The following is a 72,089-nucleotide window of genomic DNA, read 5'->3' as shown; positions in this document are numbered from 1 at the left end:
TTAGATGAACTGTGATAGATAAATAAGCCGTATAGATGATATTAGCGAAATTATTCATGAACTATTTTACCCGGTCTCCAGACAAACTCTCGTCCACCGCCGACACCACCCATACCACTACATGAATGACATATATTTTCATTTTAGAGTATATATCAGGTTTCTGTGTTATTTATACTGTTTATTATGTCATATTAGATGAAGTAAGATAGATAAATAAGCCGTAGAGTTGATATTAGCAAAATTATTGAAGTACAGAATTCTACTGGAATGGATTAATTGCATTTTAATCAATTTAAATGGAGGAAATTGACTCTGCAAACAAGCAAATCCAGTTGCGAGAAAGGTCATGGAACAGATTAAACTCACAAGTAGAGGTTCCACTGTATTAGCATTATGTTATTAAATGCTAACAATGTACCAGACAGTACTTAAAAGCCATAAAGATGTGATATGTGCCTTCTGCACAATAGTACTGTACACGAGAGAAGTGTAGGAACTTGTATCCTATATTATATTCAATAGATTACCTTAATTTACTTTGATATTATATGCCTAGACAACTTTATTGATATTAATAAACTTATTAAATTTTAATTTCTTTAGTTAGTAGCCTACCAGTTGTAATCCTGAAGCACTATTGAATCTTACTAAATTCTAATGGATAATTGGACCAGGATACTGACTACTTGTTACAAAAACCCAGTAACAGGCTGGATGCTAGAAGGGCAGTCCTTTCTAGTATTCACTGGAGATCTCTATGCTTATTAGATATCGTGTTTTTTGTAACACGAGCCAAACCAAGCTTACATGCTGTCTCAGCCATTGACATACCTTGTTCACTAAGTTTAATCATTTCTAACTTGGCACTTAAAGTAAGAGGCTTACGACTCTTCTTTTTATCACAACTAAGCTTAGATGCCTTCATCAAAGAGAGCCAATTAGTTAACAAAGAGTAAACAAGAGAGAACGAGATACACGGAGCTCACACAGTGTAAAAACACAAACTGAACGGGTGGTGAACGATCACTTGGTCAGGCGAAATAGATCTTATTAATACGAGTCCAGTTCTAGTTCATTCATGTGCATTTGTAAGAGTTTGTGAAACTTTTACCTTATAATATTTTTTTATTATAATAATTAAATCACAAAACAAATACTCTTACATTGTGCACAAGTTGTACAAGTTAGTACTGAATAATAAACAGCAACACTCCTATTCTAATACAACACACCATTTTCAGAGTGAATGATGATATTATTATTATTATGATAATCATAATAAAAAAGTGCTAATCCCAAAAGGGTCGTGAATAGCTATAGGGTGAAGGCATACAAAAGGAATATTTTTCTACAGCTATTGCCTAGTAACAGGTGATGGACTAGAGAAAACGTAATTCTTCCGACACTCCTACAAACTGTTTGGTAAACATCTCATATTTATATAAATTTTTATATTGTGGGTGCATGAATCATGTTTGTGTGTTACATAATGTGTTTCTTACATAATTTTGAAAAAATATCATAGATGGATTAAGGGAAATGTCTATATTAACGTAATATGCGACATTTAATGTGCCCAAGAGATTATTATTATTATTATTATTATTATTATTATTATGGCAACAAGAGCAGAGAGACTCTTAGTGATTTTAATGTGTACCTGCATGCCAGAACAGTGTGTAAGTATGTTTAGGTACAGGTGTACATAAGTTTAATTATCAAGTACAGTACATATAAAATAGAGTGGACCCCCGGTATTCGATGGCATCGGCATTCGATAAATCCGGTATTCGATGCATTTTAACGCAAAAATTTTGCCTCGGTATCCGATTGAAAACCCGGTATTCGATACGATTCGTACGAGACATGTCCACGTGTGGCCTGAACTGCCCCTTGTGTGCGCGCATCTAAGGATACATTCGGTACATTCCATATTATCCATATTGTCACTGTTTTTGGAGCTTGTTTCTGCAAAAAAAGTCACCATGGGCCCCAAGAAAGCTTCTAGTGCCAACCCTGTGGTAAAAAGGGTGAGAATTAGTATGGAAATTAAGAAAGATTTTGAAGGGTTTGGGGCTAACCCTGAGAAGCCTATGCCAGTTGTGGACTCCATTGTGCCTACTTCAAAAATTAAGAAAATGTGTGCACAGTGGGTTGAAGTGCAAACCTTTATGGATGAAAATCACCCTAACACAGCTATTGCAAGCCGTGCTGGTGACTATTACAATGACAATGTTGTGGCCCATTTTAGACAAATCATAAAGGAACGGGAGGTACAGAGCTCTATGGACAGATTTGTTGTGCGACAGAGGTCCAGTGACTCTCAAGCTGGTCCTAGTGGCATTAAAAGAAGAAGGGAAGTAACCCCGGAAAAGGACTTGCTACCTCAAGTCTTAATGGAAGGGGATTCCCCTTCTAAACACTAACACCATCCACACTCTCCCCTCCTCCCATCCCATCAATCATCGCCAGATCTTCAATAAAGGTAAGTGTCATGTAACTGTGCATGTCTTCTTCAGTTTGTGTGTATTAAAATTAATATTTCATGTGGTAAAAAAAAATTTTTTTCATACTTTAGGGTGTCTTGCACGGATTAATTTGATTTCCATTATTTCTTATGGGGAAAATTGATTCGCTTCTCGATATTTTCGGTATTCGATGAGCTCTCAGGAACGGATTAATATCGAATACCGGGGTTCCAATGTATACAATAACCTTAAAACACTTGAAATTTTTGAAAGTTTCCAGAAATAATAAGATGTGCTCAGGGAGAATGTAAACAAACTGGGTGAACCGCTGTGACCGTATTAGAAAGACAGGTGGGGGGGAGCCGTATAGCAAGTTTTGGTCATAATTTGAAATGTCCGTATTAGCAGAAAGCCGTAAAGCGAAATGCCCTAAAGCAGGGCCCTACTGTTTATAGTACACTCATTAATTACCCTAAAACATTTGTAGTCTTAATGTAGGGTGAGAGGTGAGTTTTATTTGTATGAAGTCAGGTTGGGAAGTATGGGTAGTCTGAAAGGGCAGCCCTCCCCACCCTACCCACACAAAATGTAAATAATCCAGACGAACGCATGTGGTTTTCTTCATTACATTGTGTACAAGTTGTCTCCACGTTCATACAGTAGAATAAATAAAGATAAATGCTCCCATTCTAATGTAACACCATTTTTAGAAGAAATGACACCCTGAGTGAAGGCATATGAAAGGAATAATTTTCTAGTTACCTCCAGTAATATTATAGTGTACACATTTTCTCTGATGTTGGACTACAAATTGCCTGGCTACCACAAGACCTACAAGTTGCCTGACTGCCACATGTCCTGCAAGTTGCCTGGCTACCACAAGTCCTACAAGTTGCCTGACTGCCACATGTCCTGCAAGTTGCCTGGCTACCACAAGTCCTACAAGTTACCTGGCTACCACAAGTCCTACAAGTTGCCTGGCTCCCACAAGTCCTACAAGTTGCCTGGCTCCCACAAGTCCTACAAGTTGCTTGGCTACCACAAGTCCTACAAGTTGCCTGGCTACCACAAGTCCTACAAGTTGCCTGGCTCCCACAAGTCCTACAAGTTGCCTGGCTCCCACAAGTCCTACAAGTTGCTTGGCTCCCACAAGTCCTACAAGTTGCTTGGCTACCACAAGTCCTACAAGTTGCCTGGCTCCCACAAGTCCTACAAGTTGCCTGGCTACCACAAGTCCTACAAGTTGCCTGGCTACCACAAGTCCTACAAGTTGCTTGGCTCCCACAAGTCCTACAAGTTGCCTGGCTGCCACAAGTCCTACAAGTTGCCTGGCTCCCACAAGTCCTACAAGTTGCCTGGTTACCACAAGTCCTACAAATTGCCTGGCTACCACAAGTCCTACAAGTTGCCTGGCTACCACAAGTCCTACAAGTTGCCTGGCTCCCACAAGTCCTACAAGTTGCCTGGCTCCCACAAGTCCTACAAGTTGCTTGGCTCCCACAAGTCCTACAAGTTGCCTGGCTACCACAAGTCCTACAAGTTGCCTGGCTGCCACAAGTCCTACAAGTTGCCTGGCTCCCACAAGTCCTACAAGTTGCCTGGCTACCACAAGTCCTACAAGTTGCTTGGCTCCCACAAGTCCTACAAGTTGCCTGGCTGCCACAAGTCCAACAAGTTGCCTGGTTACCACAAGTCCTACAAGTTGCCTGGCTACCACAAGTCCTACAAGTTGTCTGGCTACCACAAATCCTACAAGATGCCTGGCTCCCACAAGTCCTACAAGTTGCCTGGCTACCACAAGTCCTACAAGTTGCTTGGCTCCCACAAGTCCTACAAGTTGCCTGGCTACCACAAGTCCTACAAGTTACTTGGTTACCACAAGTCCTACAAGTTGACTGGCTACCACAAGTCCTACAAGTTGCCTGGCTGCCACAAGTCCTACAAGTTGCCTGGCTCCCACAAGTCCTACAAGTTGCCTGGCTACCACAAGTCCTACAAGTTGCTTGGCTCCCACAAGTCCTACAAGTTGCCTGGCTGCCACAAGTCCTGCAAGTTGCCTGGTTACCACAAATCCTACAAGTTGCCTGGCTATCACAAGTCCTACAAGTTGCCTGGCTACCACAAGTCCTACAAGTTACTTGGTTACCACAAGTCCTACAAGTTGACTGGCTACCACAAGTCCTATAAGTTGCCTGGCTACCACAAGTCCTACAAGTTGCCTGGCTACCACAAGTCCTACAAGTTGCCTGGCTACCACAAGTCCTACAAGTTACCTGGCTCCCACAAGTCCTACAAGTTGCCTGGCTCCCACAAGTCCTACAAGTTGCCTGGCTACCACAAGTCCTACAAGTTACTTGGTTACCACAAGTCCTACAAGTTGACTGGCTACCACAAGTCCTACAAGTTGCCTGGCTACCACATGTTATATCTGTTAATTTATTCTACTGTGGGGTGTGGTGTATTTAGATGGATTAAGCAAAATGTCTATATTAACGTTTTATACGATATTTAATGCTCCTCAGAGTGATTATTATTGTGTTGTTATTATCATTTTTAATATGTCATCTTCAAGACTAATAAGACACTCTTAGTGACTTTAATGACTACCTGCATGCCAGCACAGTGTGTAAGTTTACTTAGGTACAGGTACACATATGTATAATTACCAATTATAATAATAATGTAGGTATGTAGTCCGCCTGGGGTACATGCCTACACGTATATGTGCCTACACGTACATGTACCTACACGATATTTAATGTGGCCCAGAGCCATATTATTACCATCGACATACCATGTTCACTGAGTTTAATCGTTTCAAACAACTACCTTTAGATGCCATCATTAACAAAGGGAGAAGTAATGAATAATTCAAGCTGAGAATTGTAAACAAAAGCGTTGTGTATTAAGGGGAATGACGTAATGTTTTCCCTCCGCCCGGCTACCACACATCCATAATATATAAACATAAAATGTTTATATGCTATGTAACATGTTTCTTATATAATTTTGAAGAAAATATAATAGATGGGTTAATGAAAACGTCTATACAGTGGACAGCCGCTTTACGATCAGCTCCCAATGCGACCAATTATGTAAGTGTATTTATGTAAGTGTGTTTGTGCGTGTATGTTTGGGGGTCTGAAATGGACTAATGTAATTCACAACATTCCTTATGGGAACAAATTCGTTCAATACTGGCACCTGAACATACTTCTGGAATGAAATAATATCGTAAACCGGGGATCCACTGAATTAACTTAAAAAGACATTTAATGTACCCAAGAGTGATTATTACTAGTATTATGTAATGTTTTCCCTCCACCCGGTAACCACACCTCATAGCATATAAACAGCATGTTTATATGCTATGTAGTGTGTTTCTTATATAATTTTGAAGAAAATATCATAGATATTGACATAAAATTAGACATTTAATGTGCCCAAGAGTGATTATTATTACATAACAGAGAGATGTACTCATGGAGAATGTAAACAAACTGGGTGGCCCGTGCCATATTTGAAAGGCCACTAGCCATATAGAAAGTTTTGGTCATAATTTGAGATTACCGTATTAGCGGAACGCCATAAGGCGAAATGCTGAAGAGCGGGGCCCTACTGTACAGACTCAAATGTCATAACTATACTGACTCAGAAATTGTGCAGACGGTTGTAAATTCACAGCAGTAAGCCTGTTGAGGAGAAAGCTGTGATGAAAATGAGGAATATGTAGCAGTCTCTCAATTGATAGGTTAATTAAGTGTATTCTATCCTAACCACTCTGTAATCTGGCAAACTCGCTAATCTAGCACACTGCAGGTCCCAGTGATGATGGGTTAGTGATGGCCGACCTGTACCTTATACTGTATTCACTACAATATACATCACTCAATTACCTTATCTTCATTACACTTCACATCACTCAACTACCTTCACTTCACTACACATCACTCATCTACCTTTAAAAGGTATGATAAAGGTCTTGGAGGAGGGAGAGGGACTCTAGTTGGAATTTGCAAAGAGGTAGGCCAGGAGCTATGACTCAACCTTTGCAACCACAAACAGGTGAGTGCACACAAATCTATTTGAGAAACCAAAATAATTGAAACATTCTATTTAATGCTCATTTAATTAACTGATTAATTTTGTCATGTTTCTGGAGGCCTATGTGAGAAGGAACAATAATCAGTTCCTAGTTTTAATTCACCTCTGTATTATAGTACCTTCAAGCTTGTTTACCAAAGTATTTCTTCTCCTATGCCAAATCAAAATCGAGAACAACGCCCAGTATTGGGCCCCTACTTAAACAAGATGGGTCCTACACAGATGACAGCAAGGAAATGAGTGAGCTACTCAAGTCCCAATATGACTCAGTTTTTAGCAAGCCGCTAACCAGACTGAGAGTCGAAGATCAAAATGAATTTTTTATGAGAGAGCCACAAAATTTGATTAACACAAGCCTATCCGATGTTATCCTGACGCCAAATGACTTCGAACAGGCGATAAATGACATGCCCATGCACTCTGCCCCAGGGCCAGACTCATGGAACTCTGTGTTCATCAAGAACTGCAAGAAGCCCCTATCACGAGCCTTTTCCATCCTATGGAGAGGGAGCATGGACACGGGGGTCGTCCCTCAGTTACTAAAAACAACAGACATAGCCCCACTCCACAAAGGGGGCAGTAAAGCAACAGCAAAGAACTACAGACCAATAGCACTAACATCCCATATCATAAAAATCTTTGAAAGGGTCCTAAGAAGCAAGATCACCACCCATCTACAAACCCATCAGTTACACAACCCAGGGCAACATGGGTTTAGAACAGGTCGCTCCTGTCTGTCTCAGCTACTGGATCACTACGACAAGGTCCTAAATGCACTAGAAGACAAAAAGAATGCAGATGTAATATATACAGACTTTGCAAAAGCCTTCGACAAGTGTGACCATGGCGTAATAGCGCACAAAATGCGCACTAAAGGAATAACAGGAAAAGTCGGTCGATGGATCTATAATTTCCTCACTAACAGAACACAGAGAGTAGTCGTCAACAGAGTAAAGTCCGAGGCAGCTACGGTGAAAAGCTCTGTTCCACAAGGCACAGTACTAGCTCCCATCTTGTTCCTCATCCTCATATCCGACATAGACAAGGATGTCAGCCACAGCACCGTGTCTTCCTTTGCAGATGACACCCGAATCTGCATGACAGTGTCTTCCATTGCAGACACTGCAAGGCTCCAGGCGGACATCAACCAAATCTTTCAGTGGGCTGCAGAAAACAATATGAAGTTCAACGATGAGAAATTTCAATTACTCAGATATGGTAAACATGAGGAAATTAAATCTTCATCAGAGTACAAAACAAATTCTGGCCACGAAATAGAGCGAAACACCAACGTCAAAGACCTGGGAGTGATTATGTCGGAGGATCTCACCTTCAAGGACCATAACATTGTATCAATCGCATCTGCTAGAAAAATGACAGGATGGATAATGAGAACTTTCAAAACTAGGGAGGCCAAGCCCATGATGACACTCTTCAGGTCACTTGTTCTATCTAGGCTGGAATATTGCTGCACTCTAACAGCACCTTTCAAGGCAGGTGAAATTGCCGACCTAGAAAATGTACAGAGAACTTTCACGGCGCGCATAACGGAGATAAAACACCTCAATTACTGGGAGCGCTTGAGGTTTCTAAACCTGTATTCCCTGGAACGCAGGAGGGAGAGATACATGATTATATACACCTGGAAAATCCTAGAGGGACTAGTACCGAACTTGCACACGAAAATCACTCACTACGAAAGCAAAAGACTTGGCAGACGATGCACCATCCCCCCAATGAAAAGCAGGGGTGTCACTAGCACGTTAAGAGACCATACAATAAGTGTCAGGGGCCCGAGACTGTTCAACTGCCTCCCAGCACACATAAGGGGGATTACCAACAGACCCCTGGCAGTCTTCAAGCTGGCACTGGACAAGCACCTAAAGTCAGTTCCTGATCAGCCGGGCTGTGGCTCGTACGTTGGTTTGCGTGCAGCCAGCAGCAACAGCCTGGTTGATCAGGCGCTGATCCACCAGGAGGCCTGGTCACAGACCGGGCCGCGGGGGCGTTGACCCCCGAAACTCTCTCCAGGTAAACTCCAGGTACCATAACAGAACTTCCAGTCATTCCATGTTTTGATGTGAAATCCTCAACCTTAAATCAAAATTACATTTCCACACTATAATAAAAACCTCTGCTTCAGAATGTTAATAACATATTCATAATGACATTACACCCTTTCCTTATCTTCCTCTGAAAGGCTATTAATATATTCATAGCCACACTATATCTTTCCTAATCTTAACTTCCTCTCGGATGTTATTAATATATTCATAACCAAACTACACCTTCCGTCATCTTATTAACTTCCTTTTAAATTGCAGTGGAATCTCTACTTACAAGTTTAATCCATTCCATGACCTTGCTTGCATCTGGATTTGTTCATTTGCTGAGTCATTTTCCTCATTTAAATTAACTGAAATGGAATTAATGAGTTCCAGTAGAATTCCAGGCACGACAAAAGACTTCAATATTTTCCTAATACGTATCAACTCTATGGCTTATTTATCTATCACAATTCATCTAAGATGACATATTAAATAATATTAATAACATAGAAACATGATATATACACTAGAGTGAATAAAATACATATCATTACACATGTGGCTAGTGGTTCAATTCAATTCAATTCAATTCAAACTATATTCTCTATAAGTATTACAATGCTGAGTTTACAGAATTTGGTTATTGTGTGGTTTACATGTAGTAAAATAAAAATTACAGAGTGTACCACTAGAACGCCTAGCATGGCTAGGCATTTCGGGCAGACTAATATTAAATCTTAGGTTTAAAATGTTACAGAATTATGAGATAAGTTGGAATTATGGCTAAGTGACTAAATACTAGTTGTGAGTTTAGCAATGTGAATGCTTTTGTTTTGGCACTATACATAGTTTCAGTATTGGAGTATCACAGGCCAACTTTTGACTAGTTAAGATTCATTATTTTGAGATTGAGATTGATATTTCTGTTTATGGTCAAATGGGTGAGTGAGTGTAAGTGTGAACCACCAGGTGGTATTCGTATTATTAGTTGACAGGGTGCATCAGGGAGATAAGGTGTTTTCTGATGGTAGTTTTGAAGGTGATGAATGTGTCTGCAGTTTTCGAATTTTCAGGTAGGGTGTTCCAGATTTTAGGGCCTCTGACATACATTGAATTTTTGTAAAGGTTTAGTCGGACACGGGGAATGTCATAGAGATGTTTGTGTCTGGTGTTGTGCCTGTGGGTTCTGTCACAACTATCAAGAAAGCATTTTAGGTCAAGGTTAATATTGGAATTTAAGGTCCTGTAGATGTAGATTGCACAGTAGTAAGTGTGGATGTACTGAACAGGGAGTAAGTTTAGATCTATGAAGAGTGGGGGGGTGTGTTGCCAGGGATGGGATTTAGTGGTGGTGAAAATGGCCGTTGTTGTTTTTGTGGTTTATAGGGTCACCACATGTAGAGAACCTAGGATAACCCAAGAAAGTCAGTGACTTATAATTGCTACACTTAATTGCTACACTCCTAATGCTACACTTAATTGCTACACTCCTTATGCTACACCTAATTGCTACACTCTTAATGCTACAATTTGTCACTGACTCCTGCTTTAGCATTGTACATATAGTAAAAGTTGTATGCTGGAACTGCCTGGCCAAGTCCTTAACTCTCCTCATAGTTTGTTTACCTATGATTTCCTGCTTTAATTCCATGGAAATCATCCTCTTCTTCTCAGCACTGTCACCCCGAGTGGGGTGGACTGAGCATTGTTTTGATACTGCCATCTCGTGTAGGTGTTTGGAAACTCACTGATAGTGTAGGGTACAACAAGGTTGCTACCAGGGTACAACAAGGTTGCTTTTTAGGTACAAGGTGTACCACTGCTGCTTCATGTTGTCTGCTACTGTTGCTTCACGATGTTTACCACTGTTATTTCATGATGTCTGCAATTGCTACTTCATGTTGTCTGCCACTTCTGCTTCATGTTTTCTGCCACTGCTGCTTCATGTTGCCTGCCACTGCTGCTTCATGATGTCTGCCACTGCTGCCTCATGATGTCTGCCACTGCTGCTTCATGGTATCTGCCAATGCTGCTTCATGATATCCGCCACTGCTGCTTCATGTTGTCTGCCACTGCTACTTCTTGTCTGCCACTGTTACCTCATGATGTCTGCTCCCACTTTTGCTAGCATGTTGAAGAGCTTTCCAATATGTGAAGGTTGAGGGGAAGTGCCAATCGGACAGGTATTGGACAATGACATCATTTTTTACTCTTGAACACTGCCAAAGAATCGAACATTTTTGCTACTTTGAGCTAAATTTAAAGGTACTTTTCAATGTGAAACCAATCAAAATCATATCTATTTCTGTAGTATATCTTCCATTCTATCAAACGAGACCAAAAAACTGAGAATACTACCATAAAAACTATGTGAAAATATACTGCTAAAGGGAGGCTAATGGCTGAGAAGTGAACTCCATTATTTATGGTCTAATTTCTTTCATTTTTGGTGTATGTTAAGAAGCATCTTTCCATCATACATTACCCAAGTTTCAATAAGATAGTCCAACAAAATAACTGAGACTCAATTCCCTTGATCAAGAGCAAGAGCCCCACACCTGCGCCAAGAAACCTCCCATGAGGCCTGCTCGCATCTGGAAATTTTGCTCGTGTCCGGAAGTAAAAAATTGGCCGAGCAACTACTCGTATTCCGGAAAAACACGCACGTGGATGCACTCGTAACTTATCATAAATTGCCACTATACTTTCCCTTTTCTTTTAAATGCACAAAGAGTATTAATTATTCACTTCCTTACAAAATAAAATGACACAAAAAAATAGCCTTATTATTGTGGGTTTCTGGTATTTTAGTATTCACATAGACATCCAGTTTGCTGCTCAGGTACCAGAGTGAGGAATTCAGCCATTAATTTTTTTCTGGATTTCTCTGATATTTTTTAATTCTTCTTCACACATCTGTAGTAGGACCAATTTTCGAGGTGATCTTCGCCAAATTTTGGGAAGACATAGCATTTGCTCCTTTAAGGCCAAAATTTGGTCTTTGAGTGACTGACACTTAGTCAGGTTCTCCAGAAAGTTTGGTTTGCCGTCCATTATGTAACAATAAAGACAATTAGATTACTGGAGAGATTGATAAGTTAAGTAAATTCAGTTATAACTTCTTAACATATACTACTGAAAATACTCTTGAAGAGGGATGAAATAGTATATTTGTCTAGAATATAGTGACGTTGGAACTGTTTAGAGAGATGTATACCTGGATATACCTGGATGAGGTTTCAGGGGTCAATGAACACATGGTTTGGTCCATGACCAGGCCTCATGGTGGATCAGGACCTGATCATCCACGCTGTCACTGCTACCAACATGTAAACCGACATTTGAGCCACAGTGAATGTGGTCATAGTTTGTTTAGAGTGTAGAGGTGACAGTAGTAATAATTTTGTCTAGTGTGAAGTGGCGATCGTTAAAGCTACTGTTTAGTGGTCATAGTTTTATATAATGTTGAGTGGTCATTAGTTTTATATATTATGTAATGGTGATAGTTTTGTAAAGTTATGATAGTTTTCTCTAGTGTGATGTGATAGTTGTGATAAATGAGAAATGGTGATAGTTATGTCTAGTGTACAGTATTGATAGTGTTATCTAGTGTGTAGTGGTAATAATTTTTTTTTATGTGATATGGTGATAGTTCGTTTAGTGTCAGGTTATGATAGTTTTGTCTAGTCTTGAGTTATGATAGTTTTGTCGAGTGTACAGGTTTAACAGTTTTGTTAATTTGTAGTTTTGTTTAGTGTCTTGGAGCATTAGTATTAATTAGTATGTAGAGGTAACAGTTTTATCGAATGTGTAGTGGTAACAGTGTTGCCTAGTGTGTAGATGTGATAGTTATAGAAAAATATGTGGAGGTGATAGTTGTATATAGTGTGTAATGGTAATAATTATATAAAGAGTGTAGTGGTGATAGTCACAGAGAGTGTGTAGTGGTTGATATTTTATATAATGTGTAGTGGTGATAGTTTTATATAGTGAGTGGTGGAGATAACTTTATATAGATTGTAGTAGTAATAGTTTTATATAGTGAGTAGCAGTGATAATCTTCAATATTTTCATAATACGTATCAACTCTACGGCTTATTTATCTATCACAATTCATCTAATATGACATATTAAATAATATTAATAACATAGAAACATGATATATACACTAGAGTGAATAAAATACATATCATTACACATGTGGCTAGTGGTGGTGAAAATGTCCGTTGTTGTTTTTGTGGTTTATAGGGTCACCACATGTAGAGAACCTAGGATAACCCAAGAAAGTCAGTGACTTATAATTGCTACACTTAATTGCTAAACCCGTAATGCTACACTTAAGAGGTACATCTGTAGCTCTGTTACCAAACTGAATGAAGTAGGTTTTGTCAATGTTTAGTGTAAGTTTGTTAGTCCTCATCCAGGTAGATATTTTCTGTAATTCGGTGTTTACAGTATTGGCTAACGTGACTGGGCTCGGGTGAGAGAAGACGTATGTAGTGTCATCTGCAAAAAGTGTGGGTTTGAGTAATTGCGAAGCATTTGGTAGGTCATTTATGTATAGGAGAAAGAGAAGAGGGCCAAGGACATTTCCCTGTGGGACACCAACTGTAATTGGTTGTGCGGAAGAGCTTGCCCCATTTGCGTACACATATTGGCTTCTGTTGCTGAGGTAAGACTTGAGGAAGTTGAAGGAGTGCCCTCTAATACCATAGTGTGACAATTTTACGTGGAGCAAGTCATGGTCAACTGTATCAAAAGCTTTACGTAAGTCAATGAAGATCCGCAGTGGGACTTCTTTTTTCTCTATTGCATTGTATATATGTTCTAGCATGTGTATAATAGCATCATTAGTATTTTTATTAGGCCTGAATCCAAATTGGCAGGGGTTGAGAATGTTTTGGGAGATGAGGTAGGAGTAGATTCGTTTATGAATTAATTTTTCGAAGATTTTTGAGAAAGGGTGTAAATTGGATATTGGCCTATAGTTATTCAACTCTGTTTGGTCTCCTCCTTTATGGATCGGGGTGACCCTTGCTATTTTGAGAACTGTAGGGAAGGTGGAGGATTCAATGGATTTGTTAAAGAGTGTTGCAATGATTGGTGATAGTACTTGTGACGCTTTTTTGTATATAAAGGGTGGTAAGGTATTTAAATCTCCTGCCTTGTTTTTCAGTGCGTTGATAATAAGGGAGACTTCAGTAGGGTTAGTCGGAGCTAGGAACAGTGTGTTCAGGTAGTTGCCAGTGAGGTAGTCATTTGGTGGGGTATCTGAGCTTGGGATTTTATTGGCAAGGTTTTGACCTATAGTGGAGAAGAAATCATTGAGTCTGTTTGCTGTTTCTGTTGGTGGGAGTTGGGGTTCATCTGATTTTGCTAATTTTATTTCGCTATGTCGTGATATCTTTTTTGTTCCCAGAATTTCTGATAGGGTCTTCCAGGTCTTTTTTATATCACCTTGTAAGTTGGATAATCTGTTCTCATAATACAATTTTTTTGCCCTTCTTATCAGGCTGGTTAGGATTGACGAGTAACGTTTTGTTTGGTCTCTGGTTATGTGACCCATTCTGTACTGTTTTTCATATCGGTGTTTTGTATTTATGGATTTGAGAATGCTGGGTGTTAGCCAGGGACTGTTCAGTCTCTTAGCTGTCATCTGTATAGATTTTTTAGGGCAGTGCTTGTTATAAAGGTATTGGGTCTTTTTTAGAAAATTATTAAAACATTCGTCAATATCTGTATAGATTTCTAGCTCAGTGTGCCAGTCAATGTTTGTTACTGCTGTTGTGAAGTTATTAATGGCTGCCTCATTGTGAAATCTGAAGGTGACTTTAGTAGTGTCTTGGGGTATTTTACCAAGAGTTGTTATGAGGAAAGTAGGGTAGTGGTCTGTGGTATTATCTGTAATTATGCCTGATTTTAAAGGGGATGTGGTGTTGGTCCAGATGTGGTCAAGTAGGGAAACACTAGTCTCTGTAACTCTTGTAGGTTTTGTTACTGTTGGTAGCAACATGCAGTTACTCATTATGTTTGTGAATTCAGTAATGTGTGGATCCTGGTCTTGCAGGAGATTTATACTGAAGTCACCTGAGAGTAGTAAGTGATCTTTGTTCATGCGTGCATCAATTATCATACTTCCTAGGTTTTGACTAAATTGGCTAATGTTTGATTGTGGAACTCTGTAGATGTTTATCACTGTGAGAGGTTTTTGTAGGTATTTGGATTTGAATTTAGCTATTATATATTCCCCATGTTCATCCCTTGTGCAAGTATTAGTGATACATTCTAGTTGGTCTGAGTAGTATATAGCAGTGCCACCCCCTTGTTGGTCTGGCCTTCAGTTGTGTATGGCTGTGTAACCAGGAATGGCATAGACATCTGTAGTATCAGGCTTTAGCCAGGTTTCAGTTAGTGTAATGATGGACATATTGGCATGCAAGGAATTTAGTAATGCTAGGAGGTCATCATAATGCTTGCTTAAAGATCTGATATTGTAGTTAAAGATAGTTATGTTGTTGTTGGCTCTGAGAAGTGCCTTTGATTGTTCTGCTGTGTAGTAATTACAGTAACTGTTTGAATCATTTAAGTCATTAAATAAGAGGTTGGTATCAGGATCAATGCTTGTAATCATAAGATTTGTAGTGAATCTATAGTTAGAATTACGTAAAAAATAAAGTAAATATTCTAAAGCTAAAAAAAAAAATAGCACCTGAATTATTTAACAAATGTAAAAATAATGAGCTAAGGTAGTTTTTTAAAGCTAAAATAAAGGAGACAATATAAGAGGAACTAAAATAATTTGTGGTGAACAAATAAAGTGATGATCAAATAATGGAGCTTGGGAATATGATAGTAGGTAGTACTTTAACCCTTTCAGGGTCCGTCCCGTAGATCTACGGCTTTACGTTCAGGGTCCAAACCGTAGATCTACACCATGAGCTCAGCTCACTCTGATAAACTGTGAGTGGTACATTTGGGCCTAGATATGAGAGAATACATCTATGTGGTATGTGTGCACCACATAAAACAGATCCTGCAGCACACTGTGTATAATGAGAGAAAAAATATGAAATCATGATTTTTCGATTAAAACAGCAACTTTGCAGTGTTTTTTCGTATGTTTTTTATAGTTGTATTTGCGATTTCTTGGTCTCATTTGATAGAATGGAAGACATATTACAGAAATAGAGATGATTTTGATTGGTTTTAGCACTGGAAATGGCTTGAAACTGAGCTCAAAGTAGCGGAAATGTTAAATTTTTGCCGATATTCAAGAGTAAACAAACGACCTCACACGTCTAATACACGTCAGCTGGTGGGTCTAATATACATTCACAAATATGGTGATGATATTTATACAATTATTACAGTATTGCATAACAGTAAATCTTCTATTTTTTGGTGTGAATAAAAATTCATTATGTGAATAAAAAATCAAAATGGAATTTATTTGTAAAGCCTCAAAACATAACTAATGAACAGAGGAAATGTTAGTTTAGTGCCAGGAATGCCTACATTGTTCATTCTGGACCCTATTTTGAAATTGGAATATTTTGAACTTTGTGTTAAATTGGCCAAATTAACAATTTCTGATCACTTTATTTTGTAGTTGAAACAGTTGACTTGGCGATTTCTTGTGCTCAATCGATAGAATAGAAGTAATACTAGTGAAATAGCTAAGAATTTGGTTGATTGGAATAATGTAATTGGCCTAAAATGGGAGTCAAAGTCGGCAAAATCGCCGATTCGTAAATATCACTGACACATCAAAATTCGCGAGAGCATAATTTCGTCAATTTTCCACCAAATTTCGTACTTTTTGTTTTATTACCTTCACAAAAAGATTCTCTACGATTTCATAAGAAAAAATAACAATTTTTCTTTTTTTAAATTCTTGGACACTGGTGCGTGACTCCAGATTTGGGCCTTGGACCCTGAAAGGGTTAAAGGTAATTCTTTAAAGTTAGAATTATAATATAAAATTATAATATAAAAGGGACTAATATAAGTTGTGGTGAACAATAAAGTGGTAATCAAATAAATGAGCTATGGAGTATAATGGCAAAATAGTGAACTTATTAACTTTAGCACCTGAGACTAGCACCTTGATTATTTTAACAATTGTGAATATATGAGCTAAGGTAGTTATATAAAGCTAAAATAAAGGAAAAAAAATATATATAAGGGACTATAATTAAGTAATGGTAAACAAGTTAAATGGACAGATAGTCACTATGAAATAATATTGGTTTAGGAGTAAGATCTGATTTGTAATATTAAATAAGTTGAGCAGTTTATTGCACAATAAAAAGTAAAAAAAAAATGAGGTAGTTGGTACGAGCTAGCAAAAGATAGTTTTGGTACTTGCAAAAAAGTAATTGGAATATACACTAATTGCACACACAATAAAAAGTGACTAAAAAAAACAAGTAGTGGTAAACAAAATTAAATGGACAGGTAAGAACAATGAATAATATTAATTTGGAGTAAGATTTGACTTGTAACATAAAATTATGAGCAATTAATAGCAGTAAGAAAGAAGTATAGAGTATTGGAGGTAGTTGGCATTAGCTAGTGATGAAAAATAATAAAAATAATAATGTACAATATAATAGTAACGTACACTATATGCACCACACGTATATATGTATTAAGGGCACTTATCTAATCTGTTACAGAAATGTCAGCTTTTCTAAGGAAGGTAGAGAAATCGTGTTCATTTGAGATGGTATATTGTTGTCCTGTTGATGTTTTCCTTACTAGTATTTTCCCATCTCGCGTGAAACACTGATGTATTTTGTTTTCCTGTTTAAGTTTTCTCAGCCTGAACAGAAGGTTTTGACGTTTTTTTGTTAGACACTCATTTATGTACACTCCATTTTTCATTGTAATTGCTGATTTAATTAGGTCCTTTCTTTTATCGTATGAATGAAGTCTGATCATTATACTGTGTTTACTTCCTGGTTTTCCTAACAAACGTGTTTCTTTGATTTCATTGTTTTGCACGATGACTTGTACATGGTCCTGTATTATCCTGACAGCAGTTTCTTTGCACTGAGCTTGTGTTATGTCACTTGGAATGTGTGGACTGTTTATTATAACTGCATCAGACAACTTATCTTGTTCAGTTTTGTCGTCTTGGAAATCAAGGTATTCATTTAGTCGAGTGTGCATGTTCTGATTCCAGTCCTTGATTGCTTCTTCAACCTTCATATTTATTGTAGTTATTTGCTCAGTGTGACTGGCTATAGCTGCTTTCAGAGTATTTTCTGTGTCAACACTTCCCGATGTAATCTTCTCTTCAAGGTTTTGGATCTTGTTCTCGAGGTTGGTTATCTTGGATTCTCGTCGCTCGAGTGTTGCTTTGATATCTTTGATTTCGTTTTCTAGAGCAATGATGTAGTCCTTGATATTGTCAGGAATAATCATACCTGAGTAATCATGGGTGAATCCTTTGAAGGGAAGGGAGTTGGAAGGGGAGTCAGCCATGTTTGTTGTTGTTGTTGTTGTTGTTCCCTGGGTGGCGGCGGTGAGGGGGGTTGATGATACACTGGTGTCCTGCTGGGTAGACAAGTTGAGTTCTAGGGTCCTTGCTGTTATTCTTTTATTACTGATGTTGTTTCTTCTGCGATATCCTTTCATAGTATCACTGAAGTAGATACTGTGTAGCAATGGAGAAGGCTTGTTTTCTCGGAGCTTGGGTTAAGTGGTTGTCTGGCAGCGGAGGCAGTGTTTGGGTTAGCAGGGCTGTCTTCCTTAGATCTTTTATTTTTGTCAAGATTTGGGTTACATTCTTAGTATTCTTGGGTCATTTTGTGGTCTACGTGGGTTCATGTAGTTGAACTTTCACTTAGGCCATCACAAGTTTTGATGAGTGATGTTTTTTGAGGAAGAAGAGCTGGTAGGATGCTGCTGCTGCCGCTGCCGCTGCCGCTTCCCTTCCCTTAACAGAATAGGTCTGTGTAGTAAGTGTGCACTATATGAAAATAATCCTGCTGCACGCAGTGCATAATGACAAAAAACTGCTACAGTACACTCATTACTTACCTTACAATATGTGTAGTCTTAACCCTTTCAGGGTCTTTGCTGTAGATCTACGGCTATACGTTAAGTGTCCAAACCGTAGATCTATGCCAAAAATTTAGCAGTGTCAAATTTAGTGCAAGAAGGCTGGTAGGCTGCAGAAAACAATATGAAGTTCAATGATGAGAAATTTCAATTACTCAGATATGGTAAACACGAGGGAATTAAATCTTCATCAGAGTACAAAACAAATTCTGGCCACAAAATAGAGCGAAACACCAACTTTAAATGTAAAGTAGGGATGAAAGGGAATCTTATCTAGAGAAGACTCTAGATAAGATTCCCTTTCATCCCTACTTTACATTTAAAGATATTGTAGGATTTCTAGTTATATTTATAATCCTAGTCCTCCTAACTCTTTTAAATCCATACCTCCTTGGGGATCCTGATAATTTTATTCCAGCTAACCCTCTGGTTACTCCAGTACATATTCAACCTGAATGATATTTTCTATTTGCATACGCTATTCTTCGATCTATTCCAAACAAATTAGGTGGAGTTATCGCTTTAGTTTTATCAGTAGCAATTCTTTGACTCCTTCCCTTCACCTCCCTATCAAAATTTCAAGGTCTAACTTTTTACCCTTTTAACCAACCTCTATTTTGAACTCTTGTCTCCACAATCATTTTATTGACATGAATTGGAGCTCGACCTGTAGAAGATCCTTATATTTTTACAGGACAAATTCTTACTATTATTTATTTTTCTTATTATATCATTAACCCTTTAATCACCCTTTTAACAGATTTACTCCTAGAATGGTTATTTAGTTTATTTAAAACAAATGTTTTGAAAACATTTAAAGGAAGTTTTTTTCCAATACCCACCAATTTATAAATTTAGTTTATACTAAAATTAATTTTATTCCTATGAAAAAAAATAAAAAATTCAGAGATATAGGAAGAAATCTTTTTCAAGCTATATACATTAATTTATCATATCGCAATCATGGTAAAGTTCCCCTTACCCAAATAAATGCAAACCTAACCATTACCAATTTTATATAAAATCTTAATCTTAGAACTCTACCCCCTAAAAATAATAATGTAGACACTCCACTCATAAACAAAATTCTGACATACTCAGCTATAAAAATTAACACAAAACCTCCTCTTCTATATTCAGTATTAAATCCAGAAACTAATTCAGATTCTCCCTCTGCAAAATCAAAAGGAGTACGATTTATCTCTGCCAAACAAGAACCTAATCAAACCATAGACAATGGGAATGTCAATCAAATAAATCACATTCTTTCATGATAATATCTTAATTCCATAAACCTAAATCTTCTAACTAAAAAAACATAAGATAATAAAATTAAAGCCAATCTTACCTCATATGAAATAGTTTGTGCTACAGCACGAAGACTTCCCAACAAAGAATATTTACAATTTGAAGCTCATCCAGCTCTTATCAAAGGATAGACCCCTAATCTTAAACAACACAAAAAAAATAATACACCTATATCAAAATTTAGTAATCCTAAATCATATGGAATAATCCTTCACAAAATTAAAGCAACAAATAAACCAAATACCGGAGATAAATAATAAGGTAAAAAATTAGATATTACTGGCGAATTCTGCTCTTTTATAAACAATTTCACAGCATCCGAAAAAGGTTGAAGTAATCCTAAAATACCTAACTTATTTGGACCTTTATGAATTTGAATGTAGCCTAAAATTTTACGCTCCAAAAGAGTCACAAATGTCACCCCAACTAATACACAAACCATCAACATTAAATATCTCACAATTGTAACAATCACAGCATTATCCCCCAATGCTTTTACTTATAGAATATTTTCTATATAATTAAATTCTAAATCTAACGCATATTTTCTGCCAAAGTAAATTTAATTCTAGGTACACCTTCCAGTACACCTACTATGTTACGCCTTATTCCACCTTAAATGGAAGCGACGGGCAACATGTACATATTTTAGTTCTCATATCACACTAACTTACTAAATTGTGTATTACAATTAAATCCTCCTTCACAGAAACTATTCAATCACTGATACGTAATAAATAAATTTTATTGTAACCCATTTCTTCTCACCCATAAACTGCACCTTGATCTAATATACTTTAACTTCTTAAATTTCAATAACTACATCAATAAGGGTTATCTAATAATGACGGTATACAAACTGTTAAACAAGAGTAAGTAAGATTCTTCGTGTTGTATCATTTACAGAACAGGTTCCTCTAACAAGACTAAAATACCGCCAAATCCTTTGAATTTAAAGACCATATCTACTAATATTCAGGTTTTATTTTTTACCTTTTAAGTATAGCAGGGTATCTAATCCTGGTTTATATCTTAATTTCCAGGCCTCTTCCCCTTTATAATTCACTTCCATTTATCCTCAATAAACCAATTTCACCTTTTATTGTTATAAATCCCAATTTAACCCTTAAATATAAGAATAACCTAAACTAAAATACTTTTACTAAGCTTTTAAGTCTAACTGCGATTGCTGGCACAAAATTTCATCAAGCTTTTTATAATTTACTAAATCAAATCCTAATCCAATATTTAATCTTCCGTACTGCGAATAACAAAACTACTGTTGTGTCATAAATTATCTTTATTTTTTCATTCCCTACTCACTAAGATATGCATGTACACTAACTATAAAATAAAAGTTCAAGCAAGAATCAAACTTTAACCTTCTTCGACCTACTTGAGCAAGCAGTTATCCCCCAATTCTACATTTAATCTTCTAAGAATACTACTTAAATTAAATATTAATTTACAGCTAGCCCACTATAATTCTAACTCCTACAATAAGTATAGTGCCTGATGAAAAGGACAGTTTTGATAGAACTGCTCATGTAGTTTTGCTACCTATATTATGAAAACTTATTTTCCTTAAGCTTTAGTAATCTCTACATCTTCAAATTTGCAATTTGACGTCTTTTTTCCACTATAAAGCCTAACGCAACGATGGTTTTTTTCAACAAATCATAAAGATATTGGCACCTTGTACTTTGTGTTTGGAGCTTGATCTGGTATAGTAGGTACCTCACTAAGATTGATTATTCGAGCCGAACTTGGTCAACCAGGAAGATTAATTGGGGATAATCAAATTTATAATGTAATTGTAACAGCCCATGCCTTCGTAATAATTTTCTTCATAGTTATACCGATTATGATTGGAGGTTTTGGGAACTGATTAGTTCCACTTTTACTTGGAGCACCTGATATAGCCTTCCCTCGAATAAATAATATAAGATTTTGACTTCTACCATTTTCCCTTACTCTCCTTCTTACAAGAGGAATAGTAGAAAGGGGTGTTGGAACTGGATGAACAGTTTACCCTCCTCTAGCAGCATCAATCGCTCATGCGGGAGCATCAGTTGATCTCGGAATCTTCTCCCTACATCTAGCCGGAGTCTCCTCAATTTTAGGAGCCGTAAACTTTATAACTACAGCAATCAATATATGAACAAGGGGAATAACCATAGATCGAATACCTTTATTTGTATGGTCCATTTTCATTACCGCGGTACTTCTTCTTCTGTCCCTTCCCGTTCTAGCAGGAGCAATTACCATACTTCTTACAGACCGAAATTTAAACACTACTTTCTTCGATCCAGCTGGTGGGGGTGACCTTATTCTTTACCAGCACTTATTCTGATTTTTCGGACACCCCGGAGTCTATATTTTAATTCTCTCAGCTTTCGGTATAGTCTCACACATTGTTACACAAGAGTCAGGCAAAAAAGAAGCATTTGGAACACTAGGAATAATTTATGCCATAACAGCAATTGGGATTCATGGGTTCCATGTGTGAGCCCACCACATGTTCACCGTAGGTATAGACGTTGATACCCGAGCATATTTCACGTCAGCAACCATAATTATTGCCATTCCTACGGGAATTAAAATCTTCAGATGATTAAGAACTCTACAAGGTTCCCAATTCTCATACACTCCTTCCCTTCTATGAACCCTAGGATTTATCTTCTTATTTACAGTAGGTGGTTTAACAGGAGTTATTTTAGCAAACTCCTCAATCGACATTATTCTTCATGACACATAGTATGTTGTAGCCCATTTCCACTACGTCCTATCTATAGGGGCCGTATTTGGAATTTTTGGAGGTATTGTTCATTGATTTCCCCTGTTTACTGGATTTTCTCTGAATCCTTCGTGATTAAAACCTCATTTCTTTACTATATTTTTAGGAGTTAACTTAACCTTTTTTCCCCAACACTTCCTAGGATTAAATGGTATACCACGACGATATTCGGACTATCCCGATGCTTACGCATCATGAAATATTGTTTCATCAATCGGGTCACTTATCTCGCTAGTAGCCGTCTTCTGATTCATAATTATTGTTTGAGAAGCTTTTATATCAAAACGTAATATTACTTCGCCAGCCTTCCTACCTTCATCAATTGAATGACAGCATCCCCACCCTCCTGCTGATCATAGATACGCAGAAATTCCTCTAATTTCTAATTATCTAAAATGACAGATAGATGTATAGGATTTAAGCTCCTACCAGGAAGGAATACCTTCTTTTAGAAATGCCAACATGAGGATGTTTAGGGCTTCAAGACAGCGTCTCCCCACTTATGGAACAATTAACATACTTCCACGATCATGCGATATTTATTCTTATTCTCATTACTACACTAGTAGGTTATATTTTAATTAATTCAGCACTAAACTCATTTATTAACCGATTTTTACTCGAAAACCAAGAAATTGATATTATCTGAACTATTTTACCTGCTATCATCTTAATTTTCATTGCTATACCTTCATTGCGGCTACTCTATTTATTGGATGAAACTAACAACTCAAGAATCACAATTAAAACCATCGGACATCAATGATATTGATCCTATGTAGTAGGTTGGTAGACAGCAACCACCCAGGGAAGTACTACCGTCCTGCCAGATGACTGTGAAACAAAAACCTGTAACTGTTTTGCATGATGGTAGGATTACTGGTTTTCTTTTTCTGTCTCATAAACACGCTAGATAACAGGGATATCTTGCTACTCCTACTTACACTTTGGTCACACTTCACAGACACGCACATGCATATATATATATACATACATCTAGGTTTTTCTCCTTTTTCTAAATAGCTCTTGTTCTTTTTTATTTCTTCTATTGTCCATGGGGAAGTGGAAAAGAATCTTTCCTCCGTAAGCCATGCGTGTCGTATGAGGCGACTAAAATGCCGGGAGCAATGGGCTAGTAACCCCTTCTCCTGTATACATTTACTAAAAAAGAGAAGAAGAAAAACTTTATAAAACTGGGGTGCTTAAATGTGCGTGGATGTAGTGCGGATGACAAGAAACAGATGATTGCTGATGTTATGAATGAAAAGAAGTTGGATGTCCTGGCCCTAAGCGAAACAAAGCTGAAGGGGGTAGGAGAGTTTCAGTGGGGGGAAATAAATGGGATTAAATCTGGAGTATCTGAGAGAGTTAGAGCAAAGGAAGGGGTAGCAGTAATGTTAAATGATCAGTTATGGAAGGAGAAAAGAGAATATGAATGTGTAAATTCAAGAATTATGTGGATTAAAGTAAAGGTTGGATGCGAGAAGTGGGTCATAATAAGCGTGTATGCACCAGGAGAAGAGAGGAATGCAGAGGAGAGAGAGAGATTTTGGGAGATGTTAAGTGAATGTATAGGAGCCTTTGAACCAAGTGAGAGAGTAATTGTGGTAGGGGACCTGAATGCTAAAGTAGGAGAAACTTTTAGAGAGGGTGTGGTAGGTAAGTTTGGGGTGCCAGGTGTAAATGATAATGGGAGCCCATTGATTGAACTTTGTATAGAAAGGGGTTTAGTTATAGGTAATACATATTTTAAGAAAAAGAGGATAAATAAGTATACAAGATATGATGTAGGGCGAAATGATAGTAGTTTGTTGGATTATGTATTGGTAGATAAAAGACTGTTGAGTAGACTTCAGGATGTACATGTTTATAGAGGGGCCACAGATATATCAGATCACTTTCTAGTTGTAGCTACACTGAGAGTAAAAGGTAGATGGGATACAAGGAGAATAGAAGCATCAGGAAAGAGAGAAGTGAAGGTTTATAAACTAAAAGAGGAGGCAGTTAGGGTAAGATATAAACAGCTATTGGAGGATAGATGGGCTAATGAGAGCATAGGCAATGGGGTCGAAGAGGTATGGGGTAGGTTTAAAAATGTAGTGTTAGAGTGTTCAGCAGAAGTTTGTGGTTACAGGAAAGTGGGTGCAGGAGGGAAGAGGAGCGATTGGTGGAATGATGATGTAAAGAGAGTAGTAAGGGAGAAAAAGTTAGCATATGAGAAGTTTTTACAAAGTAGAAGTGATGCAAGGAGGGAAGAGTATATGGAGAAAAAGAGAGAGGTTAAGAGAGTGGTGAAGCAATGTAAAAAGAAAGCAAATGAGAGAGTGGGTGAGATGTTATCAACAAATTTTGTTGAAAATAAGAAAAAGTTTTGGAGTGAGATTAACAAGTTAAGAAAGCCTAGAGAACAAATGGATTTGTCAGTTAAAAATAGGAGAGGAGAGTTATTAAATGGAGAGTTAGAGGTATTGGGAAGATGGAGGGAATATTTTGAGGAATTGTTAAATGTTGATGAAGATAGGGAAGCTGTGATTTCGTGTATAGGGCAAGGAGGAATAACATCTTGTAGGAGTGAGGAAGAGCCAGTTGTGAGTGTGGGGGAAGTTCGTGAGGCAGTAGGTAAAATGAAAGGGGGTAAGGCAGCCGGGATTGATGGGATAAAGATAGAAATGTTAAAAGCAGGTGGGGATATAGTTTTGGAGTGGTTGGTGCAATTATTTAATAAATGTATGGAAGAGGGTAAGGTACCTAGGGATTGGCAGAGAGCATGCATAGTTCCTTTGTATAAAGGCAAAGGGGATAAAAGAGAGTGCAAAAATTATAGGGGGATAAGTCTGTTGAGTGTACCTGGTAAAGTGTATGGTAGAGTTATAATTGAAAGAATTAAGAGTAAGACGGAGAATAGGATAGCAGATGAACAAGGAGGCTTTAGGAAAGGTAGGGGGTGTGTGGACCAGGTGTTTACAGTGAAACATATAAGTGAACAGTATTTAGATAAGGCTAAAGAGGTCTTTGTGGCATTTATGGATTTGGAAAAGGCGTATGACAGGGTGGATAGGGGGGCAATGTGACAGATGTTGCAAGTGTATGGTGTAGGAGGTAGGTTACTGAAAGCAGTGAAGAGTTTTTACGAGGATAGTGAGGCTCAAGTTAGAGTATGTAGGAAAGAGGGAAATTTTTTCCCAGTAAAAGTAGGCCTTAGACAAGGATGTGTGATGTCACCGTGGTTGTTTAATATATTTATAGATGGGGTTGTAAGAGAAGTAAATGCGAGGGTCTTGGCAAGAGGCGTGAGGTTAAAAGATAAAGAATCACACACAAAGTGGGAGTTGTCACAGCTGCTCTTTGCTGATGACACTGTGCTCTTGGGAGATTCTGAAGAGAAGTTGCAGAGATTGGTGGATGAATTTGGTAGGGTGTGCAAAAGAAGAAAATTAAAGGTGAATACAGGAAAGAGTAAGGTTATGAGGATAACAAAAAGATTAGGTGATGAAAGATTGAATATCAGATTGGAGGGAGAGAGTATGGAGGAGGTGAACGTATTCAGATATTTGGGAGTGGACGTGTCAGCGGATGGGTCTATGAAAGATGAGGTGAATCATAGAATTGATGAGGGAAAAAGAGTGAGTGGTGCACTTAGGAGTCTGTGGAGACAAAGAACTTTGTCCTTGGAGGCAAAGAGGGGAATGTATGAGAGTATAGTTTTACCAACGCTCTTATATGGGTGTGAAGCGTGGGTGATGAATGTTGCAGCGAGGAGAAGGCTGGAGGCAGTGGAGATGTCATGTCTGAGGGCAATGTGTGGTGTGAATATAATGCAGAGAATTCGTAGTTTGGAAGTTAGGAGGAGGTGCGGGATTACCAAAACTGTTGTCCAGAGGGCTGAGGAAGGGTTGTTGAGGTGGTTCGGACATGTAGAGAGAATGGAGCGAAACAGAATGACTTCAAGAGTGTATCAGTCTGTAGTGGAAGGAAGGCGGGGTAGGGGTCGGCCTAGGAAAGGTTGGAGGGAGGGGGTAAAGGAGGTTTTGTGTGCGAGGGGCTTGGACTTCCAGCAGGCATGCATGAGCGTGTTTGATAGGAGTGAATGGAGACAAATGGTTTTTAATACTTGACGTGCTGTTGGAGTGTGAGCAAAGTAACATTTATGAAGGGATTCAGGGAAACCGGCAGGCCGGACTTGAGTCCTGGAGATGGGAAGTACAGTGCCTGCACTCTGAAGGAGGGGTGTTAATGTTGCAGTTTAAAAACTGTAGTGTAAAGCACCCTTCTGGCAAGACAGTGATGGAGTGAATGATGGTGAAAGTTTTTCTTTTTCGGGCCACCCTGCCTTGGTGGGAATCGGCCAGTGTGATAATAAAAATAATAATAAGAATACTCAGACTTTCTAAATATCGAATTTGATTCCTACATAACACCTTATGATATCAACTCAAATTTACGACTCATAGATGTTGATAACCGAGTGCCAATTCCTTTTAATACTCAAATTCGTCTTATTATTTCAGCAGCAGACGTAATCCATTCCTGAACTATTCCTTCTTTAGGAGTAAAAGCCGATGCCATCCCAGGACGACTCAATCAAATTAGATTTCTAGTAAACCGACCAGGTTTATTCTACGGTCAATGTTCAGAAATTTGTGGGGCTAACCACAGATTCATACCAATTTTAATTGAAAGAAACTCGGTAGACTCTTTCTTGAATTGAATTTCTAGAAATTCATAATTAAATCTGCTCTTCTCTCCAGATAACTTATAAAAGTTTAGGTCTTTTAAACCTAAAAAAGTAGTTCTCCTACTTCTAGAGACAAAAATTAGTTAAAAAATAACATTAGTTTGTCAGATTAAAGTTATCATATTTATGATATTTTTGAATGCCTCAAATAGGGCCCTTACTATGATTTAATCTTTTTTTGATATTCATCCTAGGATATATTTTATTTTCTATCATCAACTTCTTCTCCAAACTCCCGATTAAAACAGAAACCTTCATTCACATACCAACACTTCTAGAAAAACCCTGAAAATGATAACAAGATTATTCTCCATTTTTGAACCATCCTCAAGCATTCTCTCACTGAATCTAAACTGAATATCAACATTCTTAGGATTTCTATTCGTTCCAATTCTTTTTTGAGCTTCACCATCTCGGTGACTTCATTTATGATTCAAAATTTATCCACTCTTCATAATGAATTTAAGACAATTTTAGGACCCTCTAATCCGGGCTTATCATTCTTATTTGTTTCGCTATTTAGTTTCATTCTTTTTAATAACTCTTTAGGTCTCCTTCCTTATGTCTTTACCAGATCTAGACATTTAGTAATAACCCTAACCTTAGCTCTACCTTTATGGTTATCTTTTATTTTGTTTGGATGATTAAACCACACTCAGCATATATTTGCCCACTTAGTACCCCAAGGGACCCCAAATGTGCTTATACCTTTTATAGTTCTCATTGAAACAATTAGAAACATTGGCAATCCGACTCGCAGTAAATATAATTGCAGGCCATCTCCTTCTGACTTTACTCGGAAGAATAGGACCTTCTTTATCATCCAAATTATTAATCTTTCTCATTCTAGTTCAAATTCTTCTTCTTATATTGGAGTCTGCTGTTGCAATCATTCAATCTTATGTATTTGCAGTTCTCAGAACGCTTTATGCCAGTGAAGTAAATTAATGTTATCACACAGACACCATGCCTTTCACTTAGTTGACATAAGACCCTGACCCTTAACAGGATCAATCAGAGCCATACTTTTAACATCAGGTCTTATTAAATGATTTCATCAATTTAATCCAGATCTTCTCTTTTTTAGGTTTATTCCTATTATTTTAACTATAATTCAATGATGACGAGATGTAACTCGAGAAGGAACATATCAAGGACTTCACACTCAAATTGTTATAAAAGGACTACGGTGAGGAATAATTTTATTTATTGTCTCCGAAGTATTATTTTTTTTCTCTTTTTTTTGGGGTTTCTTTCATAGAAGACTCGCACCTACAATTGAAATTGGAATGTTTTGACCGCCAGAAGGCATCCAACCTTTTAACCCTTTTCAAGTCCCTCTTCTCAATACGACTATTTTGCTTTCATCAGGAGCGACAGTAACCTGAGCACATCACGCAATCCTTAACTCTCATTACTCTGAAGCTAAGCAAAGCCTAGTTCTAACTATTCTCCTTGGAGTTTACTTCACCTCTCTTCAAGCATACGAATATTTGGAAGCATCTTTCTTTATCGCAGACTCAATTTATGGAACTACCTTCTTTGTAGCAACCGGATTTCACGGACTTCACGTAATCATCGGAACTTCATTTTTAACAGTTTGTTTTTATCGTCTTTACAAGTGCCACTTCTCTAATAACCACCACTTTGGATTTGAGGCTGCAGCTTGATACTGACATTTCGTTGATGTAGTTTGACTATTCCTCTATGTCTTTATTTACTGATGAGGAAGATATTTTTTTAGTATCAATAGTACATCTAGCTTCCAACTAGAAAGTCTAATTGTTTAGAAAAATTAATTTTAACTATCAACTTAATCATCTTTCTGACTCTCTCGATTACAACTCTAATTATAATTTTATCTTCAATTTTATCAAAAAAAACCATTATTGATCGAGAAAAAATATCCCCATTTGAATGTGGATTTGACCCTAAGACTTCGGCCCGATTACCTTTTTCTCTTCGGTTCTTCCTCATTGCTGTAGTTTTCCTAATTTTTGATGTAGAAATTACATTAATTCTCCCTCTAGCCCATATTTCCACTTTCACAGATATTTTCTCTTGAAGATTTACAGGATTATTTTTTCTCCTAATCCTTCTCTTTGGTCTCTATTACGAATGATATAAAGGTGCCTTAGAATGATCTAGCTGGAAATGTAGTCAACAATGACATATGATTTGCATTCATAAAGTGTTTACTTAAACCTTTTTCAAATTAGAAAGCGAAAGATTGCGTTTAGTTTCGACCTAAATTTTGGTTCACAAACCTCTAATTTATTTTGACAGAAGCCAAAACCAGAGGCATATCACTGTTAATGACAAAATTGAAATTTTCTTTCCTGTCAAAGAGAATTATGCCAGCGAAAAAGCTTCTAACTTGTTTCCCGAGCGGTTAGATTCCGTTCACTTCTCTTTTTTATAGTGTATAAAACATATTACATTTTCAATGTAAAGCTGAAGATTTTTTTCTTCTAAAAATATCACCTACAGGTTAATAACCACCTTTGCAGCTTCAATGCAAAATTCTAATTTATAATATATAAGTAAACTAAATAAAAATAAAAAACATGACAACAACTCAAATAAAAAATCCTTTTATATAAATTATAATCATATTCTCCTGTCTTAATTGTAAGTAAACAGAACCTTTTATTAACCTATCAAATCCTCCCTCACCTCCAAAATACTCTGACCAACCTTTATCCCCAATCTTGAAAAAAGCATCCCCTCTCCTTAATCTTCAGCGAGATGCCCTAAACATCGACAAAATTGGTATAAATCATATAGATCCTGTAAACACAACATAAGAATAAAACCCAACAGACTTTAGTCTGGTTCTTACTCTAACTATGTTAATTACATAACCTAAAAGAGCCCCATCCCCTCTCACTAATAAAGCTAAAATTTAAAAAAACGGCCTCAAACAAATCATATAAGGTTCTGGAAATACTACTCAAGCTAAAACACACCCTCCTATTACCGCTCCAATCCTTAACCCTTTGAGGGTCGACAGGCCCTCTCCGAAACTCGTTCTCAGGGTCGGCCAAATTTCAAAAAAAAAAAAAAATATTTTTTCTTATGAAAAAATAGTTTTTTTTTCTAAACATGATAGGATAAACAAAAAAATTTTACCATCAATACTTACGGAGATATGGAGGCATAAAGTTTGCAGAAAATGAGCGCCGTATGGCAACAGCGGTGACTGCCGCTCACCGGTAAACTTTGATTTACTTGTATTTGATGGTTTTTTTGTTTTTTTCACTATTTTATTTTTTCACATAACTTATGTGGCCTATGAGACCAAAGTAAGGTGCAATGTACATATATACACTCGTTGTATACAACACAATAAGCACACAAACATAATTATCAATATATTGTTTACAAAACTTGTTTACAAAAACAAACAATACAAAACATTGTTTATTATTATTGTTCTATAATATATATACCAATATACAGTCACTGAACATATTCCTATTAGTTCTGCAGCTTGTGGAACTCTTTGAAACATGGTGTCATACACAATGGTGTTTTATCTTTCTCCCTCATTCTATCTGTCTGTCTATCTCTGTCTCACAGGTACACATAAATACAAGTATACATAGTATAAATTACCTAGGATAACCCAAGAAATCTAGACAAAGTGCTGTACTCCGCTTGAAGATGTAAAAGTGATGACCAGTCTTGTGGCTCTCTGAGACAGAGAGCTAGACAGATAGACAGATAGACAGGGAGCTTGACAGACAAATAGACAGACAAATAGACAGACAGAAATGTTAGTGTACCAGCAGAAACAAACGGAGAGCGATGAGATGTTCATCTAATCTTTTATTATCAGTTCCACCCTCGTTTACGCTCATCAAAAGTCATCTCTTATCAGATGTTATCTCCCCTTATCTTGTCACTGTCATGGGGTGGATTTTTTTTTTCTTGTTTCAAGGGAAAAATATTATTACATCATCTTCTTCCTCTTCTTCCTCCTCCTCCTCCTCTTCCTCATCCTTCTCCTCTTCTTCCTCTTCCCCCTACTCTTCCTCCTCCTCCTCCTCTTCCTCTTCCTCCTACTCTTCCTCTTCCTCTTCTTACTCCTCCTCTTCCTCCTCCTCCTCCTCTTGCTCCTCCTCCTCTTCTTCCTCTTCCTCCTCTTCCCCCTACTCTTCCTCCTACTCTTCCTCTTCCTCCTCTTCCCCCTAATCTTCCTCCTACTATTCCTCTTCCTCCTCCTCTTCCTCTTCTTCCTCTTCCTCCTACTCTTCCTCTTCCTCCTCTTCCTCTTCCTCCTCCTCCTCTTCTTCCTCTTCCTCCTACTCTTCCTCCTCCTCCTCCTCTTCTTCCTCTTCCTCCTTTTCCCCCTAATCTTCCTCCTACTATTCCTCTTCCTCTTCCTCCTCTTCTTCCTCTTCCTCCTACTCTTCCTCTTCCTCTTCCTCCTCCTCCTCTTCTTCCTCTTCCCCCTACTCTTCCTCCTCCTCCTTCTCCTTCTCCTCCTCCTCCATAGTGTAAATTACCAGGAGTCGGCAGCTGTCAAAGTGACATATTGTCTCATTACTCACTCCCACTCCCGCCTGTCAAAACAATGGGGTCGGATGCTGCTTCCCCTCCATTCTATCTAATTATCTTTCTCCCTCATTCTATATCTTTTAATCTGTCTCTTTTTCTATCTGTCTGTCTATCTCTGTCTCACAGGTACACATAAATGCAAGTATACATAGTATAAATTACCTAGGATAACCCAAGAAATCCAGACAAAGTGCTGTACTCCGCTTGAAGATGTGAGTAAAAGTGATGACGCAGTCTTGTGGCTCTCTGAGACACAGAGCTATACGAATAGACAGATAGACAGGGAGCTTGACAGACAGTCAAATAGACAGAAATGTTAGTATACCAGCAAAAACAAAGGGAGAGCGATGTTCATGTAATCTTTTGGTATTGGCTCCACCCTCATTTACCCTCATCAAACGTCAGCACTTATCAGATGTTATCTCCCCTTATCTTGTTACTGTCATGGGTGAACATTTATTATTACATATTATTATTATTATTACGTATTATGATTATTATTATTATTATTATGTATTATTATTATGTATTATTATTATTATGTATTATTGTTATTATTACGTATTCTTCTTCTTCCTCCTCCTCTTCTTCCTCCTCCTCCTCTTCTTCCTCCTCCTCCTCTTCTTCCTCCTCCTCCTCCTCTTCTTCCTCCTCCTCCTCTTCTTCCTCCTCCTCCTCCTCCTCCTCCTCCTCCTCCTCTTCTTCCTCCTCCTCCTCCTCCTCCTCTGCTTCCTCCTCCTCCTCCATTCTTGGAACAAGTTTGAAGAGCTTGTAGTTCATAATCACTATCACTATCATCACCAATGCTCACATCTGAGTCTGGGATTTGGGAAAATAGGAGTTTCCTCTTTGATTCTGGTACAACTGAACATGAACAAGACGGCCCAGCACCAGATGTGGAAGGCTGTGGGTTGTCTGGGTTTTCCTCACTATTACCCATATTATGGTCCATTAGTTTCAGTCGAAACCTCACCAGAACTTTGAAACTCATCTTCACTGTCACTTCCATCTGTATTAGAACTGTCACTGGGGAACAAAAGTGTCCCAATTCGCCGAGGAGTGAGGAACTTCTTACCGCCAGGCATGGTGGACATTGTGTACTGTGATGGCATTCCCACAATGCACCACTGGGTCCCAGATTTTTTTCCTACTGCGCACACCCACCACACAGACCCATTCTCTCACATCTAGGCCTATCAGCCTTTTCCTGCGAGATTTGACAGTGCTAGAATTTATGCGTACTAGTACGTCAAAAACCCCTACGCGTAAGACGTACTAGTACGACCAAAACCCTCAAAGGGTTAATATTATTATACCCTTTAGCATTATTCTGTGCCTTTCCGTAACAAATATTATAGACCTTATATTAGAAAAGCACCTTATTCTATAATAGATTAATCGAAATGTGTAACATACTGTTAAGCCAGTGCTTAAGACATATAAAAAAAATCTAAAAATATTAATTTCCCTTATAAATGCAACTTCTAAAATCAAATCTTTAGAATAAAACCCAGCCAAAAAAGGTATACCACATAGAGCCAGATTAGCTAAATTTATACAAACCCTAGTCAAAGGTATACACATCACTAACCTGCCTATATTCCGAATATCTTGGTACTCTTTAACCCTGTGAATTACCATCCCCGCACACATAAACAATAAAGCCTTAAATAAAGCATGAGTTAATAAATGGAAAAAGGCTAGATCAGCAAATCCTAAAGATAAGATACTCATTATAACCCCCAATTGCCTTAAAGTTGATAGAGCAATGATCTTCTTCAAATCAAACTCAAAATTAGCCCCCAAGCCCGCTATAAATATAGTTAGACAAGAAACAATCAATAAAACTCTTTGTACACACGAACCCTCCAGAGCCCCACTAAACCGAATCAAAATGTAAACACCAGCTGTTACTAGCGTAAAAGAATGAACTAAAGCCGAAACCGGAGTAGGAGCAGCCATGGCTGCTGGAAGTCAAGCCGAAAACGGAATTTGAGCTCTTTTAGTTATAGCAGCAACACACACAAAAACTTTCAATAATAAAAAATCCCCACTCAAGTATCTTTCATAAAAAATAAAATTTCAACCCCCTAACATAAAGAGTAAAGAAATACTCAACAAAATCCCAACATCTCCAATTCGATTTGACAAAACTGTTAATATACCCGCATTCGCAGATTTCTCGTTTCGGTAATAAATTACCAACACATAGGAAATTAACCCTAGCCCATCTCAACCTAAAAGGATTCTAATTAAATTAGGTCTAATAATCAAAGCCCCTATAGATAAAACAAAACCAAAACCTAAATATATAAATCACCTGTACCTTTTATCCCCACTCATGTAATCCCCTCTATAATACATTACCATAGAAGAAATAAACAAAACTACTCCTAAAAATAAGAATCTTACTCAATCATAAATCAAAGTTACCACAACAGAAGAAGAGTTAAAAGAAAAGATCTCCCACTCAATTACATAAGCAGACCCTGAACTTAACCTTACTAAACTAAATAGAATAAAAACACTAAACTAACTAAATGACCATAAGCACTTCACATCATGATTTAAAATACTTTCTTATCTCTTCGGCACCATAACCCGACGTTTTACTCTAAACTATTTAAATTGAAAGGTTCTAGTAGTTTAAAACAAATTTTGGTCTTGTAAACCAAAGATGAAGTCCATTTTTAGAACTTTATACCATCAGTTATAATATTTTATATTTCACCCTTCCTCTTACCTTAAGAATAGCGATCATGTTCTCAACCTTAACACATCCTCTCTTCATAGGTCTCACCCTTCTCACACAAACCATTCTTATCTGCATACTTTCAGGTCTCTTCAGGCCCTCCTTCTGATTTTCATATATTTTATTTCTAATTTTTTTAGGAGGAATATTAATTTTGTTTATTTATGTCACTTCTCTAGCTTCCAACGAAGCCTTTAAAATTCACTTAAAGTCTAGCCTATTAATTATCTTATCTCTTCCTTTATCCACTATCCTAATCTTTTTGGACCCTTTATTCCTTCCATCAAAATTTTTCAGATCCTCACTATTCTTAACTTTAGAAAGTAAAACGAATATAACCAATTTATCAACCAGCTCCATCTACTCTCTCCCTTCATTCCCTCTTACTATCCTAGTAATTTTATATCTACTACTTACCTTAATTGTTATTGTCAGTATTATTAATATTACGGTCTTCAAAATTCTAAACCAAAAATAGTTTACTTTTAAAATATTAATTTTGGAAATTAAAGAAAAAGTGTTTACTTTTTTTCTGACTTTTATTAAAACTATTTCAATTATTTAATCCTTTCATACTAAAATAACTTAGAACTCCTTAGAAGATAGAAACCAACCTGGCTCACGCCGGTCTGAACTCAAATCATGTAAAAATTTGAAGGTCGAACAGACCTTCTTCTGTAACTGCTACTACACCACAAAGAAATTTTTAATTCAACATCGAGGTCGCAAACTCTTTTGTCGACAAGAACTCTCAAAAAAAATTACGCTGTTATTCCTAAAGTAATTTACTCTCTAATCCTAAAAAGGGATCATATGAACAGATATCTCTGATTTAAACAAAAAACAGTTATATAACTTATATCTTAGTCGCCCCAACCAAACATCTTGCTAATAATAAACTTTACTATTCCAAATCACTCTTAACCAGCTTCATGTATAAACTTTATAGGGTCTTATCATCCCTCTAACTCATTTAAGCCTTTTCACTTAAAAGGTAAATTCAGTCTACGAGATAAAGACAGCTTACTTCTCTTCCGACCATTCATTCCAGCCTCCAATTAAAAGACTAATGATTATGCTACCTTCGCACGGTCATAATACCGCGGCCTTTTAGTTCCCAATGGGCAGGCCAGACTTTATATAACTCTCATATAGACATGTTTTTGATAAACAGGCGGAAGTATCTTTTTTGCCGAATTCCTTTACACTCACCACTCTTTTAATAAATCTCATTAAATTTTTCAAAATTTATTTAAAATAAACAATTCATATACTAATATATTCACTTTAAATCTCTAAACTAAATTTATAAAAAGTCTTTCCTACTTACTTAAAAAATAATAAATATTCTTATTCTTATACCTCAGATACAACCCCCTGTAAACATGGCTGCCTCTAAGCCTAGTTAAGTACACCTTTTATTTATTTTTATAATTAAAATAATTAAATAAAGAGCTTAACCCCTCTATTCCTAAACCTTGCCCTACCTTAGTGCAAAGAAAAAATTGAATTTTTTTCAAAAAAAAAAAAACAGATATCTTAAGGCCCGATTAACATTTCACTACTAAAACAAAGTTTTGAATTTTTTTGCTACAAAAACTCAACCCTCAATTTAGCTATCCTTATTTCGGGAAAAATATCATAAATATTTAATGTAAAATATCCCTAATACACAAGGTACTTAATTTAACTGATACTTTTCATCTATTTCACTAATATATTTCAACTTTCCTGCACAGTACTATTATCTATCGCTAACAATTATTATTTCCCTATCTACTAAAACCTCAAAATATTTTTCCTGATCATAATAATTAGCAAGGTTCCATAAGTAACCAAAATAAATCGCTCCTGCGACAACCTTTTCAACGTAAGTGAAATGCTAATCTTTAGCTTTACTTTGAATTTACAGTTTTAATTTCCCAAATAAATAAACTTCAATTATCATAAAAACTGCTTATTCAACTTTACAAACTCTCCTATCCTCCCTATTGTCTATATATATATACATTTCTTAAAATGTAATTTGTCCGAATCATTCACAATCTCGTAAATCATATACAGTGGACCCCCGCATAACGATTACCTCCAAATGCGACCAATTATGTAAGTGTATTTATGTAAGTGCGTTTGTACGTGTATGTTTGGGGGTCTGAAAGGAATAATCTACTTCACAATATTCCTTATGGGAATAAATTCGGTCAGTACTGGCATCTGAACATACTTATGGAGTGAAAAAATATCGTTAACCGGGGGTCCACTGTAATCTACTAACATATATATAATATTCACAGTGTATCTAGCGTGTAAGCTATTATTCATATCATTATTAAATTTTAAATACCTTAAGCTCGTACACAACAATATATACATATATATCAAGCTATCTTATCAATTAGCTTATTGCTATGATCTACTAGGAGATATACCTATCTCTTAGTGTATCTATCAGAAAATTACTATAAAGAAGTACTGGCTTCGTTTTATCTTCCTCCATGACCATCTGTTAGGAATGTCTTCATAGAAATGAGGGAATCTAGAAGGAGACGATTAATATAAATATAAGTAGAATCTCCTTTCTCACGAAGGGTTCTACTTATAACTGTATTAGTCGTAATGTACAGTGCTCAATGTTATTATTCTGTTCTGGTATACATAAGCTCACTCATAGAGTTATACTTAATTCACCACTTCCATGTCAAGAAATGTATATATATACTAGTATAGATTTAAAAAAAATATACAAAATAACCCCCCTTTTATGTTTTTTTTCCTTTTATTTTCTAAATAACTTAATCTTCTCTCTCATTTAATCTGCTAAGAATAACTAAATATTAGAGAGGGACTCAAAGTATTCAAAGATCAATCCTCTATCACCTATTTCTGTTGACCTTTAGCACTTATATGTAAATTGGAATCGCACCAATCCTCGAAAGATCAAAACTTTTCGTGCCCTTTACACTTCTACATATAATATAAAGATAAGCTAAATTTAAGCTAATGGGCTCATACCTCATTTATGAGAGTAATCTCTCTTTATAATTTTATTCTCACCTTATAAAATAATTTTTATACTTTCACTTTTGTCAGGATCTCTCCTGACCATTTCTTCTTCCTGATGATTCTCGGCCTGGATTGGTCTTGAACTCAATCTTATATCATTTATTCTTTTAATCTCATCAAAAGAAAATCAATTACCGTCAGAGGCCTCCTTAAAATACTTCTTAATTCAAGCTCTCGGATCAGCCATTATCATTTTATATTCAACCTTAACATTTTTTATTCCGAGAATCTCACTCTCCTTTATCTCCTTAGCCCTGCTTCTTAAATTGGGAGATTAAATTTAATTGGGAGGTTGGTTAAAAGGGTAAAAAGTTAGACCTTGAAATTTTGATAGGGAGGTGAAGGGAAGGAGTCAAAGAATTGTTATTGATAAAACTAAAGCGATAACTCCACCTAATTTGTTTGGAATAGATCGAAGAATAGCGTATGCAAATAGAAAATATCATTCAGGTTGAATATGTACTGGTGTAACCAGAGGGTTAACTGGAATAAAATTATCAGGATCCCCAAGGAGGTATGGATTTAAAAGAGTTAGGAGGAATAGGATTATAAATATAACTAGAAATCCTACAATATCTTTAAATGTAAAGTAGGGATGAAAGGGAATCTTATCTAGAGAAGAGGCCACTCCTAGAGGGTTGTTAGCTCCGGAGTGATGAATAAATAAGATATGAACAAGCGTAGCTGCAGCGATTAAAAATGGTAAGAGAAAGTGAAATGTAAAAAATCGAGTCAGGGTAGCATTATCAACTGCGAAACCTCCTCAGATTCATTGAACTAAATCTGTTCCAATATAAGGAATGGCAGAAAATAAGTTTGAAATAACGGTGGCACCTCAAAATGATATTTGTCCCAAGGGTAGAACATAACCTAAAAAGGCGGTAGCTATTGTTATAAACAGAATTAGGACACCAACTCTCCAAGCGTGGAAAAGGGTAAATGATTCATAGTAAATACCTCGGCCAATATGAGAATACAGTGGACCCCCGCATACCGATGGCACCACATAGCGATTAATCCGCATACCGCTTGCTTTAATCGCAAAAATTTTGCCTCGCATACCGCTTATAAACCTGCTCACCGATTTTCGTCCGAGACGCGTCCAATGTGGGCCCTCAGCCAGCCTCACATGTGCCGCCCGTGCCATTGTTTACCAGCCAGCCTCCGCGGTAACATTCAAGCATACAATCGGAATATTTTGTATTATTACAGTGTTTTCGGTGCTGTTTCTGGAAAATAAGTGACCATGGGCCCCAAGAAAGCTTCTAGTGCCAACCCTACACCAATAAGGGTGAGAATTCCAATAGAAATGAAGAAAGAGATCATTGATAAGTATGAAAGTGGAGTGCGTATCGCCGACCTGGTCAGGTTGTACAAGAAACCCCAATCAACCATTGCTACTATTGTGGGCACCAGAAAGGCAATCAAGGAAGCTGTTCTTGCCAAAGGTTTAACTGTGTTTTCGAAACAAAGATCGCAAGTGATGGAAGATGTTGAGAGACTCTTATTGGTGTGGATAAATGAAAAACAGCTAGCAGGAGATAGCATCTCTCAAGCGATCATAAGCGAAAAGGCTAGGAAGTTGCATCAGGATTTAATTAAAAAAATGCCTGCAACTAGTGCTGATGTGAGTGAATTTAAGGCCAGCAAAGGTTGGTTTGAGAGATTTAAGAAGCGTAGTGGCATACATAGTGTGATAAGGCATGGTGAGGCTGCCAGTTCGGACCACAAAGCGGCTGAAAAATATGTGCATGAATTCAAGGAGTACATAGAGACTGAAGGACTGAAACCTGAACAAGTGTTTAATTGTGATGAAACAGGCCTGTTTTGAAAGAAAATGCCAAGCAGGACCTACATTACTCAGGAGGAAAAGGCACTCCCAGGACATAAGCCTATGAAAGACAGGCTTACTTTGTTGATGTGTTCCAATGCTAGTGGTGATTGCAAAGTTAAGCCTTTATTAGTGTATCACTCTGAAACTCCCAGAGCGTTCAGGCAAAAGAATGTCCTCAAGGAGAATTTGTGTGTGCTGTGGAGGGCAAACAGTAAGGCATGGGTCACTAGGGACTTTTTCTATAACTGGTTACACCATGCATTTGCCCCCAATGTGAAAGATTACCTAACTGAAAAGAAATTAGAACTTAAGTGCCTCCTGGTGTTAGACAATGCCCCTGGTCATCCTACAGACGTGGCAGAGCGACTTTATGGGGACATGAGCTTCATTAAGGTGAAGTTTTTGCCTCCTAATACCACTCCTCTCCTGCAGCCCATGGACCAGCAGGTTATTGCAAACTTCAAAAAACTGTACACAAAAGCTCTGTTTGAAAGGTGCTTTGTAGTGACCTCAGAAACTCAACTGACTCTAAGAGAGTTTTGGAGAGAGCACTTTAATATCCTCAATTGTGTAAACCTTATAGGTAAGGCTTGGGAGGGAGTGACTAAGAAGACCTTGAACTCTGCTTGGAAGAAACTGTGGCCAGAATGTGTAGACAAAAGGGATTTTGAAGGGTTTGAGGCTAACCCTGAGAGGATTATGCCAGTTGAGGAATCCATTGTGGCATTGGGAAAGTCCTTGGGGTTGGAGGTTAGTGGGGAGGATGTGGAAGAGTTGGTGGAGGAGGACAATGAAGAACTAACCACTGATGAGCTGATAGATCAACTTCAAGAGCAAGAGGCCAGACCTGAGAAAACTGGTTCAGAGGAGGGGAGAGAGAAATTGAAGAAGTTGCCTACTACAAAGATTAAGGAAATGTGTGCAAAGTGGCTTGAAGTGCAAACCTTTTTTGATGAAAATCACCCTCACACAGCTATTGCAAGCCGTGCTGGTGATTATTACACTGACAATGTTGTGAAACACTTTAGGGAAGTCATAAAGGAACGAGAGGTACAGGCCACTATGGACAGATATGTTGTGCGAAAGAAGTCCAGTGACTCTGAAGCTGGTCCTAGTGGCATTAAAAGAAGAAGGGAAGTAACCCCAGAAAAGGACTCGACACCTCAAGTCTTAATGGAAGGGGATTCCCCTTCTAAACACTAACACTCTCTCTCCCCTCCTCCCATCCCATCAATCATCACCAGATCTTCAATAAAAGTAAGTGTCATGTAATTGTGCATGCCTTTTTCAGTTTGTGTGTACTAAAATTAACATTTCATGTGGTAAAAAAATTTTTTTTTTCATACTTTTGGGTGTCTTGCACGGATTAATTTTATTTCCATTATTTCTTATGGGGAAAATTCATTCACATACCGATTATTTCGCATAACAATTACCCCTCTTGCACGGATTAAAATCGGTATGCGGGGGTCCACTCTAAATACCGATAAAGAAAAAGGAGGCCCCATTTGCATGAATAGTTCGAAATAGCCATCCATAATTAACATCACGACAGATGTGTGCTACGTTCGAAAAAGCTAGGTCGATATGTGAGGTAAAATGAATGGATAAAAATAATCCAGTTGCGATTTGAGCTACTAGGCACAATCCTAAAAGAGATCCAAAATTTCAAAAAATTGAAATGTTGCTAGGAATTGGTATGTCTACAAATGCAGAATTAGCAAATTTAAATAATGGATGGGATTTACGTAAAGGTGAAGTCATAAGTTTTGTGAAGGTGAAGGTTAAAGTAATTTAAGAAAAAATATAGGTATATGATGATATTAGGAGTCGAAGGTCTTAGGTTGTTAGTTATAGTTTTTTGTGGGTTCTGAGCATTTATTTCGAATCATAAGCATTTGTTAAATGTTTTATTAAGATTGGAATTTATTATGTTAAATGTGTTTGGGGTTATGAGAGTTTATATGGCTAGGGTCAGTTTGGAGGGTGTGTTTGTAATGTTTTTTTTAGTTATGGTTGCGTGTGAAGGGGCCTTGGGTTTGTCTTTATTGGTTTCTATTGTTCGTTCACATGGTAATGATTATTTTAGGAGATTTGATATTTTAGTATGCTAAAGTTTTTGATATTTAATTTGGTTTTGATAAGATTTGTAATGAATTGAAGGTTGATTCAAATTGATTTGCTGGCAATATGCTTTGTAAGATTATTAATAATAAACCATGATTTTTATTTTTTTTGTAGGGGTTATATAATAGGGGCTGATTATTTAAGATATATTTTGATTGTATTAAGGGTTTGAATCATAATGTTAATAGTTTATGGGAGAACAATGGTAAAGAAAATGGGGAATTTTTATGCGGGATTTTTGTCAGTGAACTTAATTTTGTTGTTAGTTTTAATTTTAACTTTCAGATCAGTAAATTATTTAATGTTTTATATTAGATTTGAGAGGTCACTAGTTCCTATGCTGGTATTAATTTTAGGTTGAGGTTATCAACCTGAGCGAATTCAAGCTGGAATTTACATATTGTTTTATACTTTATTTGCTTTACTGCCATTGTTAGTTTCTTTGTTAAGGTTATATAAAAGTATGGGTAGATTAAATATAGGGCTATTGCCAGGAATAGTTGGTTATCAAAGTGCCAGGTTATTGTGGTATTTTTGCTCTGTATTTGTGTTTATAGTTAAATTACCTCTGTTTATGTTTCATTTATGGTTACCTAAAGCTCATGTGGAGGCCCCGGTCGCAGGATCAATAGTACTAACTGGAGTATTATTAACCCCTTCAGGGTCCAAGGCCAAAATCTGAAGTGGTGCTCCAGTGTCCAAGAAATTTTGAAAAAAAAAAAAAAAATATTTTTTCTTACAGAATTAAAGAGTATATTTTTGTGAAGGTAATAAGACAAAAAAAAGTTTTTTCTGATCAGTACTTACCGAGATACAGCGGTGGGAAGTTGACCCAAAATGACCGGGTGGCGGCAACATCAGTGACTTCCGCAAAATCCCATTTTTTTTATTTTATGCTTTTTTATACTTTTTCTTTTCTTTTCTATTTTTTTTTCTTTTTCTAATAACATTTGTGGCCTGTGAGACCAGTATAATGTATATTGTATAAGTGTACACTCATTGTATTGAACACAATAACTGCACTAATTTGTTTATCATTATATTGCTAACAAAACTTGTTTACAAGTTTATTGTAAACAAAATGATGAAAATATTAGTGCAGTTATTGTGTTGAATACAATGGTACCATATGGTACAATGGTGCTATATGGTACAATGGCACATGATACAATGGTACCATATGATACAGTGGTACCACATGGTAGAATGGCACCATTTGGTACAATGGTACCATATAGTACCATATGGTACAATGGTGCCATAGGGTGCAATGGTACCATAGGGTGCAATGGTACCATATGGTATAATGGCATCATATGATACAATGGTACCATATGGTACAATATGGCACAATGGCACATGATACAATGGTACCATATGATACAATGGTACCACATGGTAGAATGGCACCATTTGGTACAATGGTACCATATGATACAATGGTGCCATATGGTGCAATGGTACCTTATGGTACTATATGGTGTAATGGGACCATATGGTACCATATGATGCAACAGTACCATATGGTACTTTGTACCATACAGTACAATGATACCATATGGTTCATTGTACCATATGGTACTGTTGTATTCAACACACTAATATTTTCATTATTATTTTGTTTACAATAGTTGTTTACAACAAAAATATGCAAAAATGTTGTATATTAGTAATGTTCTATTATATATTTACAAGTGTACAGGAACTTTACGTGTTCCTTGAGGTGGATGACAAAGCACTTTGTCTCGGAAACTGCAGAGTCAGTAGCTAGCTTGCGTCGCCACTCACTCAGTCTTGGCTGGTGTCTCATGCCACCAACACCTATTGACCATATGGTACACGGTATATGTTACAGGGTACCATATGGTACATTGTACTATATGGTAAAGGGTACCATGCAGTACAGGGTACCATGCAGTACAGGGTACCATGCAGTACAGGGTACCATATAGTACAGGGTACCATATGGTACAGGGTACCGTATGGTACAGGGTACCGTATGGTGCAGGGTACATGGTGCAGGGTACCATATGGTACAGGGTACCATATGGTACAGATACAGGGATAACTATAGAAATAAGTCACCCTGACTTTTTTTGGGTTTTCCTAGGATTTTATACATATGCTGCTATGTATGATAATCTATGTAATTGTATTTCTGTACACCTGAATAAACTTACTCAAGTGCATGTGGCATCATAAGTAAGTTTATTTAGTTATACACAAATAAAGTTACATAGAATATCATACTTAGCAGCATATGTTTGGAGAACCTAGGATAACCCAAAAAAGTCAGACAGATTTATTTCCATTAGGGTCCCTGTACCCTGTACTATATGGTACAATGTACTATATGGTACAATGTACTATATGGTACAATGTACTATATGTACATTGTACCATATGGTACCATTGTACCATATACCATTGTACCATATGATACCATTGTATGACATGGCAACATTGTACATTGTACATTGTACATATGGTACCATTGTACCATATGGCACAATGGTACCATATGGTTCAAAACCATAGAATTCGTCTTCAGCTCCACTTCCATCAGTCTTAGAACTGTAAGTTGTGAAGAGGAGAGTCGGAATTCGCCCATAGAGTGAGTGGGGAGTGAGAGCTTCCTTGCCGCCAGGCACTATGAACAAAGCTACTTTGCCGGCATTCCCACAATGCCATGTGGGCGTCCAGAATTTTTCTATGGTGTGCACACTGACCATCCAGACCCATTCTCTTAGATGTAGGCCTACCAGCCTTCTCGTGCTAAATTTGACGGCGCTAGAATTTTGGCATAGATCAACGGTTTGGACCCTGAACGTAAAGCCGTAGATCTACGGGACGGACCCTGAAAGGGTTAAAGTTAGGAGGCTATGGTTTGATTCGAATTTTAGGAGTGTTTTCGGAGGTTAATAAAATATTTTGTTGGATGTGAATGAGTCTTGGAATTTTAGGTGGTGTTGTTATTAGTCTAATGTGTTTGCGTCAAGTAGATATAAAATCTTTAATTGCTTACTCTTCTGTGGCCCATATGGGTTTGGTGTTAGGAGGACTGGTTGCCATGAGGGGCTGGGGTTTAAATGGGGCTGTAGTAGTGATGGTAGGGCTATGGTTTATGTTCTTCAGGTTTATTTTGTTTGGCAAATATAGTTTACGAGCGTTTAGGGAGGCGGAGTTTGATAATTAGGAAAGGCTTGCTAAATATTATACCGAGTATAGGTTTATGGTGGTTTTTATTGGCTGTAGGAAATATAGCTGCTCCCCCGACCTTGAATTTAATAGGAGAGATTAGTTTAATCATTAGAGTGGTGAGATGAAGAAAATTAATTATATTCAGAGTAGGGGCGTTGTCTTTTTTTAGTGCCTGTTATACTTTATATATATATATATATATATATATATATATTCTTTAAGACAGCATGGATTGTTTTTAAATTCATTATTTTCTTGTTGTTCTGGAAAAATAAGGGAGTATTTTGTTTTGTTAATACATAGTGTTCCATTAAATATTATATTTATGAAAGGTTCTTTGATTTTGTGTAATCTGTAGGATAAGATGGCTGAGATTAAAGGTGTTAGATTGTAAATCTAAATAGAAGTTAGACTTTCTTATCAATATAAGGTAAGATTTAAAAGATTATTACTTTTTTTGACAGCTTTGAAGGATGTTAGTTTAAATTAACTTAAAATCTTAAATAATTAAAAGTATAGATGGGATAAAAAGGCCGAATAAATTGATTGAGGAACATAAAGGAGACGATAAGATTTTAAGGGTTTTAAAAGAAATGTTTCATTTTATTTGGGTAAAATAAATTGAGATAGAGGATAGAGTGAGTCGGATGTAAAAATAAAGAGTTACTAGTGAAGAAAGAAGAAGAATGAGGGGAAAATAAAAGGATGCTAAAATTATTTCTTGAATAATGATTCATTTGGGAATAAAACCTGAAAAAGGTGGCAGTTCCCCTAGAGAGTAAAGGTTTATTATTGAGATAATTTTAGGAAAAGAACCATGACCAGAATTAATTAAATGGGAAAAAAGTATGTTTGGATTGATGAGAAGTAAAAGGCTACTGAAGCCGAGATCAGAGCATATATAAAAAAGTAAATTATCCAGGAAGTTTCATTGATAAGTATAGCGAAAAGTATTCATGATATATGATTAATAGACGAGTAAGCTAAAATTTTTCGAAGGGATGGTTGGTTGATTCCTCCAAGTGCTCCAATGATAGCGGAAGAAAGTCCCCCTAAAAAGAGAATAATGTGTGTTTAATATTCTGAAGATAAATAAGAGATCAAAAATATAGGGAGTGATCATGTCAGAGAATCTCACCTTCAAAGACCATAACATTGTATCAATCACATCTGCTAGAAAAATGACAGGATGGATAATGAGAACCTTCAAAACTAGGGATGCCAAGCCCATGATGACACTCTTCAGGTCGCTTGTTCTATCTAGGCTGGAATATTGCTGCACACTAACAGCACCTTTCAAGGCAGGTGAAATTGCTGACCTAGAAAATGTACAGAGAACCTTCACGGCACGCATAACGGAGATAAAACACCTCAATTACTGGGAGCGCTTGAGGTTCCTGAACCTGTATTCCCTGGAATACAGGCGGGAGAGATACATGATTATAGACACCTGGAAAATCCTAGAGGGACTAGTACCGAACTTGCACACAAAAATCACTACGAAAGCAAAAGACTTGGCAGACGATGCAACATCCCCCCAATGAAAAGCAGGGGTGTCACTAGCATGTTAAGAGGCCATACAATGAGTGTCAGGGGCCCGAGACTGTTCAACTGCCTCCCAGCATACATAAGGGGGATTACCAATAGACCCCTGGCAGTCTTCAAGCTGGCACTGGACAAGCACCTAAAGTCGGTTCCTGTCCAGCCGGGCTGTGGCTTGTATGTTGGTTTGCTTGCAGCCAGCAGTAACAGCCTGGTTGATCAGGCTCTGATCTACCAGGAGGCCTGGTCACAGACCGGGCCACGGGGACGTTGATCCCCGGAACTCTCTCCAGGTAAACTCCAGGTAAACTCCAGGCCTACTGAGAGAATGGGTCTGTGTGGTGTGTGCGCACCGTAAACAAAAATTCTAGGCGCCCGCATGGCATTGTGGGAATGCCACCTCAGTAACCTTTGTTCACCATGCCTTGCTGCAAGGCAGCTCTCACTCCGAGGCGAATTGAGACTCTCCACTTCGTAACTGATAGTTCCGACTCTGATGGAAGTGGAAATGAAGAACAATTCTATGGCCCTGATCGATTAGTGACCAAAAACAATGATCAGGATATCGAAAATAGTGCAGGGGCTCCGGCCAAACAGTAATCACTCGACTCACAGCTCCCAGCACAACTGTAAGTAAAAGCCTCTGCTCCTATTCTAGCGGATATTGGTTGAAAGCTTCACTTTTGACCAATAATAAACTTGGTCCTTTCAGTTTTAAGATCCCCATGAGACTTTTAGATAGTCACCACCTTTTTTAAGTATCTTGCACTTATCATGGAGAGTGATTTCGTAAGCAGTGTATAACCCGTCTCTCTTTCCAGTTTGGAATGACAGATCGGGTCACCTTCCAACCAACGAGAAGTGTTGAAGGAGATGGACTGAAACCAGTCTTGGGACATCACCTTATGATCTACCTACCTGATTAATTGTACAGGACACTACCCCTCATCTTTGTAGTGGTAAAGAACCTGCGTTCCTGTCATCGGGACTGACTGTTCAAGGCTATAGACTCTGTAAAGAACTAGTCGTTGGGTTGTCACTAAACACCTGTGACCCCCCCCCACATCAGCAATGGCTACAATTTCTACAAGATGGTGTCAACCTCAACCAGACATCCCAGTATCACTGTATATATTAGCATTGAATTCAAATGTCATTTTTCATTTTTCTTTCAAGTGGGATACACCTTCATTTTTAATGTTTTATCTTTGCCTTACTAAATAATAAAGTGTTTATCTTTGTGAATTATTATTTCTTTTTCTATTCATTAATTTTCCTGAGGAGGAGCCAGCCTTGGTAATACTGTCTGAAGTTGTTACAGGGCTGAGAAAGCCTTCACAATTAGTATTATACAACATTTATGCATGCTTATTGTAGTAAACAATACTGGTAAACAATATTAAAATATATATAATAACTTTAGTGCAGTTTTTGTGTTCAATACAGTGAATGTATATATATATGTATACATTATATACAGTGTTGGTCTCACAGGCCACAAATGTTACTAGAAAAAGAAAAAAATTAGAAAAGAAAAGAAAAAACCATAAAAAACGTAAAATAAAGAAATGCGATTTTGCAGAAGTCGCTGATGTTGCTGCCATCCGGTCATTTTGGGCCAACTTCCCACCTCTATGTCTTGGTAAGTTTTTTTTTTTTTTTTTTTTATCACACTGGTAGATTCCCACCAAGGCAGGGTGGCCCGAAAAAGAAAAACTTTCACCATCATTCACTCCATCACTGTCTTGCCAGAAGGGTGCTTTACACTACAGTTTTTAAACTGCAACATTAACACCCCTCCTTCAGAGTGCAGGCACTGTACTTCCCATCTCCAGGACTCAAGTCCGGCCTGCCGGTTTCCCTGAACCCCTTCATAAATGTTACTTTGCTCACACTCCAACAGCACGTCAAGTATTAAAAACCATTTGTCTCCATTCACTCCTATCAAACACTCTCACGCATGCCTGCTGGAAGTCCAAGCCCCTCGCACACAAAACCTCCTTTACCCCCTCCCTCCAACCTTTCCTAGGCCGACCCCTACCCCGCCTTCCTTCCACTACAGACTGATACACTCTTGAAGTCATTCTGTTTCACTCCATTCTCTCTACATGTCCGAACCACCTCAACAACCCTTCTTCAGCCCTCTGGACAACAGTTTTGGTAATCCCACACCTCCTCCTAACTTCCAAGCTACGAATTCTCTGCATTATATTCAAACCACACATTGCCCTCAGACATGACATCTCCACTGCCTCCAGCCTTCTCCTCGCTGCAACATTCATCACCCATGCTTCACACCCATATACGAGCGTTGGTAAAACTATACTCTCATACATTCCCCTCTTTGCCTCCAAGGACAAAGTTCTTTGTCTCCACGGACTCCTAAGTGCACCGCTCACCCTTTTCCCCTCATCAATTCTATGATTCACCTCATCTTTCATAGACCCATCCGCTGACATGTCCACTCCCAAATATCTGAAAACATTCACCTCCTCCATACTCTCTCCCTCCAATCTGATATCCAATCTTTCATCACCTAATCTTTTTGTTATCCTCATAACCTTACTCTTTCCTGTATTCACTTTAATTTTCTTCTTTTGCACACCCTACCAAACTCATCCACCAATCTCTGCAACTTCTCTTCAGAATCTCCTAAGAGCACAGTGCCATCAGCAAAGAGCAACAGTGAGCAACAGCAAGAGTGACAGGGTCAAAGGCGAATTGATACACATTGTTTATATGCTATGCAATGTGTTTCTTGCATAATAGATATGATTTTGATTGGTTTCATGATGGAAAGTACCTTAAAATTGAGCTTAAAGTAGCAGAAATGTTAGATATTTGCCTATGTTCATTGTAAACAGATTATATCATGCGTCCAATACACGTCACCTGGTGGATTTAATGTACTTTCACAAATACAGTGGACCCCCGGTTAACGATTTTAATCCGTGCAAGAGGGGTAATTGTTATGCGAAATAATCGTTATGTGAATGAATTTTCCCCATAAGAAATAATGGAAATAAAATTAATCCGTGCAAGACACCCAAAAGTATGAAAAAAAAAATTTTTTACCACATGAAATGTTAATTTTAATACACACAAACTGAAAAAGGCATGCACACTTACATGACACTTACTTTTATTGAAGATCTGGTGATGATTGATGGGATGGGAGGAGGGGAGAGAGAGTGTTAGTGTTTAGAAGGGGAATCCCCTTCCATTAGGACTTGAGGTAGCAAGTCCTTTTCTGGGGTTACTTCCCTTCTTCTTTTAATGCCACTAGGGCCAGCTTCAGAGTCACTGGACTTCTTTCGCACAAGATATCTGTCCATAGTGGCCTGTACCTCTCGTTCCTTTATGACTTGCCTAAAGTGTTTCACAACATTGTCAGTGTAATAATCACCAGCACGGCTTGCAATAGCTGTGTGAGGGTGATTTTCATCCATGAAGGTTTGCACTTCAAGCCACTTTGCACAGATTTCCTTAATCTTTGTAGTAGGCAACTTCTTCAATTTCTCTCTCCCCTCCTCTGAACCAGTTTCCCCAGGTCTGGCCTCTTGCTCTTGAAGTTGATCTATCAGCTCATCAGTGGTTAGTTCTTCATTGTCCTCCTCCACCAACTCTTCCACATCCTCCCCACTAACCTCCAACCCCAAGGACTTTCCCAATGCCACAATGGATTCCTCAACTGGCATAATCATCTCAGGGTTAGCCTCAAACCCTTCAAAATCCCTTTTGTCTACACATTCTGGCCACAGTTTCTTCCAAGCAGAGTTCAAGGTCTTCTTAGTCACTCCCTCCCAAGCCTTACCTATAAGGTTTACACAATTGAGGATATTAAAGTGATCTCTCCAAAACTCTCTTAGAGTCAGTTGAGTTTCTGAGGTCACTACAAAGCACCTTTCAAACAGAGCTTTTGTGTACAGTTTCTTGAAGTTGGAAATAACCTGCTGGTCCATGGGCTGCAGGAGAGGAGTGGTATTAGGAGGCAAAAACTTCACCTTAATGAAGCTCATGTCCCCATAAAGTCGCTCTGCCATGTCTGTAGGATGACCAGGGGCATTGTCTAACACCAGGAGGCACTTAAGTTCTAATTTCTTTTCAGTTAGGTAATCTTTCACATTGGGGGCAAATGCATGGTGTAACCAGTTATAGAAAAATTCCCTAGTGACCCATGCCTTACTGTTTGCCCTCCACAGCACACACAAATTATCCTTGAGGACATTCTTTTGCCTGAACGCTCTGGGAGTTTCAGAGTGATACACTAATAAAGGCTTCACTTTGCAATCACCAGTAGCATTGGCACACATCAACAGAGCCTGTCTTTCATAGGCTTATGTCCTGGGAGTGCCTTTTCCTCCTGAGTAATGTAGGTCCTGCTTGGCATTTTCTTCCAGAACAGGCCTGTTTCATCACAATTAAACACTTGTTCAGGTTTCAGTCCTTCACTGTCTATGTACTCCTTGAATTCCTGCACATATTTTTCAGCCGCTTTGTTGTCCGAACTGGCAGCCTCACCATGCCTTATCACACTATGGATGCCACTACGCTTCTTAAATCTCTCAAACCAACCTTTGCTGGCCTTAAATTCACTCACATCATCACTAGTTGCAGGCATTTTTTTAATTAAATCCTCATGCAACTTCCTAGCCTTTTCACATATGATCGCTTGAGAGACGCTATCTCCTGCTAGCTGTTTTTCATTTATCCACACCAATAAGAGTCTCTCAACATCTTCCATCACTTGCGATCTTTGTTTCGAAAACACAGTTAAACCTTTGGCAAGAACAGCTTCCTTGATTGTCTTTCTGGTGCCCACAATAGTAGCGATGGTTGATTGGGGTTTCTTGTACAACTTGACTAGGTCGGCGATACGCACTCCACTTTCATACTTATCAATGATCTCTTTCTTCATTTCAATGGGAATTCTCACCCTTATTGGTGTACGGTTGGCACTAGAAGCTTTCTTGGGGCCCATGGTCACTTATTTTCCAGAAACAGCACCGAAAACACTGTAATAATACGAAATATTCCGAGTGTATGCTTGGATGTTACCGCGGAGGCTGGCTGGTAAACAATGGCACGGGCGGCACATGTGAGGCTGGCTGAGGGCGCACATTGGACGCGTCTCGGACGAAAATCGGTGAGCGGGTTTTTAATCGGTATGCGCGGCAAAAATTTTGCGATTAAAGTAAGCGGTATGCGGAATAATCGCTATGTGATGCCATCGTTATGCGGGGGTCCACTGTACAGTGATAATATTTATACCATTTTTTGGTAGGTAAGACACATGGGCAACAGTTAGGCAACTTTATTCCAAAACGTTTCGTCTACACAGTAGGCTTCTTAAGTCGAGTACAAAAGTAGGCAGGAGCAGTAGAGATGAGAAGACAATGTAATCAGTCCATCACCTTTAAAGTCCCACTCAAATCCAACCCCTCTCACTCATGTATTTATCCAATCTAAATTTGAAACTACCCAAGGTTTTTGCTTTGATAGGATCTTGCGTAGCTTTAAAGAGATTGGACAAATATATGAGTGGGAGAAGCATATATGTACATACAATATATGTATGTATTTTACGATGTTTTCATGTGTTTTATGATTGTTCATGGTTCAATAGGTTAAGGAAGCAGTATTGTATTTTATTTCCCTACAATATATTGGGGCACCAAACATTCACGATTTTTTAACATTCACAAGGGTCTTGGTCCCCTAACCCTCATGAATGTTGAGGGAGACCTGTACACAACTATCAGCACAACACACTATATAAAACTTCAACACTCATACACTATATAAATTTATCATCACTACACACTATAAATTTATCACCATTATGCACTATATAAAGCTACTCTCTATATAAAACTTTCACCACTTGTCACTTATAAAACAATCAGTGTTATACATAAAACTATTAACTCAACACACTTGTAAAAATATCAACACTACACACTAGGCAACATTGTTTTCAATATATATTAGGCAAAACTATTACCACTATACATTAACAAAAATATTAACACAATACACTAGACAAAACTATCACTACTCGATACTAAACAAATTGTCACCACTACTCACTATACAGTGATCCCTCGACATTCGATACTAATCCATTCCTGAGACCTATCGAATGTCGAAAATATCGAAAACCGAATTAATTTTCCCCATAAGAAATAATGGAAATCAAATTAATCTGTGCAAGACACCCAAAAGTATGAAAAAAAAATTTTACCACATGAAATATTAAGTTTAATGCAATAGAATAATTACAATAACAACAATAACAATAGAATAATTGACACTTACCTTTAATGAAGATCTGGTGATGATTGATGGGATGGGAGGGGAGAGTGTCGAAGTTGTTACGGTTTAGAAGGGGAATCCCCTTCCATTAGGACTTGAGGAGGTAGCAAGTCCTTTTCTGGGGTTACTTCCCTTCTTCTTTTAATGCCACTAGGACCAGCTTGAGAGTCACTGGACCTCTGTTGCCGTTCCTTTAAGATTTGTCTAAAATGGGCCATAACATTGTCATTGTAATAGTCACCAGCACAGCTTGCAATAGCTGTGTTAGGGTGATTTTCAGCCATAATGGTTTGCAGTTCAACCCACTTTGCACACATTTCCTAAATTTCTGAAGTAGGCACAATGGAGTCCACAACTGGCATAGGCTTCTCAGGGTTAGCCCCAAACCCTTCAAAATCTTTCTTAATTTCCATACTAATTCTCACCCTTTTTACCACAGGGTTGGCACTAGAAGCTTTCTTGGGGCCCATGGTGACTTATTTTGCAGAAACAAGCACCAAAAACAGTGATAATATGGATAATATGGAATGTACCAAATGCATCCTTAGATGCGCGCACACTGGCTGGCTTGTAAACACTGGCACACATGGGGCAGTTCAGGCCACATGTGGACACATCTCATACGAATCGTATCGAATGTCGGATTTCCCATCGAATGTTGAGGCAAAATTTTTGCGTTAAAATGCATCGAATGTCGAATTTATCGAATGTCGATGCCATCGAATGTCTGGGGTCCACTGTATAAAACTCATACCTGTGCACACACTATTAAACTATCACCACTACAATTAGGAAAAACTATCACCACTACACATAATATAAATGTATCACCACTACATACTGTATAAATCAATAATCTATACACACTACATAAAGTTATTACCTTTACACACAATATAAAATTATCACTACAACACACTGTATAAAACTATCACAACTAAACACTTTATTAAATTATCACTGCTACTCACTATATAAAACTATTACTACTACAATCTATATAAAGTTATCTCCACCACTCACTATATAAAACTATTACCACTACACATTATATAAAGTATCAACCACTACACACTCTCTGTGACTATCACCACTACACTCTTTATATAATTATTACCATTACACACTATATACAACTATCACCTCCACATATTTTTCTATAACTATCACATCTACACACTAGGCAACACTGTTACCACTACACATTTGATAAAACTGTTACCTCTACATACTAATTAATACTAATGCTCCAAGACACTAAACAAAACTACAAATTAACAAAACTGTTAAACCTGTACACTCGAACAAACTATCATAACTCAAGACTAGACAAAACTATCATAACCTGACACTAAACAAACTATCACCATATCACATAAAAAAAAAATTATCACCACTACACACTAGATAACACTATCAATACTGTACACTAGACATAACTATCACCACTTCTCATTTATCACAACTATCACATCACACTAGAGAAAACTATCATAACTATACAAAACTATCACCATTACATAATATATAAAACTAATGACCACTCAACATTATATAAAACTATGACCACTAAACAGTAGCTTTAACGATCACCACTTCACACTAGACAAAATTATTACTACTGTCCCCTCTACACTCTAAACAAACTATGACCACATTCACTGCGGCTCAAATGTCGGTTTACATGTTAGTAGCAGTGACAGCGTGGATGATCAGGTCCTGATCCACCATGAGGCCTGGTCATGGACCAAACCATGAGTTCATTGACCCCTGAAACCTCTTCCAGGTATATCCAGGTATACATCTCTCTAAACAGTTCCAACGTCACTATATTCTAGACAAATATACTATTTCATCCCTCTTCAAGAGTATTTTCAGTAGTATATGTTAAGAAGTTATAACTGAATTTACTTAACTTATCAATCTCTCCAGTAATCTAATTGTCTTTATTGTTACATAATGGACGGCAAACCAAACTTTCTGGAGAACCTGACTAAGTGTCAGTCACTCAAAGACCAAATTTTGGCCTTAAAGGAACAAATGCTATGTCTTCCCAAAATTTGGCGAAGATCACCTCGAAAATTGGTCCTACTACAGATGTGTGAAGAAGAATTAAAAAATATCAGAGAAATCCAGAAAAAAATTAATGGCTGAATTCCTCACTCTGGTACCTGAGTAGCAGTCTGGACGTCTATGTGAACACTAAAATACCTGAAACCCACAATGATAAGGCTATTTTTTTTGTATTATTTTATTTTGTAAGGAAGATAATAATTAATACTCTTTGTGCATTTAAAAAAAAGGGAAAGTATAGTGGCAATTTATGATAACTTATGAGTGCATCCACATGCGAGTTTTTCCTTGATACGAGCAGTTGCTCGGCCAATTTTTTACTTCCAGACACAAGCAAAATTTCCAGATGCGAGCAGGCCTCTTGGGAGGTTCCTTGGCGCAGGAGTGGTGCTCTTGCTCTTGATCTAGGGAATTGGATCTCAGTTGTTTTGTTGGACTATCTTATTGAAACTTGGGTAATGTATGATGGAAAGATGCTTCTTAACATACACCAAAAATGAAAGAAATCAGACCATAAATAATGGAGTTCACTTCTCAGCCATTAGCCTCCCTTTAGCAGTATATTTTCACATAGTTTTTATGGTAGTATTCTCAATTTTTTGGTCTCATTTGATAGAATGGAAGATATACTACAGAAATAGATATGAGTTTGATTGGTTTCACGATGAAAAGTACCTTGAAATTTAGCTCAAAGTAGCAGAAATGTTCGACTCTTTGGCAGTGTTCAAGAGTAAAAAATGACGTCATTGTCCAATACCTGTCCGATTGGCACTGCCCCTCAACCTTCACAAATTGGAAAGCTCTTCAACATGCTAGCAAAAGTGAGAGCAGACATCTCGAGGAAGCAGTGGCAGACAACATGAAGCACCAGTGGCAGACAACATGAAGCAGCAGTGGCAGATATCATGAAGCAGCAGTGACAGACATCATGAAGCAGCAGTGGCAGACATCATGAAGCAACAGTGGCAGGTAACATGAAGCAGAAGTGGCAGAAAACATGAAGCAGAAGTGGCAGACAACATGAAGCAGCAATTGCAGACAACATGAAGCAAGAGTGGTAGACATCATGAAGCAGCAGTAGCAGACAACATGAAGCAGCAGTGGTACACCTTGTACCTAAAAAACAACCTTCTTGTACCCTGGTAGCAACCTTGTTGTACCCTATACTATCAGTGAGTTTCCAAACACCTACGCGAGATGGCAGTATCAAAACAATGCTCAGTCCACCCCACTCGGGGTGACAGTGCTGAGAAGAAAAAGAGGATGATTTTCATGGAATTAAAGCAGGAAATCATAGATAAACAAACTAGGAGGAGAGTTAAGGACTTGGCTGGGCAGTTCCAGCATACAACTTCAACTATATGTACAATACTAAAGCAGGAGTCAGTGGCAAATTGTAGCATTAAGAGTGAACCAAATACGTGTAGCATGAGAAATGTAGCAATTAAGTGTAGCATTATGGGTTTAGCATTTAAGTGTAGCAATTATAAGTCACTGACTTTCTTGGGTTATCCTAGGCTCTCTACATGTGGTGACCCAATAACCACAAAAACAACAACGGCCATTTTCACCACCACTAGCCACATACGTAATGATATGTATTTTATTCACTCTAGTGTATATATCATGTTTCTATGTTATTATATTATTTAATATGTCATATTAGATGAATTGTGATAGATAAATAAGCCGTAGAGTTGATACGTATTAGGAAAATATTGAAGATTATCACTGCTACTCACTATATAAAACTATTACTACTACAATCTATATAAAGTTATCTCCACCACTCACTATATAAAACTATCACCACTACACATTATATAAAATATCAACCACTACACACTCTCTGTGACTATCACCACTACACTCTTTATATAATTATTACCATTACACACTATATACAACTATCACCTCCACATATTTTTCTATAACTATCACATCTACACACTAGGCAACACTGTTACCACTACACATTCGATAAAACTGTTACCTCTACATACTAATTAATACTAATGCTCTAAGACACTAAACAAAACTACAAATTAACAAAACTGTTAAACCTGTACACTCGACAAAACTATCATAACTCAAGACTAGACAAAACTATCATAACCTGACACTAAACAAACTATCACCGTATCACATAAAAAAAAAATTATCACCACTACACACTAGATAACACTATCAATACTGTACACTAGACATAACTATCACCACTTTTCATTTATCACAACTATCACATCACACTAGAGAAAACTATCATAACTATACAAAACTATCACCATTACATAATACAGTGGACCCCCGGTTAACGATTTTAATCCGTGCAAGAGGGGTAATTGTTATGCGAAATAATCGTTATGTGAATGAATTTTCCCCATAAGAAATAATGGAAATCAAATTAATCCGTGCAAGACACCCAAAAGTATGAAAAAAAAAATTTTACCACATGAAATATACATTTTCCCACACACAAAGAGAAGGATACATGCACAATAGTAGAGTAGTACATGCACAGTATATATTGTGCATGTACTAGTCTACTAAATGAAGAATAAATGACACTTACCTTTATTGAAGATGCAGCAATGACTGATGAGACACTGTGTCCTGGGAGTGCCTTTTCCTCCTGAGTACTGTAGGTCCTCTTTGGCATTTTCTTCCAGAACATGCCTTATCACACTGTGTATGCCACTACGATTCTTAAATCTCTCAAACCAACCTTTGCTGGCTTTAAATTCACCAATATGAGCACTAGTTCCAGGCATTTTTCCCTGTTCACCTGGGTGTTAGTCGACTTGTGTGGGTTGCATCCTGGGAGACAAGATTAAGGACCCCAATGGAAATAAGTTAGACAGTCTTCGATGACACTGACTTTTTTGGGTTATCCTGGGTGGCAAATCCTCTGGGGTTAATTGTTTCTTGGTATTCTCAATAAGCCACACCAACAACGGTGCTACAGCAGCAGCAGCAGCTGACAGTGCAGCAGCAGCAGCAGCTGACAGTGCAGCAGCAGCAGCAGCTGTACCACCAATAGTAGCGATGGTTGATTGGGGTTTATTATACAACCTGGCCAGCTCGGAGACATGCACTCCACTTTCATACTTATCAATGATCTTTTTCTTCATCTCTATTGTAATTCTCACCCTTATTGCTGTAGGGTTGGCACTAGAAGCTTTCTTGGGGCCGATGGTCACTTATTTTCCAGAAAAAGCACCGAAAACACTGTAATAATACGAAATATTCCGATTGTATGCTTGGATGTTACCGCGGAGGCTGGCTGGTAAACAATGCCACCGGCGGAACATGTGAGCGTGGCTCAGGCCGCACATTGGACGCGTCTCGGACGAAAATCGGTAAGCGGGTTTTTAAGCGGTATGTGAGGCAAAATTTTTGCAATTAAAGTAAGCGGTATGCGAAATAATCGCTATGTGATGCCATCGTTATGCGGGGGTCCACTGTATATAAAACTAATGACCACTCAACATTATATAAAACTATGACCACTAAACAGTAGCTTTAATGATCACCACTTCACACTAGACAAAATTATTACTACTGTCGCCTCTACACTCTAAACAATCTATGACCACATTCACTGTGGCTCAAATGTCGGTTTACATGTTGGTAGCAGTGACAGCGTGGATGATCAGGTCCTGATCCACCATGAGGCCTGGTCATGGACCAAACCATGTGTTTATTGACCCCTGAAACCTTATCCAGGTATATCCAGGTATACATCTCTCTAAACAGTTCCAACGTCACTATATTCTAGACAAATATACTATTTCATCCCTCTTCAAGAGTATTTTCAGTAGTATATGTTAAGAAGTTATAACAGAATTTACTTAACTTATCAATCTCTCCAGTAATCTAATTGTCTTTATTGTTACATAATGGACGGCAAACCAAACTTTCTGGAGAACATGACTAAGTGTCAGTCACTCAAAGACCAAATTTTGGCCTTAAAGGAGCAAATGCTATGTCTCCCCAAAATTTGGCGAAGATCACCTCGAAAATTGGTCCTACTACAGATGTGCGAAGAAGAATTAAAAAATATCAGAGAAATCCAGAAAAAAATTAATGGCTGAATTCCTCACTCTGGTACCTGAGTAGCAGTCTGGACGTCTATTTGAACACTAAAATACCAGAAACCCACAATGATAAGGCTATTTTTTTGTATTATTTTATTTTGTAAGGAAGATAATAATAAATACTCATTTTGCATTTAAAAAAAGGGAAAGTATAGCGGCAATTTATGATAACTTACGAGTGCATCCACGTGCGTGTTTTTCCTTAATACGAGCAGTTGCTCGGCCAATTTTTACTTCCAGACACGAGCAAAATTTCCAGATGCGAGCAGGCCTCTTGGGAGGTTCCTTGGCGCAGGAGTGGTGCTCTTGCTCTTGATCTAGGGAATTGGATCTCAGTTGTTTTGTTGGACTATCTTATTGAAACTTGGGTAATGTATGATGGAAAGATGCTTCTTAACATACACCAAAACTGAAAGAAATCAGACCATAAATAATGGAGTTCACTTCTCAGCCATTAGCCTCCCTTTAGCAGTATATTTTCACATAGTTTTTATGGTAGTATTCTCAATTTTTTGGTCTCATTTGATAGAATGGAAGATATACTACAGAAATAGATATGATTTTGATTGGTTTCACGATGAAAAGTACCTTGAAATTTAGCTCAAAGGAGCAGAAATGTTCGATTCTTTGGCAGTGTCCAAGAGTAGAAAATGACGTCATTGTCCAATACCTGTCCGATTGGCACTGCCCCTCAACCTTCACATATTGGAAAGCTCTTCAAGACGCTAGCAAAAGTGAGAGCAGACATCTCGAGGTAGCAGTGGCAGACAACATGAAGCAGCAGTGGCACACAACATGAAGCAGGAGTGGCAGACATCATGAAGCAGCAGTGGCAGACATCATGAAGCAGCAGTGGCAGGTAACATGAAGCAGAAGTGGCAGAAAACATGAAGCAGTGGCAGACAACATGAAGCAGCAATTGCAGACAACATGAAGCAACAGTGGTAGACATCATGAAGCAGCAGTAGCAGACAACATGAAGCAGCAGTGGTACACCTTATACCTAAAAAACAACCTTGTTGTACCCTGGTAGCAACCTTGTTGTACCCTATACTATCAGTGAGTTTCCAAACACCTACGCGAGATGGCAGTATCAAAACAATGCTCAGTCCACCCCACTCGGGGTGACAGTGCTGAGAAGAAAAAGAGGATGATTTTCATGGAATTAAAGCAGGAAATCATAGATAAACAAACTAGGAGGAGAGTTAAGGACTTGGCTGGGCAGTTCCAGCATACAACTTCTACTATATGTACAATACTAAAATAGGAGTCAGTGACAAATTGTAGCATTAAGAGTGTACCAATTAGGTGTAGCATGAGAAATGTAGCAATTAACATAACGATAAACGGATCACCTATCACAAAGCTAACAGAGGGAAAATTCCTAGGAATCCACCTCGATAATAGACTCAAATTTCATACACATGTACAACAAATTTCTAAGAAAATTTCCAAGACTGTAGGCATACTATCGAAGATACGGTACTATGTTCCACAGTCAGTCCTCCTGGCCCTTTATCACTCTCTTATTTACCCCTATCTCACCTATGGAATTTGTGCATGGGGCTCAACAACAATTAACCATCTCAGACCACTAATTACCCAACAAAAGGCTGCAGTTAGAATGATAACAAATTCTCACTACAGGCAACACACTCCACCAATATTCAAAACACTCAACCTACTCACCATACAAAACATCCATACTTATTATTGCATCTATTACATACATAGAACACTTAACTCTGATATTAACCCTCCCCTCAAACATCTCCTTGCCAACCTCAACAGAACACATGACCATAACACAAGGCACAGATCACTCTTTGATGTTCCTCGTGTCCATCTCACGCTATGCAAAAACTCAATGCACATAAAAGGCCCTAAAATCTGGAATTCATTACCAGTAAATATAAAAGAAACACTACCTGTTTACAAATTCAAGTCTCTTCTCAAAGTTCACTTACTCACTCAAAACCAAATAAATACTGAATAACTGAACCATATAAATTGTATATCCAAAATGTTACTCACAATTATATCACATAAATGTTAAATCTAGGACCCAATCTAACTTTGTTATTTTTTTAAATACACTACCTAACAGAATACTCCATTCTACTGAATGAACAGCAATGCATGCAACCATATGAGCTGTCTTTGTAATACTCAATTGTGCTTTATAGTTATCTGTTTACAATAATGTCTTATCACTGATTTCATCATTGCTTAGTTAACCTTAAGTTAATTTTAAGCCAGCCCGTAATGCTATGCATATAAGTGGCTTTGGCATGCTGCTCTTACCTGTATTTTTTTTTTCTTTTTTTTTGTACCTCTGTATGTATGCTTAAATTTCTAAATAAATAAATAAATAAACATAGGCCCAAATTTACTGGTCACAGCTTAGTGAATGAGCTGAGCTCATTGCAACCTCCAGTGACTTCAAAGTCACCTTATCTTTTATGGACAATGTACCATGTATGTGCTTTACACAATGAGAAGCATTTCTTTTGTTCATTGGAACCATGGCTAGGGCAAAAAGTGAGCAAGTTAAAACAGTAAATGAAGAAAAAGAAATTGAAATGACTTATGCAGCACGTAGCACCTCCAGACAGTAGTGGCAGGTTGGTGTGGTGTCCTCAGAAATTTGAAATTATGCTAACTGAAATTAGTGCCGGATTACTGATGGAACCGGATAACTGATTGCCAGATTAGTGATGGCCGACCTGCATTTATTGTAAGAGGTCAGGTGTGGATGGTATGGTAGCCCTCCAGGCCACCCCACCCACACATAATATAATATGATGTTTAAAGCACCCTAGTGTGATAAAGTGCATATACAGTGGAACCTCTGCTTACGAATGCCCCACCATTCGTAAGTTCAGGACAGCTATAGACATAATTAGGAAGAAGGGGGGGCACCCTGTTATATGTGGCATTTTGCCAAGAAGAGGTGTTGGTAATGAATGGTTGTCCAGAGCAATTGGTATTAATTGTTGGCTGGATAAACACTGTAAGGATAATGCAGTACCATTCATTGACAACTGGGACAACTTCTATGGCTGAAATGACATGTATGCCAGGGATGGGGTTCACTTATCCAGGGCAGGTGTGGGTTTTCTTGCTAACTCAGTTGAGGGGGTTGTTAGGACTTTAAACTAGGATTAGTTAGAGGTATGGGTTTAGAAATGATTAATAATGAGTATGGATATATTGACTTATGCTCTGATATTAAGAATCTTAATAGTAACTGTCATGGAGTAACTCTGGGTAATGATAATTTCAGAAATTGTGTAAAAGCAAAGATGAATAGGAAAAATGTGCAGAAGAAAAAACATATGATGGTATTTTATGCTAACAGTCGAAGTGCAAGAAATAAAATTAATGAACTACGTTTGGTAGCATGTGCTGGGAACTTTGATATCATTGCATTAACTGAAACGTGGTATGATTTAAAGAGTCGGGATATGATGGCTGAGTGTAATATTCAGGGATTTAAGTTGTTCAATGTGGATAGATGTAATGGGAAGGGGGGAGGAGTTGCATTGTATGTTCGAGAAAATATTAATTGTTGCATAAAAACAGGTATAAAAATAGATGGAGCAGTAACAGAGTCTGTTTGGGTAGAGTTCGTGGAGGGTCAAGAAAAACTAATTCTAGGTGTAATATACCGACCTCCAGGCTTGGATCACGATAGAGGGAGACTTCTTTGGGACGAAATTGTTAGGGCTTCTGGACACAGTAACATAGTCATAGTAGGGGACTTTAACTTTAGTCAAATTGACTGGAATTCTTTGACAGGTAATCTAGAGTCCAGTGACTTTATGGAAACAGTTCAGGACTGTTTTCTGAAACAGAGCATAACTGAGCCTACCAGGGGTAATAATTTGCTAGACCTAGTCTTGTCAAATAAGGAAACACTCGTGAATAATCTGGAGATCACTGAAGAGCTTGGCGCAAGTGATCACAAATCCATCACTTTTAGCATTAATTGGGAATGCAAGAATAATGATAATACAGTAAAAATCCCTGATTTTCGTTCTGCCGATTATAATGGACTTAGGGAACATCTGTCTAATCTTGATTGGGGTTATCTAGCTAATGATTTTATTGACGATAATCATACTTATGAATATGAAGGGATCTGCTTTTATGATTGTTTTCTTAATAATGTACACAGTGCCCAGAGTATATACATTCCCCAGAGAGAAATTAGGTCTAATAATAACGATCCCAAATGGGTTAACAGGAGGCTAAAGCATCTATTAGGGGAGAAAAGGGGAATTTATAGGCGCATCAGAAGAGGAGAGGTTAACCTTACTGACCAATATGTTCAGCTTAAAAGAGAAGTAAAAAAGGCGATTAGAAAGGCTAAACGTGACTATGAAATTAGAGTAGCTAATGAATCAAAGACTAATCAAAAGGGGTTCTTTCAAGTGTATAGGACGAAGGTGAAGGAAAAAGTAGGACCTCTGAAATCTGGGAATGGACAGCTGACGGATAATGAACTGGAAATGTGTTCCTTATTTAATGACTATTTTTTGTCAGTTTTTACACAGGAAGATGTAAATGAGATTCCAGTAATTAACAATTATTTAGTTCCTAATGAATTTAAGTTAACTAATATTACTGTCATGAGGGACATGGTTATTAAACAGATAGACAAACTGAAACAAAATAAGTCCCTGGGACCCGATGAGTTGTTTTCAAGGGTACTTAAGGAATGCAAGATGGAGCTTAGTCAGCCATTAACGAGTGTATTCAATGCGTCCATCCTTACCAGTGTTGTGCCAGAGTTGTGGAAGATGGCTAATGTGGTTCCTATATTCAAATCAGGGGATAAGTCCACTCCTTCAAATTACCGTCCAATAAGCCTGACATCTATAGTGGGCAAGTTATTAGAATCAATTATAGCTGACATTATCAGAAGTCACCTTGAAGAGCATAACTTGATAAATGAATCTCAGCATGGATTCACGAGAGGTCGTTCCTGCCTGACAAACTTACTGACATTCTTCAATAGAACATTTGAGGCAGTTGACAGTGATAAGGAATATGATATTGTTTATTTGGATTTTAGTAAAGCCTTCGACAGAGTACCTCACAAGAGACTCTTAAGAAAAGTGGCAGCTCATGGTATAGGAGGTAAAGTTCTAGCATGGATTGAGGCATGGCTTACCAATAGAAAGCAGAGAGTTACCATTAATGGAGTGAAATCTGAATGGGGATTAGTCACTAGTGGCGTTCCACAAGGATCAGTTTTAGGCCCTCTCCTGTTCATAATTTACATTAATGACCTTGATGAAGGGATTACTAGTGACATGAGTAAGTTTGCTGATGATACAAAGATAGGCCGTATAATTCACTCTGAGGAGGATATCAATGAACTCCAGGACGATTTGAACAAATTAATGTCTTGGTCTGAAAATTGGCAGATGAAGTTTAATGTGGATAAGTGTAAGGTACTTTCCCTTGGTAATGAAAATAACCCTCGAAGCTATAATCTAGGTGAAGTAGAGCTTGGTCATACAGAATGTGAAAAAGACTTGGGAGTCATGGTAAGCAGAAATCTAAAGCCAAGACAGCAGTGCCTTAGTGTGCGCAACAAGGCCAACAGATTACTTGGATTTATCTCAAGAAGTATAAGTAACAGAAGTCCAGAAGTTATTTTGCAGCTCTATACATCACTAGTGAGGCCTCATTTAGATTATGCTGCTCAGTTTTGGTCCCCTTACTACAGGATGGACATAGACTCATTAGAGAACATACAGAGAAGAATGACTAAAATGATTTACTGTGTAAGGAACCTCCCGTATGAAGATAGACTTAAAGCCTTAAATCTCCACTCTCTGGAGAGGCGTAAAATGAGGGGAGATATCATTGAAGTGTATAAGTGGATGACGGGCATAAACAAGGGAGACGTTAATAAAGTACTGAATGTGTCGAACCAGGTAAGAACCAGGAATAATGGATTTAAGTTGGATAAATTTAGATTTAGAAAGGACATAGGTAAGTACTGGTTTTCTAACAGAGTTGTAGATGCGTGGAACAGTCTTCCCAGTGGGGTGATAGAGGCTAGGACCTTGGGTAGCTTTAAGAAGAGACTGGACAAATATATGAGTGGGAGGGGCTGGTTTGATTGGTGTCAAGAGGTACGGGAGTTATTTCTTGAGTAGCTTTAGGTAGATGTCGTTTTGATAAGGACCTGCCTCGTATGGGCCAGTAGGCCTTCTGCAGTGTTCCTACATTCTTATGTTCTTATGTTCTTATGTGAACTTTTCAGGATATGAACCGTCATTCGGTTGATTTTTTGCTTCTGGGTACGAACGAAATTTCAGGATGCACCCTTCCCCCTCAAGGGAGCTTCCTTACATAAATAGATAAACAAATAAATAAAATGTTTATTTCTTTGCAAAGGTTGCACTGTGTGTTTACATATCATAATATGATTGGAACAAAGGAAGCTACTGCCATTATTATCACTATTACAGTGGACCCCCCAGTTATCGGCCGGTTCTGTTATCGGCCGGTTCTGTTAACGGCCAACTCGGTGATCGGCCGGTTTCTTGGCGCCCAGTTATTGGCTGTTAACCCTTTCAGGGTCCGTGCCGTAGATCTATGGCTTTACGTTGAGGGTCCAAACCGTAGATCTATGCCATGAGCTCAGCTCACTCTGATAAGCTGTGAGTGGTAAAAATGGGCCTAGATATGAGAGAATACATCTATGTGGTATGTGTGCACCACATAAAACAAATCCTGCAGCACACAGTGTGTAATGAGAGAAAAAACTGAGACCGTGATTTTCGATTAAAACAGCGACTTTGCAGTGTTTTTTCATACGTTTCTTATAGTTTTTCTTGGTCTTATTTGATAGAATGGAAGCTACATTACAAAAATAGAGATGATTTTGATTGGTTTTAGTACTGAAAATGGCTTGAAACTGAGCTCAAATTAGCGGAAATGTTAAATTTTTGCCGATGTTCAAGAGTAAACAAACGACCTTACACGTCTAATACACACCAGCTGGTGGGTCTAATATACATTCACAAATGTGGTGATGATATTTATACAATTATTACAATATTGCATAACAGTAAATCTTCTATTTTTTGGTTTGAATAAAAATTAATTATGTGAATAAAAAATCAAAATGGAATTCATTTGTAAAGCCTGAAAACATAACTAATGAACAGAGAAAATCTTAGTTTAGTGCCATGAATGCCTTCATTGTTTATTCTGGACCCTATTTTGAAATTGGAATATTTTGAATTTTGTGTTAAATTGGCCAAATTACCAATTTCCGATCACTTTATTTTGTAGTTGAAACAGTTGACTTGGCGATTTTTTGTGCTCAATCGATAGCTAAGAATTTGGTGGACTGGAATAAGGTAATTGGCCTATAATGGGAGTCAAAGTCTGCAAAATCACCGACTCGTAAATATCGCTGACACATCAAAATTCGCGAGAGCATAATTTCATCAATTTTCCATCAAATTTCGTACTTTTTGCTTTATTACCTTCAGAAAAAGATTCTCTATCATTTCGTAAGAAAAAATAACAAAATTATTTTTGAAAATTCTTGGACACTGATTGCTAGTAATTCCTTCCTTAAATCTCTTGTTAGAGCAACTGCTCAAGAAGAAATTTCTCACCTAGCTGGTAGTAATAAGTTATCACAAGTTATATACACTGATGGATCTAAACAGGAGTCTTCTGGCAGGGCTGCATCTGCTCTTGTTGCCACCTCCCTAGTTAAGAACCATAATAAATTTGTTGAGTTAGGCGTAAGAATTAACAACTGGGCGTCTACACTGCAAACTGAATTGTTTGCAATCCTAATGGCGCTAAAGCCAACCTATGACACTGAGCTTGACTCTATCATCATTACTGATTCTATTTCATCATTGAAGGCTCTTGACTCATATAATGACTCCAACAACATGCTCATTGGAGAAGCCAGGTACAGATACTCAAAAATTAGGGACAAAGGAATTAATGTACAATTGCTATGGATACCATCACACATTGGATTACTCCTTCATGATAAAGTTGATATGTTAGCCAAGAAGAGTACCCAGAAGGAGAATGTAGAATATAACTTTGGTATAACTGTGTCTAGCATTAGGAATATTAGGAGAGAAGTAAATAATGAAAATGATTGTTATAGGAATGCAGTTAGAAGCCTGAGTAGATCTATAACCCACTATGATAACATGAACGTAGATAAGTATGTTTATGGAGTAATGTGCAATGTGAACAGACTGACTGATGTTGTAGTGGCCAGGCTTAGGCTTGGTTACAAGTACTTCTGGCAGTTTGGGAGACACACAGATGACGATCAAACTAAATGTAAATTATGTGATCAGGCATATGGTCACTGTCTTGAACACTATGTGCTTAATTGTTCACTTATTGAGGAATACAGAGACAGATAGTATAATAACCTATGTGACATATCAAGATATCTTATTAAGGAAAATAAGATACCAGATATACTAAGCAAATTTCCTAAATGTGCTTGTAACAGATAAGTGAACTATAGATATGTAGATATAAATCCATATGTATTCCTGTTAACCCTTTGGGGCCTAGTTCCTAGGCCTTTCGTGTATCCATATGCTCTTGTGCTACCGTCCACAGGATGGATATGGGGTGCACAATAAACTAGCCACTTCAGTGGCAAAATATAAATTTAATCTGGTGCACACATTGAAATTTGACATCTGAACCCTGAAAGGGTTAATTCAGTGACCGGCCACTTGGGATGCATCTGTCCGCTGGCCCCAGCCGCTTGCACGTCAGTTTGGCTGTGTCTCTGGGCGAGTGAGGAAGCTTCTGCTCAGTCATCCAAACATTTTGCTAAAATCCATTGTTTTTTGTGGTTATTGATTGAGTGCAACTACGAAATAAGCAACAATAGGCCGAAAGAAACGCGTCACTTAGTACATAAAAACATGCAATGTTTATATGCGATGTATATTTAATAATAATCACTTGTACATTAAGTGTCTTATTTTACGTTAATATAGACATTTTCATTAATCCATCTATGATATCTTCTTCAAAATTACTGTAAATAAGAAATACATTACATCCATATCAATGTGCAGTGGTTATTATGTGCAATGTATATTTAATAATCACTCTTTTGCATATCAAATGTCTTATTTTACGTTAATATAGATATTTTCATTAATCCATCTATGACATCTTCTTCAAAATTATATAAGAAACATATTAGATATCATGTAGCATGTAAACATACAGTGGACCCCCGGTTAACGATATTTTTTCTCTCGAGAAGTATGTTCAGGTGCCAGTACTGACCGAATTTGTTCCCATAAGGAATATTGTGAAGTAGATTAGTCCATTTCAGACCCCCAAACATACACGTACAAACGCACTTACATAAATACACTTACATAATTGGTCGCATTCGGAGGTGATCGTTATGCGGGGGTCCACTGTACAATGTTTATATGTTATCAAGTGGAGAGTTGGATGGAGAGTAAACATTACTTTTTCTCTGATGCAGCGTTAGAGAAAACTGTGAATCTGGCGACTGGTGCAGTAACCACTCTTCATATGCATTTGTTTACAATTCTCCGCATGAATTATTCATTACTTCTCCCTTTGTTTATGATAGCATCTAAAGGTAGTTGTTAGAAACGATTATACTCAGTGAACATGGTAATAATATAGCTGTGTAGTGTAATAATATGGCTGGGTAGTGTAGCCGGGAGGGGAGGGGCGACATACGTGTACTGTACCTACATCTACCACAACTTACACTGACTTCCTACAAATAAATACTACTCACCTCTTGCCCTACATTAAGACTACAAATATTTTAAGGTAAGTAATGAATATACTGTAGCTGTAAATGACAGAGATTAAAGAGATGTGTGTAATGTGAACTAAGGTGCAAGCTTTTGTAGAGAAACACCACCTTGACCAAGCTGAAACAAGCCATATCTGCAACATGTTTAGTGACAAAACCCTGTCCCACTTCAGGGAAATCTTAGAGATGCCAGAAACAGACCTCTATGGACAGATTTGTTGTGAGAGAGGGGTCCAGTGACTCTCAAGCTGGTCCTTGTGGCATTAAAAGACAAAGAAGGGAAGTAACCCCAGAGAAAGCTTTGCTACCTAAAGTTTTTATGGAGGGGAATTCCCCATCATAACACTAACACCTCTCTCTTTCCTCTTCCCTATCTTCCAGAAGCCAGCATTAGCCTTCAATAAAGGTACATAATACTTATATAATTGTTAAAAAAATTATTTTTTTGCGAGTAGTTTTGTCTGGAATGGATTAATTGCATTTCCATTAATTCTTAAAGGAAATATTAATTCGGTTTTTGGCCATTTTGGTTATCAGCTGACCTTCTGGAACAGATTACAGCTGATAACTGAGGGTCCACTGTATATTGTATTATTATTCTTATAGGGCAAGGAGGAATAACATCTTGTAGGAGTGAGGAAGAGCCAGTTGTGAGTGTGGGGGAAGTTCGTGAGGCAGTAGGTAAAATGAAAGGGGGTAAGGCAGCCAGGATTGATGGGATAAAGATAGAAATGTTAAAAGCAGGTGGGGATATAGTTTTGGTTGGTGCAATTATTTAATAAATGTATGGAAGAGGGTAAGGTACCTAGGGATTTATTTATTTATTTATTTATTTATAATTTGAGCACACTTACAGAGGTACAAAAAAAAATACAGATAAGAGCAGCATGCCAAAGCCACTTATACTATGCATAGCATTACGGGCTGGCTTAAAATTAACTTAAGATTAACTAAGCAATGATGAAATCAGTGAAAAACATTAATGTAAACTGATTACTATAAAGCACAAGTGAGTATTACAAAGACAGGTCATATGGTTGCATGCATTGTTGTAAATTCAGTAGAATGGAGTATTCTGTTAGGTAGTGAATTTAAAAAATAATAAAGTTAGATTGGGTTTTAGGTTTAACATTTATGTGATATAATTGTGAGAAACATTTAAGATATACAATTTATAAGGTTCAGTTATTCAGTATTTATTTGGTTTTGGGTGAGTAAGTGATCTTTGAGAAGAGACTTGAATTTATAAACAGGTAGTGTTTCTTTTATATTAACAGGTAATGAATTCCAGATTTTAGGGCCTTTTATGTGCATTGAGTTTTTGCATAGCGTGAGATGGACACGAGGAATATCAAAGAGTGATCTGTGCCTTGTGTTATGGTCATGTGTTCTGTTGAGGTTGGCAAGGAGATGTTTGAGGGGAGGGTTAATATCAGAGTTGAGTGTTCTATGTATGTAATAGGTGCAGTAATAAGTATGGATGTTTTGTATGGTGAGTAGGTTGAGTGTATTGAATATTGGTGGAGTGTGCTGCCTGTAGTGAGAATTTGTTATCATTCTAACTGCAGCCTTTTGTTGGGTAATTAGTGGTCTGAGATGGTTACTTGTTGTTGAGCCCCATGCACAAATTCCATAGGTGAGATAGGGGTAAATAAGAGAGTGATATAGGGCCAGGAGGGCTGACTGTGGAGCATAGTACCGTATCTTCGATAGTATGCCTACAGTCTTGGAAATTTTCTTAGAAATTTGTTGTATATGTGTATGAAATTTGAGTCTAGTATCAAGGTGGATTCCTAAGAATTTTCCCTCTGTTAGCTTTGTGATAGGTGATCCGTTTATCATTATGTTAAGAGGGACATCTGTAGCTCTGTTACCAAACTGAATGAAGTAGGTTTTGTCAATGTTTAGTGTAAGTTTGTTAGTACTCATCCAGGTAGATATTTTCTGTAATTCGGTATTTACAGTATTGGCTAGCGTGACTGGGCTCGGGTGGGAGAAGACGTATGTTGTGTCATCAGCAAATAGTGTGGGTTTGAGTAATTGAGAAGCATTTGGTAGGTCATTTATGTATAGGAGAAAGAGAAGAGGGCCAAGGACACTTCCCTGTGGGACACCAACTGTAATTGGTTGTGCAGAAGAGTTTGCCCCATTTGCGTACACATATTGGCTTCTGTTGCTGAGGTATGACTTGAGGTAGTTGAGGGAGTGCCCTCTTATACCATAGTGTGATAATTTTACGTGGAGCAAGTCATGGTCAACTGTATCAAAAGCTTTACGTAAGTCAATGAAGATCCCCAGTGGGACTTCTTTTTTCTCTATTGCAGTGTATATATGTTCTAGCATGTGTATAATAGCATCATTAGTATTTTTATTAGGCCTGAATCCAAATTGGCAGGGGTTGAGTATGTTTTGGGAGATAAGGTAGGAGTAGATTCGTTTATGAATTAATTTTTCGAAGATTTTTGAGAGAGGGTGTAAGTTGGATATTGGCCTATAGTTATTCAACTCTGTTTGGTCTCCTCCTTTGTGGATCGGGGTGACCCTTGCTATTTTGAGTACTGTAGGGAAGGTGGAGGATTCAATGGATTTGTTAAAGAGTGTTGCAATGATTGGTGATAGCACTTGTGACACTTTTTTGTATATAAAGGGTGGTAAGGTATTTAAATCTCCTGCCTTGTTTTTTAGTGCGTTGATAATAAGGGAGACTTCGTATGGGTTAGTCGGAGCTAGGAACAGTGTGTTCGGGTAGTTGCCGGTGAGGTAGTCATTTGGTGGGGTATCTGAGCTTGGGATTTTATTGGCAAGGTTTTGTCCTATAGTGGAGAAGAAATCATTGAGTCTGTTTGCTGTTTCTGTTGGTGGGAGTTGGGGTTCATCTGATTTTGCTAATTTTATTTCGCTATTTCGTGATATCTTTTTTGTTCCCAGAATTTCTGATAGGGTTTTCCAGGTCTTTTTTATATCACCTCGTAAGTTGGATAATCTGTTCTCATAATACAATTTTTTTGCCCTTCTTATCAGGCTGGTTAGGATTGACGAGTAACGTTTTGTTTGGTCTCTGGTTATGTGACCCATTCTGTACTGTTTTTCATATTGGTGTTTTGTATTTATGGATTTGAGAATGCTGGGTGTTAGCCAGGGACTGTTCAG

At 37.7% G+C, this 72,089-nt stretch overlaps 1 protein-coding gene and 3 pseudogenes across 1 annotated transcript; 2 read left to right on the top strand and 2 right to left on the bottom strand.

Moving 5' to 3' along the window:
- Positions 1-19,550: 19,550 nt before the first annotated feature.
- LOC128685227 (NADH-ubiquinone oxidoreductase chain 1-like) lies at positions 19,551-20,771 on the bottom strand (annotated as a pseudogene).
- Positions 20,772-22,746: 1,975 nt separating this feature from the next.
- LOC138851380 (cytochrome c oxidase subunit 2-like) lies at positions 22,747-27,504 on the top strand (annotated as a pseudogene).
- Positions 27,505-27,822: 318 nt separating this feature from the next.
- Positions 27,823-28,480, top strand: LOC128685321 (ATP synthase subunit a-like; annotated as a pseudogene).
- A 4,361-nt stretch (positions 28,481-32,841) lies between these two features.
- On the bottom strand, positions 32,842-34,551 carry LOC138851381 (NADH-ubiquinone oxidoreductase chain 5-like). Its single transcript, XM_070080451.1, has one exon. The coding sequence runs from the start codon at positions 34,054-34,056 to the stop codon at positions 33,388-33,390; it is 669 nt and encodes a 222-aa protein (XP_069936552.1). The 5' UTR covers positions 34,057-34,551; the 3' UTR covers positions 32,842-33,387.
- Between the last annotated feature and the right edge of the window lie 37,538 nt (positions 34,552-72,089).

Source organism: Cherax quadricarinatus, unplaced genomic scaffold (genome assembly GCF_038502225.1).
Source record: "Cherax quadricarinatus isolate ZL_2023a unplaced genomic scaffold, ASM3850222v1 Contig457, whole genome shotgun sequence".
Classification (NCBI taxonomy): domain Eukaryota; kingdom Metazoa; phylum Arthropoda; class Malacostraca; order Decapoda; family Parastacidae; genus Cherax; species Cherax quadricarinatus.
The sequence above is the reverse complement of the archived record's forward strand: the minus strand, read 5'-3'. Positions and strand labels throughout refer to the sequence as shown.

Bases quoted from the DNA above. Each gene is read 5' to 3' on its own strand.
- LOC138851381 (XM_070080451.1), bottom strand. From the start codon at position 34,056: ATGGCTGCTCCTACTCCGGTTTCGGCTTTAGTTCATTCTTTTACGCTA.